We start from the raw sequence: 72,089 nt of genomic DNA, 5'->3' as shown, positions 1-72,089 counted from the left end.
TCTGCATTTCAATATGAATGTATCAAATGTCATGTTTTCAAACTGCTAGACAAAGCAAAATATAATTATCAGTTTTCCTAATTTTGCAATGCAGACTGGCAATAAAAAAATAGGTTGGAGAAAAGACTGCAAAAATGTGCCTGTGCCTGTGCATATATGTGTATAAAAATAATGTACAGAAATGCATTACAGTATGGAAAATTGTTTGCAAAAAAGGCTATGTATGTAAGTGATATTAGCACATTAAAATGTGTGTTATGAGAACATATTTTTATAATAGAAAACTTAGTGTGAAATTTCCAAACTTAACAAACCAAATTTGAGAAATGAGAAAACTGAATTTGACCAGTTCACAAATATGAGAAATTGACAGAAACTGATTTTGTAATATTTTTCTATCACTAACTAACAGTAGAAAAAGTCTTATCCAACTATATTCCCATACAATGCTGATTTACCAAATAAGCTTGGGCAGAAATCAAGAATTAATTTTAATAGGAAAGGAGTTTGATAAGTCTGGTAGTAAAAACAAATTCTTAGACTAAAATGAGTTTTGACATATCCTGTTTTTTAATTCTTTGTGCATTTTCCCCCTTAAGCTAAAATAAAATAGATCCCATGAACCCATGACCACAGAACCCTATTTTAGCTGTCCACAGAAAGAGTTAGGTGAACCTGATGACCACAGAATCATAGCGTTGGAAGAGATCTCAGAAATAATCTAGTCTATTCATCCCAGTCTGATATGGGATCCATTAAGGCATTTTGGAAATGAAAGGGAACATACCACTGACTCTGGAGCTCTCTGGTTCAGCACCCCAAGGGAGGCAAGACTTGCTCAGACAGTCTGGCCCAGGCACCTGATGGACCCTACTGGATTCCAGAGAGATGTTGAGGTTGTGTCAGACCCATTGGGTAGACCAGACCAGAAAATCAATTCCACAGGAAGACTTTTATTGAGACTGACCATAATAACAGAATCTTGCAAATCTGGTTGTGCTGTACTTCCTCCTCCTCCTTATACTCCAGTGATTAAGGGAGGTGTCTGACAGAGTCCCTTTCAAATGTTATCTCATTGTGAATTTAAAAATGCTTCAGTCCCAGGCTTCTGGGGGAGGTATGGTGAACAGAAGATGGTTCTGCAAAAGTGGAGCCAATGACCATGCAAAGACCAAGGAACCAGTGAGTAGACCAGTCCCCTGGAACCTCTCCAGCTAAGGAGAGTATGGGAGATTGCCCACGTGTGCTCTGGACAGCTGCTCCTTATGAGGAAACTGCAGAACAGCAGTTTTCTGCAGGTTGAGCGCTGGGAGATGATGGGGTTAGCCATCTTGCTCGCAACTGCAGCAGAGACTTTTAAAGGGCACTAAGTTTGCAAACCTTACTTTCTAACCACTTTGGAAATGGCTCATTAACTACTTCTAAGCTGTTAGAGACATTTGGAACAACAAGTCTGAAAATGCCGAGTGAGTCTGCCTTTAATCCTGGATGAAAGAAAATTTTAATCATAAACTTAAGAATTTAAACAACCTGAAATAAGCAGCAAAAAGCTAAGTAATATACTGATCTCAGAAAGTTATAAACAGACTAAGGGTCCAGATAAAATTGGAATAGTGAAACTTTTACAATAAGATTTTGGAATTAATTATGAAGTAGAAACAGCTTCTCACAGGAAATAGATCCTGTTTTGGTTTTTACAAGATATAACATAGATAAACAATTTCATGATTTCAAAAACTGGACACTAGAGGGGACTAAAGATTTTAGGTAGAGGAAAGATATACAGGCCTGTAAGATGATGCAAAACGTTCTGACAGTAAAAATACTGAAGGACACTTTTGAAGAATGGAATCAGAAAATAGTAGCCACAATATCAACAATGGCAGTAATAATATTTGCTTCTGTCAGCCTCTTGGGGTAAACCAGATAGGAATCACAACCAGATGAGCTAATTCTACTTTATTGCAAAGCTACATTGACAGAATCTTGCAATTCTCCCCCCCCCCTCATCTCCTTTACAGCCTGAGAAACTAGGGAGGGTCCCTCCTGAGCCTCTTGCCCCGCCCACTCTCCAGCTGCGGGCTATGGTGACTGTTCCTTTGGCAGCATCTCTTTGCCCAATCTGCCAAGGTCTTTCCCACATACCATTACATCTTCTGTGGATAGACTATGTCCAAAAGATGTTATTGAGGAAACGACAATAACTGTTGCCCTGTTCAGGATAACTCAGTTGTTCCTTTCCAAGGCAAAATTTTATCTGACAACATAGGGGAAAAAGTAGTAACCAGTTTCAACCATGTTTTTCTTGGCAATACAGAACTGGCTATTTTGCTCTCTCTTTGAAATGAGTTTTGATGTAGGAATTCCCCTCCCTATGAAATCCTGCTAATTTACAATAGTAAATTGAGTAAACACACACACACTCAGGGATGCCACAGAATTAGCAGCCATATTTTAAGCCAGCACGGTGTAATCGTGAGCAAACTGAATTTATTAATGTCTTGAGCAAATCAGCATTTGCTTCTGCTCTGTGAGTCATCAAGCACTGAATCCTGGAAGAATTCTGTTTGCTCTAAAAAGTATTCAAAGGTCACTTGCTCCTCAGTAATTCACATTAGATTTAAGATGAAGGATTTAACTCAGGGTGGGTAGAATGAGAGTTTTGCCATACACTTGGCAGGTCTAATAGGAATGAGTGCCAAAGGATACCAATAAATTATTCACTAGACAACTTGTTTCAAAAAGGGAGGAACCTTGGGGTATAGCTCTGGGGGGCTGTAGCAGACATTAGGTTTGGTGCTAAATAGAGTCCAGATCCAAATAGCATGCAAATCTGGTTTTCTTGCTGTCTGTATAATCTATCACCAGACTGTGTAATTCCATCATCACCCTGGAAACAGACCCCAGATCCTAACCCTATTGCTGGAGCTGATTTTGCCTGCTCCTACCAGTAGTTGATTCTTCCAAACAAAGGTGCCATCAAGACCTTCTTGGAATGTCATCAGGATCATAAGATTATCTCTCATGCCCTTGGGGATACTTTTCAGAACTTGTAGAAAGTAAGAAAGATGACCTTGTCAGAAATATGCAAGAACCATTACCTAGGCAAAAGGGGCTGGAACGTTTTGCAAGTCCAGAGTGAGATAATATTTGGAAGCAGCTCAGGCAGATGCCTCCCTGATTCAGTGGAGTATAGGAAGGGGGAGGAGAAGCAGCACAATCAGACTTTCAGGGTTCTGTTATTATAGCCATTATAATATAGTTTATAGTATAAACTATAAGCTTTGGCCTTCCTGCGGAGTTGATTTATGGGTCTGGCCTACCTAATGGGGCTGACAGAACTAGTTTGGCAAGGTCAGAAGAGAACAGTCTGAAACCAGATTAGTCTATTACAAAAGGTCATGTGGCAATTGTTCCTTCTGACCAAAAGTGTGAGTCTTCTAGTCTGTTGGAAAAAGAGGTGCAAGGTGAATCTTGATTTTACTATAAACAGGGCTTGTATTTTATACTTGGCAGTCACTGGAATTCTTTCTTAATGGCTTTCCTAGCTCTTCCAATAAACTTCCTTATCAGAGATCCTCGTAACTGAATCATGGTCTGCACAACTTCTGTGGAATCAGCCAAGGGAAGCCTGCAGGTAGAATTAAGCATTAATTTAGGCCCTTGTAGAGGCATGATAAATGATGGTTACTTAGAATTCCCCTGGAGACATTTTTGTCAATGCTAAGAAGAAATTCACCAATTGGGTAGCAGTGAGGGAGAAAATGGAATAGATTCTCAGTGGCATACTTTTAGTTTTTAGTTTTTCCTGACAGTTGAATCCTGGACCAATTTTTGTTTATGGGCACCTGGGTACCTATGAGAGGGGTACAAAACCCCTGCATGAAATTCCTCCAGAAGCTGGAGGAATTTCTACACTGAAAACCTTCTCAACTCAGAGTAGCCATATCCAGTTTCAGAGTTTGGAACAAAATATCCACTTTGATATTTCAAGACTTCCTCTGTTAGGAACTATGGAAACCACAACCAAGTCCTTGCTCCCTCATTTTTCAGTCCAAGACCCCCAAAATAGATGAAACAATTCCATAGAAAACAACATAGGCAACCTTAAAGCAAAAAATAAAGGTATTTTTTGAAGCCAGCCTGAACAATATTTACTTAAAAAAAACACATCTCCTATTTTTGGAATAGTTTGGGTGTCAGATAGCACTCAGAATGCAACACCAACCCATCTACTTCTGAAGAGGCAAGAACATATTTCAAATTTGTTCCAAATGTATTGTTCCATACATATTGGCCATTTTTGCCCAACATGCTTAACTAGGACAAGGGCCATGCTAGTGTGACATAAAAATCCAGTCAGCACTGAAGTAGAAAGTAGAACACCCCTTGGATTGTTTGGTATACTTTTCTGGTAATTAATGGGAAACAAAAGGTTAGCCCTTTCTTCCCACTGCTAGACACAGAGATGAGAGCCTAGAACAGCCCTGTGATAACAAGGCTTCTCTAGGCCCTCCATTTCACTCCTCGCTGCAGGTGTATGAAGGGGTGACTTGGAGCAGAAAGCAAGTGAAGAAGGACAGGCTTTCCTCACTTCTCATTTGGGTAGCTCTGATCACAATTGAGCCACCACAAATTATATTTGTTGCAACAATTTTTTTAAATGATAGCTGGCTGGTCTAGATAATACAGAAGGCTTTCCTGTAAAATATAAGGAAAGATGGCTGCTCCTATACAGCTTTGCCCTGGATATAAATTGTATTCTGTTAGACTCCAACCTGCCTGAAGTGTTCCGATGGGCTTTTTGTTCTGAGCTTGAAACAAAACCTCATGCACAGCCCTACCTGATATGGGAATGAATGAGTTCAGTATGAGCAAAAGGGCCGGGATTCAGAAGCTAAACAACACCGGGTCCAATGAGTACTTGGAGGGGAGAACTGTGGGGAACAACAGGGCTGTAGGTCAGATTGGGAATATGGAAGAAGTTTCACTTTGGAGAATACCGTGGACAGCCAAGAAAACAAACAAATGGATCATCAAACAGATCAACCCAGAGTTCTCACTTGAGGCACAAATAACCAGGTTCAAATTAACCTACTTTGGACATGTTATGTGAAGACCCAGCTCTCTGGAGAAGGCTCTAATGCTGGGAAAGGTGGAAGGAAAGAGAAGAAGAGGATGACCAGCAGCAAGGGGGATGGACTCAGTTACAGTGGTGATGAGTGCGCCTTTGGAATTGCTGAAGGACCAGGTTAGGAGAAAATCATGGAGAAAATTACCTCTATGGTTGCTAAGAGTTGACAACAACCTGATGGCATGGAATCATCATCATCAATCATCATCCCTTTGGAACTGTTGCCAAAAAGACCGTATCTGTCATGAGCACTGATGGTGAGCGGGAGATGGCCCCTATCCAGGGGGGGGAAAACGCATGCATAGTAGTGAGGAGTTGAGCAGCCATTCAAAGAGACACAGAACAGACCCGCCTTGACTTTTGGGGTTTATCTGTATGGGTTTTCTCAAACTTCTTCAGTTTGGTAGGATTTTCTGTCTACTGTAGCAGTAATAAAACACTAGAGACTTATTCCTCATCTTGGCATGGTTCCTGCTTGTCAGGACAGTATTGCTGTGTTCGTGAAATAACTAAGTGAACTGTGCCTGACTTGAAGGAGACATACTTGTTACCTTTGAACACTTGAATATTTTTGTTTTGAATATTTCAAAACTGTCTGGTCTGATTGGAGGGGAACTTCTCTCTCTCTTTCTCTCTTTTAGTTTTCTACATGCGTATGGACTTGCAAAATCCAGTCAAGGATGTATTGTTACTCAACAACTTCCAGGAATGCATACTACTACATATCTATAAAAGAGATACTTGATATTGGTTAGGAGGTAACAGTATACAGCCTACATGGGTCTGAGATTGTAATCCAAGAATGCTCTTCCAGATTCTTCAGCAGATCATGGTTCTCATTTTGTCTGAAGGATACTGTTGGTAATTATTACATAACAAATAGCATTCTTTGTTTCCCCCTGCCGAAAGCTGACATCTGGTGGTTGAGAAAGTCATGGCTTTTCATCAGGAAAACATTTTAGAGTTCTCGGATAAAAGTTGAGAGAATGTTGACCAGATTAGGACAGTCTTCTTCAAAGTACATTGCAGCTCTTGGAGTTCCCAAGTCAGCAGAGCTTCTTCTGGGAGATGCCTTCACAATCTTGGCTGGACAAGAACAAGTCCTCAGATGAAACCTTGTGTGATCTAAGGCTGCCACCAAATTCCACCTACAGAAACATCTAAGGCAACATGAGATATTCCTCCCCGAGATAGAATGGCAAGAAATGTGAATGAAACTGATTGATTTGATAGTGTAAATGGCCCCTTCTAGATATACAGTTAGATAATAACCTTGTGAAATTCATCAGGAAAGGGGAGGGAAGAGCTCGGGGGAGGAATGTGTATTTCTAAAAGGATATGTTCCTAAACATTTCACCTGATTATCAGAAAATATGTGACCACATGCACACACACACGCACACACACACAAATTTGAAATTGTCTAGGCTTTTAGTAATCAATTTAACAAATTAACATACATTAAGAGCATCTATATTTACTGAGAGCAGCATATGCTCTTTCCCCCCCTTCAGCACTGGTTTCATCATCAAAACTACTGTGCTCTATTGTAGAAATCATGGGAAAAATTAACAAAATACTCCAATATTGTATTACGAAACGCATAGCCTATAAAGCAGGACTCTTCGCCTGTTTGATAATCTGCCCCTAATTTACAGGGCCTTGAGATTTATTGCTCTGCAGCTTCACATGTTATTGTGCTCCATAAGTTTTTTTTTTCCAATGTGCACATATATTAAGGGGTGGAGTTTTTATCACAATGCATCTTGTTGATGTTGACTATCTCCCCCAATGGATGGTTAAGTTTCAAGCACTCTAAGAAGAAGAGAAGAAAAGCCAAAGCCTCTTTTTGCAGAGGATGGATACTTTTAAGAAATTGCAAGGGAGATTTCAGCACAGCATTTCTGCTTCCATTAAAAAAAAGAAAAAATCCAACACCCTTCAATAGTGAGTAAAAAACAGGTCCCAAACTTCAGTCCAACTCTTTCCAAACAATGATATCATTACATCATAACTTTGTGTGCACACGTTTTGTCCACCAGTGGATGAAAAAAAAAGAAAACACCTACCTCTTGCTGTGAAAAACAACACAGCCTTGACTTTTAGGGGTCAGGTTATAAGGAAATGTACAGCCCGGATTTCAGAATGCCACCATGATAATCAGCTACTTTCAGAAGTATTTGCTGGCCATGCTTGATTTTGAACTTCAAAGCCAGTATACATTATTTACCTGCTGATGTTGCCCCAAGGGCTGTACTGGAAAAAAAATCGTTCATCTTCTGCTGCAGCAGAAGAGATGGGCCTTGTTAAATGTTGCTCTAGGTATCTGCCTGGAGATATCTAAGTGGCCCAGTCAGACCTCATTTCTCCCTGCCTGACATTGACAGGCTGCGAAGGACATAGAATACAGATAACACGATCTGCATGGACTTCAGTGCCGGTAAAATTGTTTGCAGATGTCTCACAGCTGTACAAGATACCTTTGCTTCATTTGAAGCTGGCTGTAAATTGAGTTGTGTAATGTACCTGCCCCAGCAATTTTAATTTAGGGGATATTAGTACAGTCCATATGCATAGAGCTCATATATTATTATACAAAGAGGAGTTTGCTTTGGGTTTGAAGAGTCTCAAGGGAAGCACTGTTAAATTTATGGTAAGGCTGGGTTATAGCGAGAAGGCTGGGGAATAGGACAAAAATCTTGCATTGATTTGGAGAGCTCTAAAGTATCCAATAAATAATTTTAAAACAGAAATCTCTTTCGGACTATAATAAAATGTTTTATTAGATGCATTTTCTCTCATATGTATGATATTCATGATCAGTGAATGGTTTTTCTAATTTTACATATTTAGGGAAAACGTTTGCATCAGATTATCTTTTCAGGGGAGTTTCTAAACATCCAAGGTCATAAGTGTTCTATGGAACGTTGGCCTCCAATGCTTCCCTGTGACTGCACATTGTAGGAGCAGGTTGGTGGTGGTAGAAAGTTGTCCTTAAGGATCACTGGTTTGCTAGGCTTCATCTTCTTATTTAGGAATCCCTAATGAGTTCCTAACAAGCTTCAGAGCTCTCTGGAACAATTTGTCAGCCCTTAGACAAATCCTGAGATTGGCTATTGGCCAAATCCTGAGACTGGCCATTCTTGAGGTTCTCCTGCTGGTGCCCGGCAGGGCTAGAGACTTGTGAAGTTGGGAAAGCCAAGCCAAAACTCATGTGTCAAAATGGGCAGATGTAGAAGGAAGAGGCCAAAGGTATCAGATGTGGCTGAAGGCATTCAGCTTCCAGATCAGTAAGGCCATGCTCTACATAAAAGGTAGAGATGCCCTTGAACTGCGATTAATGCCTGGTGACTATATAGGCACACCCATATTGTTGGCAATACTATGGAATTATGCTGTAATATTATCCTCTCAAATTTCAGTTGTGTCTTTGCCCAAAATGAACAGCCCAGTTTCCAGGTATTTGAAGTTAAGAACACAGTGAGAAGAGTTTTGTGCAGCCTAGAATAAAACTAGGACACTTTAAGAAAAAAAAGAAACTCAGAATATTCTACCCCCAGATATGTAGGGAGTCCATATCACAATGCCTCTCTTTTCTTGCTATCCCAGCACAATGTGGGATACAATGCATCCCTCTTCTTGCTATCCCAGCACCACAATGAAATGTAGCCACTGTAGCATTGCTCATCCTGGTTTAACCCAAGTGGACAATCAGCTGTCAGCATTGTCCCCTAACTGTAGCTTCTGAATACTTTTAACACCATCACCTATAGTCCCCTCATGATAATCATGCATGGAGGTACTGAGGGTGTACAAGACTGTTGAGGCCCAATTTTGTCAAGAAAATTTACTAATTTTTTTAAAAAAAACAACTAGACATGAAATGCCACTTCCTTACACCATCTAGAAGTAGGTGGACTGAGGAGCATTCCTAAACTATGGGCATGTTCTCAAGTGGGTTTACAGTATTCTTACAGGTAAGTTAGAGGAGTCACCCATTAATTACACTTCCTCCAGGTCTGAAATTTAAGATGCTAGACTTCTCTACAAGCTCTCCATAAAAAGTATGAAGAATGAAGTTTGTATGCTGCTACTTTTAGCATGGTTTAAGAAATTTGGTCATTCACTTCACCAATACTCCACATCAGATCTCCCTGGTTCCATCCAGAGCCATCAGAAATATCTGGCCAGATGCCCTGCCCAATCACTTTCATCTCATCCTAGGAGACACCATGCTTTAGTTATCTGGATATGATTAATTTATTACAGGGTATCCTTCCTCAGTGTGGTTCCCCACCAGATATTTTGGGACTACAACCCAAATTCCTAGCCACCATAATCAGCTTCCTCCAAATGGCATCATCAGAACATGGTGGAACTACACCTCCTACAAATGCCAGTGAGCACCAGACTAGAAATACACTTATAGGGAAAGCAAGGGAACGTTGAGTATGCCAGATTGTGTCCTTTTCTCCTAGTTTTGGAACAAATGCTAGGAATCTTACCCATTTAAGTAACTGCCAATAGTCAATAATAGATCCCTGGGACTATCTGGATATTCAGAATATTGGAAGGGATATGCAAGAACATGAGACCGCATATAACCTACGCAGTTTTGCAGTTTGCAGTTGCACTAATAGTTGTAAACTGTCCTAACAGTCAGAAATCACGCTGAGACGAGGAGTAGGTCTCTGGTGTTTGTTACTGCTACATTAAACAGAATCCTAACAAACTGAAGAAGCACGGGAAAACCCAGACAGATAAACCCCAAAGGTCAAGGTGGGTCTGTTCTGTGTCTCTTTGAATGACAGCTCAAATTCTCTCTACTACGCATGCGTTTTCCCCCCTGGATAGAGGCCCCCTCCTGCTCGCCATCAGTGCTCATGACATAAACAATAACAAGAGAAGCAACTTGATATAAGCTAAATTTAGGATACAGATGTTGAATTTTTAGTAGGCTGGCAGTGGTGGGTGTTTTAGTATATTGTATCAGTATATTACATACCATTTCCTCTTCTCCCAGCTATCCAAACAAACAAACAAGAGAATCAGAAGACTTGGAGCAAATACATTCATATCAAATAGAAAATCCATTTTTCTTAGCATAAATTTCAGGATGCCTTGATATAGACTATGTACAAAGGTCCCAGCATTTCAGTTCTTTACATTATCACCTACTGTGATTGTCTGGGAATAGTTTTGTTTTTTTGTTTTTTAAGACAAGAAAAAGAATGGAAAAAAAATGGTGGGAAAAGGAAGAACGTTCATTGGAAACTTTTTTCTCAAAAATATTATGCAATTGAATTACTCACACCAAAGTCAATTTACATAACCAGAAGGGGCAGAAAAAAAGGGAGGTTAAACATTATGTACTATTGCAGTCCAGATTTCTGAATAATGTTCCAGCTGAAATTTTCAGTGATCAATTGCTTATTCTCATATAGAAAGAGAGATAAGTTTTTCAGAACATTGGACAAAAAAATGCTTGAAATGCATTAGACTCAGATAAGGGTGGAGAAGGTGAGCTTTCCTATAACTCAGCCCTGCTATCTGCCCCCACAATAGATGGTGGGGATCAAAGCTACACATCTGCGTATGCAGATGCTTGGCAGAGGCCACCCTCTGCACAAAATCAGCTCTCTTCCTCCTTATTTCATAAAAAATAATTTTAGGAGAACCAAAGACAACTCTTTGGAACTGCTTCAAGAAATTGGCCACCTGGGGAGCCCACGGCTTGCTTCTATTTTTATGGAATCTGCAGAGGGAGGGAGGGAGGGAGGGAGAGAGAGAGTCTTCTACCAAAACCTGGGATGGGGTCATCAGTGTCAATGTTTTAGCAGAAAAAAAATAGTAGATGTTTCCAATTAGGTAAAAGCCAAACCTCCATAGAGCATGGCTTTAACTCGAATCATGCACCCCCACCTTCTCGTAACATCACGTTTTCTGCATCAGAAAAGTGGTTGTGACAGCTGCACCATGCAGGTGGTATCACAGTCAATAAATTAGACAGCTTTTTAGAGATGCTCGGGATGGGTGTCCTGGGAATAATTAATTTTATCACTGGAACTTTGACCTCAAAGCACTTTCCATTGCCACAGGAATTTCTGCAGGTGCAAGCTGTTAAGACAGGTAGGGCTGAGAGTGAGAGTGGAGCTGAGGCCAGGGCCTAAGGCTTACTGGGGTGCAAAAGAAGGAGGGGGAAACAGCCTCAGGTAACATTGCGAAGATTTGATTGGCTCCCCTCTTGCCCAGATCTTCTAGGAAATCCTCAAGGCTACTGAGATAAAGAATTGCGAGCCCAACTGCAGGCCAGATGCAAGATGCTTCCATCACAGGCCGCTATCTAGGAGGTGGTTAAAAAAGTCAAGAGTGGGGTCATGACGGTGATTTGATTTTTATGTGCAATGCACCATCATGGCTGCCCTCATGAATTCTTTGACCATGCTCTGGGTATACCCTGCAACCATCCTAGGCCCTGTGCCAGGATAAAACTGTGCACATGAAACATATTTCTTTGGAGTCCTTGGTGCTCTCTGAGCTTGGCTGTTTGCTTGCAGACGTTTCATTGCCTGACTAAGTAACATCATCAGTGCTGGTGAGTGTGGGGTTTTGCTCCCTGTTGATATACAGTAGCTTGCCCTGCCTGTGTTGGTGGGGGTGTGGTTTCCTCCTTGGTAGTTCCTTGATCAGGATATTGTTTTCCTCTTGATTGTTTGTCTGCTCGATTGTTTGTTTCCTTGCTAGTTCCTTGATTGGGGTATAGCCTAATCAAGGAACTACCAAGGAGACAAACAAACAAGCAGAAAACAATACCCTAATCAAAGGACTACCAAGGAGGAAACCTCACCTGTAAATAAACAGGGAGCAAACCCCACACTCACCAGAACTGATGTTACCTAGTTAGGTGATAAAACGTCTGCAAGCCAACAACCAGCCTCAGAGAGCACCAAGGACTCCATAGTTCAACCCTGAGCTACAGAGATGCTCTTCTATTGGTACATATTTCTTTCTCATGGATGGTTGTTGCATTTTGCGTGGGTTAAGATATCTCCCATTCTACTCTTGAAACAAAATCCACTGTGAGGGACAAAATTCACCTGTTTCAATTTGCCTGTAAAAAGGGAGTGAAATATTATTTACCACACTTGTTTGTGTGTGTTTGGGGCGGGGTGGGTGGGCATCAGTTGTCATTCTGAGTATTCAGAAACCCTCTCTGTATATCCAAAATGGACCATTTCTGGTTCTGGGTGATTCTGGGTTAATGTGTCAGTGGAGCCCTGTGGGATTTCTTTTTACAGGCTGTTTTTGTCATGTGGTTATGTTTTCACTTGTTTAAATTTATATACTAGATGTTGTAAGCTGCTCAGAGTCTTCTGGAATGGGGCATCTATAACAAATTCAAGCAACAACAACAACAACAATTGTGAGAGGATGAATATCAGTGAGGGGGGATGCACTACAGCAGAGAAGGCACACTTCCTGGGTCCCACAAGATGACATTAATTGACAGGACCCAGAGCTCGCCCACCCTGCCTGAGTGTACCACCTAGGCAGAGTGAAATGGAGATAAGAGGTCCCTCAGATAGTTTTGCATTACGATTGGTCAGAGGGCTTTCAGTGGGCTGCTTCTCTGTGTCCCTTACCCTCCAAGGAATCCCTGCCCAAACGCTACCCCTTTCCTTGAATGCCACAAGAGAAAGGTCTCCTTCATGTCTTCACTTTTGCCTTTACTTGCATTTTCAAAGATCAGATGTGGGTGCCAGTATTTTTCCCCACCGCTGTAGCACAGCAGAGACACCAGTGACCTATGTCATCCTACCATTGACAACGGTGATGGATGATGATGAGATTGCATCTATCACCTTCCCTGCCTGCCATCTTAGAAAAAGGAAGTAGATGGCAAGGCATGTATCACAATGTCCTATCACTAATTATGCAACCTAGATGTCAGCAGTGGGTAGTACAATGCCAATTACATAATCCCATCGTATGTGTGGTGATATCATGATGCATTGTTGACATTCGATGTCCTCATGGCTTATTATGTATGCAACTGATGGCCATGACACCATGTAGGGCATCGCTAACTTCTTTTTTTATATATAATTTTATTGGAAGGTTTAAAAAGGAAGATAAAAACTAATACTAATATAAAATAAGGAAGAAAAAAGAAAAAGAATGAAATCAAAGACAAAGCTAAAAGCAAGAAAGGAAAAAATAAAAGAAAAATAGAAAAATAGAAAAAAAAGAAAAAAATACAAAGAAGTAGCTTCTGAACTTTACAGCAGTTATAAGTACAATTATAAATTTACCCCTTTCTCTAAAGTTACATCATGACCCTCTTCTTTCTATAATCTGTCTTGTCTAATCATCAAAATGATAAATCATAAGTTGATTTTTTCTTGTTTTACGCAAAACGTCTGTAAGGGGTTTTCAGTCAGCAATAAACGTAGATATTGTCTTTTCTCTAATCAAAGAAATCAGTTTAGCCATCTCAGCAAGTTCCATGATCTTCACCAACCGTTCTTCCATTGTGGGCATTGCCAAATCTTTCCATCTTTGTGCATATAATAATCTCACTGTGGTTATCATATACAAAAACAAAGTTCCATGACTTTTTTCCAACTGTTTGCCCATCAATCCCAAAAGAAAGACCTTTGGTCTCAATTTTATTTTAATCTTTAAAATCCTCTGAATCAGTATACGTAGTTGAATCCAAAATTTTCTACCTTTTTACACATCCACCAAGCATGATGAAATGCCCCTTCTTGTTGTTCACATTTCCAACATGTATTTGAAGTGCCTTTATACATTCTAGACAGTTTCTTTCTCTTTAAGATTATAACATAGTGTAAATTTCAATCCTTTCAGCCACATATTTCCATCCATACATTACAACCAAATTTTTTAGCCCACTATCATACGGGCATTACTAACTCCCATGGCTCTTCCCCTGATCTTTGTGTCGGCAAGAAATGGGACACAACTACCAAATGGGCAGAAATTGCAAAGCAGAGGAGGAACTTCATATGTCAAAGGAACTCAGAAATTTGCTTTTATTCCTTTTATTGTACTTTAATCTTTCTCCTGCCAACCTAGCAGTTCGAAAACATGCAAATGTGAGTAGATTAATAGGTACCGCTTTGGCAGGCAGGTAACAGCGTTCCGTTTAGCCATGCCGGCCACATGACCATGGAAGTGTCTACGGACAAACGCTGACTCTTCGGCTTTGAAACGGAGATGAGCACCGCCCCCTAGAGTCGGACACGGCTGGACTTAATGTCAAGGGAAACCTTTACCTTTACCTAATCTTTCTTTATTCTAGTTTTATTGTAAATCACCCAGAGTTGCTCTTTGAGTGAGATGGGTGGTGACTAAATTCTAAACAAACAAACAAACTCAGCCATTGGGGTTTACATAGCATGGTTATTACAGCTCAGTGTGTTGTGTGAATCCCACCGTATTTGGGCTGCAAAGGTCCGGATGGCCATTAGATGGCAGGGTTGGAATTTTCTCTATTCCATGCTATTGGCATTTGGATTTATCTGCAGCCCGAGATATGGTTGTCCTAACCCAGCCTGCTTTGGATTGTATTCAGCAAAACATAAAGAAGGCAAAGTGCAGCTCAGCTCTGTGTGAAGTTTTCTGTAGTTACATAGATACAATAATCTAAAGTTACATTTCTCTGCATAAAGCTTAAAAGCAGCCTGTCAAGATGTTAGGCAAATCTCTGACTTGGTGAAGATGCCCTCTTTTGGTACTGACTGGGTGGTCAAAGAAGCAGCTTAATATGCCAAATCTATGCCTATAAGATCCTTTTTAAAGGATCTTTGTTGTTGTTGTTTATTCATTCAGTCACTTCCGACTCTTTGTGACTTCATGGACCAGCCCACGCCAGAACTTCCTGTCAGTCGTCAACACCCCCAGCTCCCCCAGGGATGAGTCCGTCACCTCTAGAATATCATCCATCCATCTTGCCCTTGGTCGGCCCCTCTTCCTTTTGCCCTCTACTCTCCCCAGCATCAGCATCTTCTCCAGGGTGTCCTGTCTTCTCCTTATGTGGCCAAAGTATTTCAGTTTTGCCTTTAATATCATTCCCTCAAGTGAGCAGTCTGGCTGTACTTCCTTATATCTATCTTATTCTTTTAAGAATAAGAAGACTATTTTACTGTCTTCTGAAAATTCAATTTAATTTCTACCCAGGGTTTTCATTCTCTCTGGTACAGTACTTGCAGGCTGCTATATAAACTGTTTTCCTCTTGGAGCTTAAAGTTTTGTTTTTCCTTTGTGGTATATTCTTCTTTCAAATCTGTAAATGATTACAGTTTTATTTTACGAAGAGCACTATACGCATTCAATTAATAATAGCATTAATAATGTATTTACAATATAGCAATACCACCACATGCTCAAAACAGCATGAAATAAAGCAGCAATAATACAATGCATAACAATAGCGGACCAATGTGGAGTGAGAAAATGGAGCTTAAGACATACAGGTAGTCCTCACTTAACAACCACAATAGGGACCAGAATTTTGGTTGCTAAGTGAAGCAGTCATTAAGCAAATCCAACCCAACTGTACAAGCTTTTTTGCAGTGGTTGTTAAGTGAATCACTGTGGGCGTTAAGCAAACCACATGTTCGTTAAGTAAATCGTGCAGTTTCCCATTGATTTTGCTTGCCAGAAGCCAGCCGGGAAGGTCGAAAATGGCAATCACATGACCATGGGACACTGCGATGGTCATAAATGCGAACTGGTTGCCAAGCACCCAAACCGTGATCATGTGACCATGGGGGTGCTGCAATGGTCATAAGTGTGAGGACCGGTCGTAAGTTGTTTTTTTCAGCAGAGGTGTAAGTCTGATCTGTCACTAAACAAATGGTTGTTAAGAGAGGACTACCTGTACTCATCCAACCTGAAATCTCCAGAAGTGTTGAACTATAATTCCCAGAATTCTTTTGGCCACACTGACTAGGCCAATACCATCAAGAGTCTTCAGATGCAGGTAAGGCTGATCTAAGACTATCCAAATGAAAAGTACTACTAAAATATGCGACTTTTGTCTTGGTGCTAATAATGGAATAAAATTAGCTCCAGAGAAGGTATTTCAGAGTTCAGGTACCAGATACCCCCCCTCCCCTCTTCCCCAGAGCCATTTCCTTGTTGAAAAACACATTTTCTGATAAAAACAGTATTTGCAGAAGAATATTGGCTGACTGCAACAAGGGATACAAACATTGGAACAGTCAGGCATGCGGCGCAAGACCAAACAGCATTTCATTCTGTTAGGGTCACCATGAGTCGTAAACGACTCGACAATGACTAACAACAACAACATTGGCTGACGATTTCAGCATGCTTTATCTTTAGAATTTTTAAAGTCATTTTTAGCACCACCTAGTGCTATCTAGGAGCAAATGAAAAATGCAGAAAATCCTGTTTTTATTTCCTTACATAGACTTTTGTCCACAAGAGGTCACCATTGATCAATCAATGCTAAACATTTCCCAACTTGAGTTTAGAGCAGTGTTCCTCAAGCTCAGCTACTTGAAGATGTGTGGACTCCAACTCCCAGAATTCTGGGAGTTAGAGTCCACACATCTTCCAGTTGCTGAGCTTGAGGAACACTGGTTTAGAGGTTAAAAATGGAGGTGTGGTGGATCAGAGCAAAAATGCCAAAGAATCTAGGTGGTTAATGTTGGAATACAGTTTGGGGATAGATCATCATGGAGCAAATCTATCTACGTGGTTGCTAGGAGTCGAAAATGACTTGATGACATATAACCAATAGTGTTCTGAAAGAACGGGCTGGTCTCTGAGAAGCATCTCCTCTCTCTCCTATTGAAATTGCTGACTCCTATGTATGTTTTTACCCCACTGAAGCACAAACAAGACTTCACACCCAGTGACACAATGTTTTGCTCCAATAACTGAAGGTCAAATTTCATTTTCATTGTGCAGCAAGTTTAATTTGACCTTAATTCAGTTAATTGACTGAATTAAGAAGAGAGGAGCACTTCAATCATCTCTTATCCAAAATTTCCCTGCTCAAAAGTGCTTGACCACAAACTTCTCTTTTTAAAAAACAAGAAAAAGCCACAACATAACAAGAGAAGCATTCTTAGAATGAAGATAATGCCAGAGGCTGCATCTTAATTTGCATCTTTCCAATTTAGTATACTGTTCTTTAAAAGATTCTTTTGAGTATAGTATATTTAGTTTAGTATATTGTTCTTTAGAAGACTCTTTTTAGGTCATGAAAGCAAGAAGTCTGGGAAGAGGAGGCAAGAGGGGGCCTATTCATGCCCACAAGTCCCACATTGCTGATCCTGCTCAAACTCTGCGTAGCCTTCTTCCACTTCGGCACTTCTATTTATTCCGGATTGCAATCTGATTTCAAAAACGGTTTAATGGGTTTTAGATGTTCATTGGATGAAAACTTAGTCTTTGATGTGGTTGCTAGTTTCTAACTGTGTTAACGGTTTTTAGAAAGATTGGTAATGAAATGCTGTAACAAAGGATTCCTACCATCTCTGACCATAGCTTGGGTCAGTGGGAGTTGTAGTTTAAAATAATTGGAGAAATCCAGGATAGAAGAAAGGTGTTCAGATATGTATCTAACAAGTCTCAGTTGGGATGAAACTGATCACATATGCCCCTTTGTGGTCAACGTAACTGAAAACACATAGGACTTTCACAGCTTTCCAAATGCAGCAGTTTAATAGATGATTTCTAAGTCTAGTTCAACCTAAACTGCTTTGTGTTCTTCACAGTTTTAAGTCAGTGTAACTTCTCCATGGATTTAATAATTTTCTTCCCTTTCTTTGAAAATCCATGTTGGGTTATGCTCACATTCAGACATGAAAGACAGACCACATACTTAACATGCATGCGTTTGTCCCAACATTTTGATGTTGATTGAAGCACATGTCGATAGGGAATTTCCAACATCCTACTAGACTATAGTTCCAAAAATTATCTTATTACCTCCATAATATTATGGAAGTAATAAGAGCTGGGTGCAGATGGCCAGCCAAAATTTGCCAAATTTCTGGGCTGAGAAATTGGAGGCACCCTCTCTCTGAATTTCTCCAGGGAAAGCAGTTTTCAAGAGGCAGGAGTGTAGGAGAAGAATTTTCTAAAGTATAGCCTGTACTAAAAACACACGGGAGAAATTCCTTCCTGAAATAGATGGCAGCATGTGTGTCCTGATGTCTTCACATAAATTATATCATTCACATAATTTGTACATAGAGATCATGATACGCATGACATCACTTGACCTTGTCTCCCTTGTCTCCCTCTGCCCTCACCCCCAGACACACATGATACCGATGTCTCCCCTTGGGAATTGGTATGAAAGTCAGAGAGGCTACAGGTCTTGGAGAGAGAATTGTACAATGAAAAACAAGACACTCCCCCATATTCCTTGGCCAACTCATCCCAAAATGTACAAGAACACTGCATCTCACCCCTGAGAATTTCTCCAAAATTCTTTTCTCCTTTGAATTTGAACTGGGAGGAAAGAACGCAGGAGATTGTTCCTGCCCAGCATCTGCTATAGCAGCATTTCTCAACCTTGACAACTTTAAGATGTGTGGACTTCAACTCCCAGAATTCCCCAGCCAGCCATTCAAGAATTAGGACCCATGATTTACTTTTCCTTAACTTCTTTTCAACTATTTAATTGGCATAACTACAGTATATCATTGCTTATGTGTGTTGGTGAATGTACAGGTAGTTTCAAGATTGAAATAAACAAAATATCCATAGAAAGAAACAGATGCCAATTCATCTGAAGACAAGAAAATAACCCATTTATATTAAATTGGCAACCCCTCTTGGACTACTTTCTTGTAAAAGAAAAAAATGATGTTTTGATTTTGGGTTTTAGAGATTAAAGCTTTGCTCTAATAGAAATAATGTTAAGATAGATTAATTAATTGTAAGAGACTAGATTTGTAAACTTATCTATATCTGTATCAGAGAAAGTCAGAAGTCACTTTCCTTTTCTGTTTTCTCTCTGACACTTCTATAGTTTGTTCTTTTTCCTTTCGTTCTGTTTTCTATCTGTTCTATATTTTCTTTTGTTTTTATCTTAACTGTATCTTGAAAAATAATAAAGTTCTAAAAAAAATAAAGACAAGAAAATAAGCCAGTTTGCATAGGAGGGATGGTTGCTAGTTGGGGCCTAAGAGTATGATTCTGTACATCTTGCCATTCATAAAAATGTCATTGATCCCTGACTCATATCCAAACCCGGTGGAGAATGCAGCTTCTAAAGGGCTTGTGATACAGATAATTTGGACAGAAGGTAGAATTGAACATACTTACATGAACATCTGCAGAAGGGGCAAGTGATGTCCCATGGATCATTTTGTCACTGTGCAAATGACACAGATATGTAATCAGTATCATTTGTACAGCCTGATGCACATGAGTAGCTTGACACATTAGTAGATTTCTGGAGGACCTGAAGTGGATCAGCAAACTCCAAACTTGAAGACAAATTAAAAAGTTGATTCCGCAATTTCTCTAAATTATTCCAAGAAAGGCAGGAATGGGTTGGGCAGAACGTGCCATTCAGTTCTAGTATTCCAAAGAAATTTCTGCCCCAGAATCCTATAACCTCATTGGTTGCCGACAAACCTAGTGTAGTTACTTTACTCACAGAACTTTACTTATTTCCTTTGTAACCCTATTTCTTTCCCCACCTTTTCTTCCATTAAAGGTGAATTTCTGCCTCTCATTTTCTTTAGCTTCTTTGGGTAACTTTTTTCAACTTCAGATTGGTAGGGCTTCAACTTCCCAAAATTCTAGCCTTATGACATTGACATGAAACACATATGAAGGCCACCAAACTGCACTAGTTCTTGTTACTGAAGAGGCAACTCCCTCTCTAAAGAAAAAGAGGAAGTTTGGCTCTTGCAGCAATAAGAAATGCAGCACACCAAATCCTGGCCTCTCACATGACTCCATTATTCCAACCGAGCCCTTCATATTCCTTCCTGATGTCCTTTAATGTAGTGCATGATTGCATCTGTTCATCAGAAGGGAAAAAGAGAAGCAACTGCAAATAAAAACATCTCTCTTTTGGGAGCCAGACTCATTTGCATCCAAAGTAAAAGGCCTTGGGCTTGCCTGGAGCAGTAATTCTGGCTTAGCCTTTTAAAAATGGGAGTCACTGCTGGGTGGGGGAGGACAGGGATCCTATTTCAGAGGCTGCAGCAGGTGAGGAGGTGTGCAAAATATGTGTCATTCAGGAATGCTTACTCTGAGATGCTGGATACTCCCTTTTCAAGCAATGTCAGCTTGAACTCCTTTGAGCGGCCAAGTCTTTCCTCCTCTTCTTCCTCCTTCATCTAGTTTATTTCAGATTGTTCAGAACTGTTCTTTTTACAAGTTTTAACTGCAAGGTTTCTATTCCATTTTCCCTTGCCCCACTCTCAAATCCTGCAGGTTTAACTATGGGTTTTCACTCTGCCTGTTAACAGTCTGGTTTGGCAAATGGGAGAGAAGCCTGAAAACCAGCATGAGGGGAAAATAAAGAAGCAGAACAAGTAAGAAATGTATCATTTGTCCGATGGGTTATGGACTACGATCTCAATGAATGGCTCTTAGGGTGCCCAACTTTTATTTGCCCATAATTCAAGGACAGTTAAGCTGCTTTTGAGTGGTTGACCACACAATGCATGAACTATCCCTTGCAGCTAGATCTCATTGTGTGAGCTATCCCTAAAGATCAGGCATCTGGTGGTTTTAGAGGAAGAATACATGTCCCAAACTAACCTATTCTGGACATATTATGTGAAGGCCTAACTGTCTGATGAAGTCCACAATGCTAGGAAGGTAGAAGTACAGAAAAAGAGGTTGATCAACAGCAAGGTGGATGGACTCACTTATAGCAGCAATGGGAGCACTTTTGGAAGATCTGAAGGACCAGGTGGAGGACAGATTGTCCTTCAGAAAGTGTCTTTATGCGGTTGCTAATAGTGGACATCAACTTGTTGGCACATAATCAGACTTCTGGGGAAGAAATGGTGAACTGAAGATGGCTCTGCTAAAAGTGGAACTGACGACTGTGGCAGAATGAAGAGAGGGCAAGTAGACCAGCTCTTTGTAATTCCTCTCCCGACAAGAAGAGGACTTGAGATTGCCCGCAAGTGCTCCAGACAGTTGCTCCTCACAAGGAGATTTCAAGACAACAGTCTCCACCAGGTTTAATGCTTTGGGAGATAAGTGAATAGCCATCTTGCTCAAACCATGGTTGGCGTCTTCAAAAGGACACTAGGTTTGCATACTTCCTTTTCTAATCACTTTTGGAAATTGCTTGTTAATTGCTTTTCAGCTATTAGGAAGATTTTGATCAGCAAGTCTGAAAACACCTTCAATCCTTAGCGAAAGAACTTTTAAATACAAGATTAACGATATATATATGTATATGAATATGAAAACAGCAAAAGGGTGATTAAAACTTTTTGGAAAGTAAGGGTCCAGATAGATTTGAAATAAGATTTTGAAATTATAAGAATCCTTCCCATGGGAAAATGTTTTGAATTCCTTTAAAAAAAAACATGATAGGACTTTGAAGGTTGGACACTAGAGGGAACTAGAAGGAACTAAAGATTACAATTAAAGAAGAACACTTAAATTTGACTTACTAACACAGAATGGAGCAAAATATTTTAACGCTGGACATATTAAAGGATATTTTTGAACAATGGACCTAGAAGTTAATTTTAAGAGTGTCTGCTTCTATAGACAGACTGTAATTAAAAGTTTTTTTGGAAGAGGAACAAGTTTTTCTGGACAAGACTGAGGCTGATCTGAAAGTGGATTTAAAAATGATAGGCTACAAGAATGATATGGAAAAAGATGCTACACTGGACACGCAAAAGACACTGGCTGTTATCTTAATAATTAAAAGGGATATACAAATAACAAACCAAGAGAGCAACCTGGATAATTTTCCTATATTGGATTTACAAAAAAGGCTGGTTAAAGTTTTGAAGAATTTTGTGAGAAGGGAAAAAGAATAAATGAAATCAAGTTCTAGGACATTATTTGAAGGGACTAAAGATCAAGATTGTTAAAAGTAAAAGGAAGGAATATAAAGTTAGTTTATTTGATGAAGGTTAAAATAGGTATGTTATCTCTGGTAACCTTCAATGGACTTTTGCTCATCAGGACTGAAATGACGAGGCTTTAAGGATTTGTTTATAGATAAGAGATGGAATATGGGAAGAAGAGATCATTCGTTGTAATTTAAGAAAAGGTGTTAAGTTACTAAAATTGTTTATACTTGAAGGAAGTCATTTCTGTATATATATTTCTTTTCTTTTTCTTTACTATATTCCTATTTTTTTCTTTCTTTTCTATTTCTTTTCTATTTCCTTTTTTTCCACATCTTCTATTTTTTCTTTTTATTCTTTTCTTTTTTTAGTTTGTATTAGTTTTTTATCACTGTAAGTGTAATTTTTAATAAAATTAGTATCAAAATAAAAAAAAGTTTGGCACATAATCCATCCACCCATCCGAGCTCCTATCACGGGGAGGGTTTAAAAGTATCACATTTGCAAGAAGCAGTCAACCAGTTTTCAAATTTGCATATGATAATAGCAATCCATTTGAAAAAGAGGGAATTTAGTAAGATGAGTGTATTAATATATAGTAGCAGGTGTCACCTGGAAAAAAGGCAACATTCTTGTCCCCAGCTTTCAGCAGCTTTTTAAAACCAGTAACATTAAAATGTAATCAACACAGTTGCCCAGTGAATGACACAGACGAGTGCTGTTTAGTTAATGGAGAGTTTTAATAGCTGAGTTAATTAAAACATGCAGTCTTAAATTTCACATCTACTTTAAAAAAAAAATGCTGGAAAGCTGTATCAGTTTTGGGAGAGTTGTTCATTGGGTTTAAGATAACAGAGCAGGGTTTCTCAACCAGGGCTCTGTGGCACCCTTGGGTTCTGCGAGAGGTCACTGGGGATTCCCTGGGAGATCACAATTTATTTAAAAAAAATATTTCAAATTCGGGCAACTTCACATTAAAGTGGTAAGTCTCATTCTTTATTTTCAGTTTAAGAACACTGTTAATGCATATATGCAGGCCTACCCATGAAACAAATATAATAATTGTGTAACTTCTGGCCTATATTTGAGCCTGAACGTGCAGGGGTTTCCCAAGGCCTGAAAAATATTTCAAGGGCTCCTCCAGGGTCCAAAAGGTTGAGAAAGGCTGGAACAGAAATTAGAGAATAAAAGTTGTACTTGAGTCGGAGTCTTACTCTACCCACTCAGGGCTGTGCCAGCATCCAATTAGGAGTAACATCTGGATCACTTGTGACACTTACTTGTTACCAGTGTTTATGTGCAAATTCATCAACAAAGCCATAGTTACAAGAAACGAAGGGCAATCAAAGTATGTATTTTTATTGATTATTAATTTTGAGGAGTAGTGTATTTCATACAAATCCCTTTGCTTGGATACCACTCGTTAACGGCCTGGGGGTTCTTTCAAATTTCCAGAATTTCTTGGGGGTTGTATGGGGACTAAGCATTCAGAGCTACTACAGACATCACAGGACTTGTTTCATAGTCAAAGCAACTTTCAGACGTTCTTGAAGCAAAAGACAGAAAGTGGCAGCTTATTGCTAGAGATTCAGCTAGGGGAAGCTTTCAGTTGCCTGTAGGATTTCACAGTTCAAGTTAGCATTACTAGATCAGACATTACCTCCACACACTTAAAAAAAAATCTGTAATATTATAATTTATATCTACTTACAATCCAAGCTGGGTTTTTTGTCCCTCAAGGAGAAAAACAAATCAAATAATTCAACAATAATATAAAGAGTGGAGGAAAAGACACAAAAAAATACAGGCATTTTGGGAAGGTCTACATTACAAAATTTAAGCCAGTTTCAAAGCTCTCCGATTATTCCATCTCCAATGAATGAATTTTGGAAATAAACATTCTGTGAGCACCCTTGAGGTCCTATTGATGAATAACCTCAAAAGCTGGAGTCCCACTGATTCCAATGTGTCTCTTTAAGTTAGGATTTCAGTCCAAAACTTCCTGGGCTCTTTGGAGAAAGTCAGGAAATGAAACTGGCTTCATGCCAAATTCAAATTGCTTTGTAGAGCAGTTGAGCCCCAGACCACAAATAGCATAATAATACATTTGAGAGGTGGGATTGGAAGGATGCCTTTTCTACATAGTCTAGCTACATTTGCTACATATCCTTCTAACACTATGCTGAACTTAATTAATTTTTAAATTTCCAAATAATATCCAGTCTGAGTTGGCCAACCAGCAGCTAACTCACAAAAACAAACAAACAAACAAACAAGCAAGCAAATCCAGAGCACCCTTGCCCCTTTCTTAATAAATAGCTGAACATCTTCGGAACCCCCACAACACTCCACTGTGAGCCATTATCCCCTCAAGGGAAGAATGCAAAGTTCCTGGATTCCTTCCACAAGAATCACCAGTGAAGGTCTTCCTCTGCTCATGTGGCATCTGAAACAGTCAAGTTGGCCTTGGATAGATTGAAGGGAAATTCTGCTTGGAATCCAGCTGTGAAGTACCAGCAAATTGCAATCCAGCAGGTCTAATAATAAGAGTTTGCAGGCGGGATGGCATGGGGAAGGGGAATCCCATCCAGGTGTTTCAAAAGGATTCACAGTAGACTAGGATCTTCAAAAGGCTTTCCTCACTGGGTGTCTTTGATCAACCGCATGCCGCACAACTTGCCATTTCATCTGATAATCTGTCGGGTAGGAGAAAGCTGCCTTTCCTGTCTCAAGTCAGCTTGTCTTTCTTCTTAGCATCATGTCCCGACAAGCCTCTCACCAACTACTTAGCTCTCATAACTTAAAATGCCTCTTGGTCTTCAAGAGGGAGGAGAGGAAGGAGGGGGTAAATAAATAAATAAGCGACCTCAACCATGGGCGGGCTTCAATCGTAGGAATCCATGTCAAGATCATAGCAGCAATTGCAGCAGGCAGCCCGTCACGAATTAACCTCTTCCCAGAAGCGTGGACCTACCGAGAAGTCAAACAGAGAAGATCTTCCATTAGGACACCAAGAAGAGAATCTGTCAGTCTGCCAACTGCTTTGAATGTTGTGTCACGCGTCCCTCTGAACTGCCATCAGGGCCACTCTGCATGCCTCAAGAGGAAGATGTACTTAGGGGCTTAAGTACAAGTCCCCAAGGTTGCTCCCCTCTTTTAAAAGGCCCACGCAGAAAACCCTCCTGCATTTTTTCTCATAAGGGGCAGGACTGAATGAGCATAAATACTTAAACATAAAGGCCCACCTTCTGCACTGGAGTAGCAGCCAATGAGTTACGTCTGCCTATCCCCAACTTTTCCAGACTTTTTTTTCCTTCCAAGTACAAATCAATTATTTTTTTCATTTGCACCAGAGTAAGACAGGGCAAGCCCATAGAGAATTTTCAGTAGCCAACAGGGTGGGCAGAAGAGGCTTCAGGTTTTCTGTAATGCAGTGCAGGGAAGTGGTTCGGAAGAAGTGGTTCAGGGCAAGCCACACCATAACTTTAGAAGCACTTCCTCACAGCAGCACAAACTCTGTGCCTTTTTGCTGCCCAACTTGTTATCATTTTCCCAAAGTGCCTGCATCAATGCAATCCTGGATCAGTCTCTTTCTCACAAACACATAATGCAACTTAACTCTTGCCCAGTTTTGGAGGGGAAGGTTAAGGGTGGAAATGAGAGGCTGGTTCAAACAACATGCTAAACACAAAGTAGGGTTTGGCACACTGCATGAAACAAAATAATAGTTCATCTCTCCTACCACATCAGAAAAAAAATTGGTAGTGAGGGGGTCAAATGCAAGAGGAAATTTTCAGTCTGTTTATGGACTGCAGAAACCTTTAGCACTCACCTGAGCGTCTTCCATCTGTCCTTTTCAATGTGATTCTCTGGGCCCTCACTTTCATATGAAGCCAAATAAAGTGCTGCAACCAGAAGAAAGAAAATATGACCATTACAGACATCTTCTAATGACCTGAATTATGTTCCCTGTGGGATAGCGATGAGATTCTGCCATCGTTTCAAATGCATGGTCCTCAGACCTGGAGAGGAAAGGATCTTCTTACATCTAATGGGGTTAAAGGCTCGCAAGAACTGGAGCAGACATAATGGTTCATAAATGAGATTCAAGGTTCTTATAAACATCCTTGCTATGCTGTTGCTGAAGGAGGGGGAAATGTGTTAGCTGCTTCCTCCTTCTCCCTTCAGTTCTCTGAAAAACTGTTCCAAAAGATTGGGAGATCAGTCAGAATAATTTTGGAAGCAATGTTGAGATCTGCAAGGCGACAAGGGGGCATTTTAACAGAAGATGTTTGGGGTTTTTGTAATACAAGGATCTGATAATGTGTGGTCCTAAACCACAAGCACCCTTTGGCCTAATTGCAAATTACCCAATCAGTTCAGACAGGCAAAAGTAATCTGTCCTGTCCCTAACAGCCTGTGGCACTGGAAGTGGGAAAGAGAACAAAAGGAGGCAATTCCATACCAGCCTGTGTTATCAAAATAACTGATACACAACATGCTGAGCTCACACGTGTTCTTCTCTTACCATCCTCACTGAAGACTGGAACGGTGAGCAGGTATTGAAGGATTTTCCGGTCTCTCTCAAAAGGACACTCCACTTGTTTCCATGTCATAAACTCACTCACTTGTTTAGCCAATTCCCAAAATTTCTGTAAGGAATTAGCAAAATGGAAAAAGCATATGAGCTAGGCAGGTGAAAGCATTCCATTGAAACAAGGCGATATGGTTTCAGAAGGACACATCATACAATTGTTGAGTGCCCTGGAATTCTGCTCAAGTCCTGCTCCTTCATGCCTACAAGGATGGACTGTTCCTTAATTTTGTGTTGGGGAAGAAAAAGACCAGTTTTCTTCCCCATGGCCAATGACAGCAAGGCATCCTGGACATACTCAGAAGAGATACGGTTTTTGGAAAAAGGAACAATGATGGGAGGGGAAGGAGACAAGTCAAAGCAGAGAGTCTGGTGTTTCCTCCTTGATTTAACAGTTCCTACACCTGCATTCCCTCCTCAAAGGATCGTTACCTTGTCGTGGTGCTGGAGCTTGAGCACCTCAATGACGCCATGAGCTAAACCGTGAAGGGCCACCCAAGACGGGAAGGTCATGACAGAGAGGTCAGACTAAATGCGATCCCTGGGGAAGGTAATGGCAACCCACCCCAGTATTCTTGCCGTGAAAACTAAATGGATCAGTACAACCAGAGATATGTCGGTATACCATCGGAAGATGAGACCCCCAGGTCGGAAGATGGTCAAAATGCTACTGGGGAGGAACAGAGGATGAGCTCAACTAGCCCCAGACGTGATGACGCAGCTAGCTCAAAGCCGAAAGGATGGCTAGCGGCCGACGGTGCTGGTGGTGAACGGCGAATCCGATGTTCTAAGGATCAACACACCATTGGAACCTGGAATGTAAGATCTATGAGCCAGGGCAAATTGGATGTAGTTATTGGTGAGATGTCAAGATTAAAGATAGACATTCTGGGCGTCAGTGAACTGAAATGGACTGGAATGGGCCACTTCACATCAAATGACCACCAGATCTACTACTGTGGACAAGAGGACCACAGAAGAAATGGAGTAGCCTTCATAATTAATAGTAAAGTGGCTAAAGCAGTGCTTGGATACAACCCCAAAAACGACAGAATGATCTCAGTTCGAATTCAGGGCAAGCCATCTAACATCACAGTGATCCAAATATACGCCTCAACCACAAATGCTGAAGAAGCTGAAGTAGAGCAGTTCTATGAGGATCTGCAGCACCTACTGGACAACACGCCTAAAAGAGATGTTATTTTCATCACAGGAGACTGGAATGCTAAGGTGGGCAGTGAAATGACACCTCAAATTACAGGTAAGTATGGCCTGGGAGAACAAAACGAAGCAGGACATAGGCTGATAGAATTTTGCCAAGACAATTCACTCTGCATAACAAACACTCTCTTCCAACAACCTAAGAGACGGCTTTATACATGGACTTCACCAGATGGACAACACCGAAATCAGATTGATTACATCCTTTGCAGCCAAAGGTGGCGGACATCTGTACAGTCAGTAAAAACTAGGCCTGGAGCTGACTGTAGTTCAGATCACGAACTTCTTCTTGCACAATTTAGGATCAGACTAAAGAGATTAGGGAAGACCCACAGATCAGCTAGATATGAGCTCACTAATATTCCTAAGGAATATGCAGTGGAGGTGAAGAATAGATTTAAGGGACTGGACTTAGTAGATAGGGTCCCGGAAGAACTCTGGACAGAAGTTGGCAGCATTGTTCAGGAGGCGGCAACAAAATACATCCCAAAGAAAGAGAAAACCAAGAAGGCAAAATGGCTGTCTGCTGAGACACTAGAAGTAGCCCAAGAAAGAAGGAAAGCAAAAGGCAACAGCGATAGGGGGAGATATGCCCAATTAAATGCAAAATTCCAGAGGTTAGCCAGAAGAGATAAGGAATTATTTTTAAACAAGCAATGCGCGGAAGTGGAAGAAGACAATAGAATAGGAAGGACGAGAGACGTCTTCCAGAAAATTAGAAACATTGGAGGTAAATTCCAGGCAAAAATGGGTATGATCAAAAACAAAGATGGCAAGGACCTAACAGAAGAAGAAGAGATCAAGAAAAGGTGGCAAGAATATACAGAAGACCTCTATAGGAAGGATAACAATATTGGGGATAACTTTGACGGTGTGGTCAGTGAGCTAGAGCCAGACATCCTGAAGAGTGAGGTTGAATGGGCCTTAAGAAGCATTGCTAATAACAAGGCAGCAGGAGACGACGGCATCCCAGCTGAACTGTTCAAAATCTTGCAAGATGATGCTGTCAAGGTAATGCATGCTATATGTCAGCAAATTTGGAAAACACAAGAATGGCCATCAGATTGGAAAAAATCAACTTATATCCCCATACCAAAAAAGGGAAACACTAAAGAATGTTCAAACTATCGAACAGTGGCACTCATTTCACATGCCAGTAAGGTAATGCTCAAGATCCTGCAAGGTAGACTTCAGCAGTTCATGGAGCGAGAATTGCCAGATGTACAAGCTGGCTTTAGAAAAGGCAGAGGAACTAGAGACCAAATTGCCAATATCCGCTGGATAATGGAAAAAGCCAGGGAGTTTCAGAAGAACATCTATTTCTGTTTTATTGACTATTCTAAAGCCTTTGACTGTGTGGACCATAACAAATTGTGGCAAGTTCTTAGTGGTATGGGGATACCAAGTCATCTTGTATGCCTCCTGAAGAATCTGTATAACAACCAAGTAGCAACAGTAAGAACAGACCACGGAACAACGGACTGGTTTAAGATTGGGAAAGGAGTACGGCAGGGCTGTATACTCTCACCCTACCTATTCAACGTGTATGCAGAACACATCATGCGACAAGCTGGTCTTGAGGAATCCAAGGCTGGAGTTAAAATCTCTGGAAGAAACATTAACAATCTCAGATATGCAGATGATACCACTTTGATGGCTGAAAGTGAAGAGGAACTGAGGAGCCTTATGATGAAGGTGAAAGAAGAAAGTGCAAAAGCTGGCTTGCAGCTAAACCTCAAAAAAACCAAGATTATGGCAACCAGCTTGATCGATAACTGGCAAATAGAGGGAGAAAATGTAGAAGCAGTGAAAGACTTTGTATTCCTAGGTGCAAAGATTACTGCAGATGCTGACTGCAGTCAGGAAATCAGAAGACGCTTAATCCTTGGGAGAAGAGCAATGACAAATCTCGATAAAATAGTTAAGAGCAGAGATATCACACTGACAACAAAGGCCCGCATAGTTAAAGCAATGGTGTTCCCTGTAGTAACATATGGCTGCGAGAGCTGGACCATAAGGAAGGCTGAGCGAAGGAAGATCGATGCTTTTGAACTGTGGTGTTGGAGGAAAATTCTGAGAGTGCCTTGGACTGCAAGAAGATCAAACCAGTCCATCCTCCAGGAAATCAAGCCAGACTGCTCACTTGAGGGAATGATATTAAAGGCAAAACTGAAATACTTTGGCCACATAATAAGACAGGACACCCTGGAGAAGATGCTGATGCTAGGGAGAGTGGAAGGCAAAAGGAAGAGGGGCCGACCAAGGGCAAGATGGATGGATGATATTCTAGAGGTGACAGACACGTCCCTGGGGGAGCTGGGGGTGTTGACGACCGACAGGAAGCTCTGGCGTGGGCTGGTCCATGAAGTCACGAAGAGTCGGAAGCGACTAAACGAATAAACAACAACAACACCTGCATTCCAAGATCTTGAGCTAGGCTTTCTGCTCCTACGTTTAATTAAATGAGGTTAGAGTTTAAGAGAAATTTGGAAGTGCTGAGCGTGCTCTACTTACTTCAAAATTGACATGGCCATTGGGCAAGCGGTTGGCACAGCCTTCATTGAGGAAGTAAATGTCCTTGATAAGCAGGCTGAAAAATGGAATCACAATCTAAAGGAAGGGGGAAAAAGAGAACCAGATTAGCAAAGATCTGTCAATGGAACAAGAGAAAAAAAATTCTTTGGCACATTCAGGACAAGTAACGTATTGTATCACTCTTGGGGCAAAGGTAGCTCCATAAAGTTGTACAAGGGATGTTGTTGTTCAGCTAAACATACTCAAATCTTTTGCCTGACTCTCCCCTTTGGTCAAAAACTTCTGCAGAATTTAACAGTTCAAACATCCCAGTAAGCCAGCATTCAGTGATTAAATTAGCCATAACTCTCTCACACACACACATTCCACTTCTAATGATCAGCCACTTGCAACTTGATGCCTCCTGGATGCCTCTGGCCATGCTGGCATTTAAGCTGGTAACTTGCTGAAATGTGAAGGAAGATACCCTCTGCCCAAGATTTGAATGGCCTTCACCCTGATGGCTTTCCAGAAGTCATTCCCATGCACTGAGCCAGGATGTTTAAGAAGCCTGTTTTTCAGATGAAATCCATATGTGGATATGGATAGGTGTGTTGCCCATGGCATGATATATTTTGGGTTTCTGTTGTTGTAATTAACATTTTATTGTTAATTATAATTCTTGTTGGTCATATGATGAGTGGAGGCCAAATTAAATGAATAGATGAAATAAATACTTATCTCTTTCTTAGAACCATACCTTTTCTCTGCTGCTATGAGCTGTCAAAGACCTTTGTGTTGCCCCACGCAGAGCTGTGCGGTAATTGTAGAAATTGCTGGAAGGGTCCATTTGATGCTGGAGAAAGGAAAGAGTGGAAATGTAGAGAACTAGTTTTGTGCCTGATGCAGAAAATGCCCTAAAATCCCATCATAGGCTACTTTAGAAGTCCCGCTCTTAATCTGGGGAGACCATTTCCAATATGAAGCAGAGACTAAATAGTTTTAAGGTTAGAGTCAAAACAGGTTAGAGATCAAAGGGCTAATTGATTCTGAAAAAAGCAGATGAAGCAAGTAATTGTAAAATTTCACTTTTAGCTAAAAGTGCTGATAAGCAAAGTTATTTGAAAGTAGCAACAGATCAATTGGTCAATACAAGGATCCATTTTCACAATTCAGCTTCCCCACTATGATAGCATCCTGAAGTGTTGGGACTAGGTTGGGAATAATGCAGGTTGGGAATTCTGGGTGTTGCAGTCCCAACATATCTAGCAACAGCATCTCTCATAGTGTTCCACTTAACACTGTATCAGCCTAAGAAAATGCAATCAGGACATTTATTCTATTTTCCCCTTTAACAGAACTAACATCAGAAATAATGAGTTCACTGTTGAATCCTAAAGAAGTTCTAGAAATCAACTCATCATTCTATACAATTGGATAACAAAGATTCAGATTAAGAGGTCAGACTTACTTCCAGAATGTCAAACTTGGCAGTCTTGACTTTTGACCAAGTTTTCTTTAGTCTGGAGACAGGAGTCATATTCATTCCAGCTTTTATTTTGAAGTAGAGTGGAAAAGAGAAGAACACAGAGATAAGAGATAAAACACACAGCCATATTGTGAGACCAATTTTGCCTAAAATGAGAAGTAATTAACCATTAAGATATCCACTTGGAGGCAAAACCACAGATATTGGGTTTTTCTGTTTTGTTTTTTATCACAACTACCTCAAATTACCATATGCTTAACATTTCCATAGACAGCATTTAGAAAGTTATACTCCTTTCTAGACACGTCTTTCCTAAGCATTTTGGGCAGAGATGCCTGGCTACCAACTCCTTCAATATAAATCTGTTTCCAAAGAAATGGTGGATTTCCTTTGGATTCCTACCAGAGGATATGTTTAAAATAAGCTTTGAAGAGCATTCTACAAGTGTTAAGGATTACAGGCAGTCTCCAATTTATATGAGACTTAAGTAAACTCAACTTTAAGCCAGGGACTTAAAACACGGCAGCCATTTTTTTCTGCATGTATAGTATGGCCATCTGACTGATGCAAAAACTCAGCTTCTGCAAGGGATCCTGGTTGGGCTTTCCAACTTTGCAAAGATTCACCAATGAAGTAAAGCTGGGTTGGGCAAAGGACATACACTGGGCAAGAAATGTCACTGTGGGGCAGATGAGAAAGAAGAGACAAAGGGGTATATCAAGAGTTGCCTTCCCTAGTCATATGTTTAAGGCTCACTCTTCCTAGAAATCTGAGGAACCCTAACTAATGTGGAGGCTGCCAAGTTGGAGAATACTGATCTAGAACCTTTGGAGCAGAATTAGATGAAGGAGAACTATCTAAGCATTTTTTCCCAAAGAATGGATGCAGAGCCTTCTTATTTGTACTCACAAATAATAGCCATTAAAGAGTTAAAGTTGCCAATGTTGAAGCACTCTCGGGCGACATCAATGAAGTATTCTATCATTCTTGCTCTGTGTTTTTTCTTTATAGGCTGTGAGAGCAAAGCACAACAAGGGAACAGAGTTGGCATTTAGCTGATAACTTGCTCAAATGGGAAGAAGGATCTCTGTGCTTTTTAGAGCACTATATTTCACTTTTAAAGAAACAGTTACATTTTGGGCTGGAGTACATGGGCCTGCATATATTATATTTTCAAAGTCTCTCTCTCCATGTTGAAAAATAAAACCACCCACACACATTCCCTGCATGGAGTAAGCAAGGGCCTTAGAGGAACATCCAGCAAAACAAACAGGAGGCATTCTTGTAGCGAGGAAGAATTATGAGTGTGAATTCCATTCAACGTAAGCCGTAGTCTCAAGGGGTCTGGTGCAGAGTTTCACTTCCGTACCACACCATCTTGTGCATAGAATAGCTCCAAGCAGGTCTCTGTGGCCCAACCAGATGGACAGACAGACGGAAGGAAGACCAATGGACAGTTCTGCTTACCATGCATATTTCTGTAGCAACCAAATAACTAAGTCTGTTGAACCATTCAACGTAAGCTTCCAGGTTCCGGGACTTCTTCCGATCCCCATAGGAGTTCTGAGAATGAAACAAAAAGCAGGTGTTCACTTCTCACTCCACACGTTTCAAGAAGCGGCAGCACCTGACCAAGCGAGTCTAGGCTCAGAAACGAAACAGGGCTGGTCATGATTAGTACTGTGAGGGGAAACCACTAGAAGAGCCCGGGACTACTCATTACCCTGGGAAGTTGAAGAAACAAGTCAGAAAAGGGCAATGGTAAACCATCCTATGGTACTGCAAATAATAATAATAAAATGCTACAACCAAGTAGTAGCATCAGTCAAGAGATCCAGTAACCCAACAGACATGCTGTCATGAGTAAGGATGGCGAGCAGGGGGCTCCCATCCAGACTGTCAAGCGCATGCGTAGCACTGAGGAACTGTTCAGCCATTCAAAGAGACACAGATCGGGACCGCCTTAACCTTTGGGGGTTATATGTCTGGGTTTTTCCCATGCTTCTTCAGTTTGTTAGGATTCCTGTTAAGTACTAGCAATAAATATTAGAGACCAGTTCATTGTCTCAGTGTGTTTCCTGGTTGTTAGGACACATGCCTCTTCCCTGTACAGTGTGTCTCCTCTGTATTCTGCAACCCTCTGCAGCAAATCCTACCCAACTTGTTCCTCTTTAGACATGCTGGCACTACAACACCCAGCACCAATGGGTACTGGCATGCTGGCTGGGAAGACTGAGAGACTACAACAGATCTGGAGAGCACCAGAACGACGAAGCCCATTGTAAAAGCTGAACTGGAAAAACCATGTTAACATTGGAGATCAGGGACACATTTATTGGGTAAATATTTTAATGCAAATTTACCCATGTGCACTTTCTGAATTTGTAATATGCAAACTGGCACCATTTGGCACCAAAATCCATAGTTAACTTGCACAAAAGTGCATTGTTTGGGGGAGAAATTCTTGCAGAAATGTCTACATTGAGATACATGTATGAAAATACATACAGAGTTTTGAGAGGGTTTAAGAAAAGTGCAAATAATGAGGAAAGGGGTCAGCACAAATGAAAAAACGAGTAAAAGCAAACTGCTCCGGCTCATCTAGTCCCAGCCAGCAATTTTCACAATAGTTTATAATTGTTCCTGATACTCACCTTGTCATTGTCCAGTGGATCCTTTTGTACAAATGCCTGGACAAATTCTTGAGGTCCAATGTAACTCAGTCTCTCCTGAAAGAAAGGAAAATTTCATTGCATGGTCAAAGTTCATCCTCTGATAAGACCACTGAGAAAAGTGATCAAACAAAAGTAAGATACAATTGGGGGAGGTGGGGGAATAAACTCACAAGCTCTATGTGAGTCAGCTGCTGGGCTAACATGTAAGGATCACTGCAGACTGTGATGATATCTCGCTGGATGGCCTGGGGTTTGGTCTTTAAAACCGTCAGCCTATCTGTTGAAGTTGCACTGATTTTTGCAAGAACTTCCTCGTACTGGCTGAGAGAGGCCAGCTTACGAATGAGGCTCTGGATGATCTGCTGCACGTTTTTCCGATACGTCTGTCAATGGAAAGAGAAATAAGGAAAGTGATCATCACTTTTGCATATTTGACATTATTTCTGTTTGGCAGAGCTTACACATAACACTGTGCCACAAAATGTCCTCCACTCGTGAAATCATAGTTTATTGGTTTGCAACCAAGGAAAAATTGGAAACCACAATCTGTTGATGATTTCTGCATCAGTAATCATGACTTGCAGCTGTATCTAAACCCAGAATTCTGTTTTACTCCCAGTGTTTTATGCATTGGGGTTTTCTTCTCCTCCTCCTTGGAACTGGCAGAAGAAATACAGAAAACTAACCACAAATGTTGAGCTAACTATGCTTTGACTAGCTTGGTCAGCAAACAACAGTTAAATCAAATCCTGTTTTAACATGTGGCACAGTCTTCTCATTATCTCCAGACAGGACTATAGGCATTACTTTCTTCACATAGAAGGGGGTAGAAAATGAAGACTGAGAAGTCATAATGGAGGTAAAAGTCAACCTAGGACTTTCCAATTTGTGGGCAAGGGTGCTGTGTTTCCTGCTCTGCAGACACAACCAGTACCTCAGATTTCTCAGTGCTCTCGGTAAGAATCCCAACCCTACGGCTTTTGTGGGCACAGCAGTTGACTGCGTAACTGCAAGAGAAAATTCTCAGCAGAACACACTATTAATAAGTACCAGTACTCTGAACTGTGAAATGAGGAACAATATTCCTCCAATCAGTTGAGTCTCTGAGGTCTCTATTTTTTTAAAAAAGAGAACGAATTTGCAAGTTCCTTGTACCCTGCTGAGTTCCTCCAACTGAACCTACTAAATCCCATAAAGATGAGGAGGAGGAAGAGAGTCAGCAGGAAGAGCAGATACAATGGCCAGGTTTCACCAAATAGAAAAGCTGAGAGTTCTGGGAATCACCATCCCAGGTAGGGGACAACAGTGGACCCAGTCTATTTATTTTGCATCTGCAGGGGATGCTGTGGTACACGTTAGTGTAAACAAAGAACAGCATAACCATGATACTCCTGCAGCCATTCCCTCTTAGCCTTTCTGAACTAGGGGCACGTGATGACCCCGCCCCCACCACCAAGCCATTCTGAGTCAACAGGCACAGCTGGATGGTATTATGGGCACTCACAAAATGGCTACTGTAGTGGATGTGACCGACAATAAAACATTTGTTCCACAGAAAACAATATTATGCTTTGAAGCTGGCCTCTTGCTATGCAGAACACAAGCTCCCCCATGTAAATGTTTTTAATGAACACAATTTTTAAAAAAATGGAAGCAGAGAAGCAGGCAGATACAAAGGGAACTAAAACAGACATCCAGAATTAAATTTACTTTTGCTTCATCTGCACTGTGTCTCTGTACTATAAAAACTATGGTTCGCAAGCCTATCCCTTAAAAAAAAAAAGTGGGGGTAGACTCTAAAGCCACAGAAAGAAAAGGAAATGCGTCCAATCAAGTTGTCCGCTGTAGGAAGCCCACACAGGCTCTTCCAGTAAAAACCACAACTTTAATGTTCTTTCTTTTTCTGGTTTAATCTCTTCCTTCTACAGACTTAGCTTGTGGCACGTGACTAAATTGTTTGGACAAGGTGAATTTCCAACACAACCGACTTTCCAGCATTTCGGAGGCCATGATGTAACTTTAACAAGAAACCATAAAACTGACTTTCAATCTGGAAGATAATTTCTGATTGACAACCATGCAAGTGTATGTCTGTGTGTGAGAGAATGGATATAAACATCAAGTACTCTTCAGAGTTCTATTCCTAAACCAAAACTCACATTTTTAAAAAAATTAAATTTAAAATTCTGATTAAAGATTGGGATCAAGCTGTGAAAAGACAACAAAAGGCTTGTATTTATCTCCTCGAAGGGCATCCAAAGACTATGATAGATGGGGGAACCATATAAGAGATGTCTTTCACACTGCGCATACTGGGAATTCTGGGAGTTGAAGACCACACATCTTAGCATTGCCATGGTTGAGAAACACTGCCCTAGAGGGACAGATCCAACTGAAGAAGACATTAGAAATTGGCACTAAAGTAGTGTTTACCATTATGGCAAGAACAGCAGCAACATAAATATCTGAATAATGAGAGTAACAGGCCTTGCTTTTATTTTCTCTCAAGCCCAACCCCCCAAAAATATCCAAATATGTCCAGTCGCAATTCCCTGTTAATGCCAGGTGTGTGTGACAACTGGTTATGGTGGGTATTCAAGAGTTAATGAGGGAAAGAAAATCTAAATATACTTGCGCATGTGCCTTTCTATTTCATACTGATATGAAAAAGAAGTTCAAGGTTCAGCTCTGGCTTTACTCCGTTCTCGGCCTAAATAAACCAGGGACAACTTGAAAGATTATCATACAGAGAGCTGAAACCTGCGTATCTCTTTGTTCCAGTCTAAGATCCTGTATTATACAGCAGGCTTCTTCTTCCACCATTCCACAGTGTGGCTCTTGACAGACTGAATTTTGCCTGTTTGAGTAGAGAGAAATTTTACCTTTTCTAGGGGACCAGGCTCAGACCAAGGTCACACACACTGGCAGCAGCTTTGCTATTTGGGCTGTCTTCCTAAACTTCAGAATTATATTGTCCATGAGGGGAACCATTAGGTTTCAGTCCAGCAGGAAAGAAAGCAATTGATTGGAATGTTTATTCTGGCACTGCTTTCAATGCCTAATAAAGAGTCCAGGATGCTGAAATACATGTTCTACCATTCTCCCAGGATTTGATGTTTTCTTTTCTCCCGCAACCTGTATGTTCTTTGAGGTCCTGGGAAAACTGACTTGGTTTCTTTCTAGCTATCTTTCTTGGGAGACACTTGGTCCCCCCGACTCAGCTGCGGAAGAGGGAGAGACAATAATTTGCAGAGTGCAATACCAAATCACCATTTACACACAGATAGCGATGGAGGTGGAGAACCATCGGAACTGAAAGGGAGGTAGCCACAAAGGAACAAGACAGGCATGGCCGCTGGTGTCATATAGGACAACGAAGACAGTTGTATCAGGAGAAGGATGGAGGTGGTAAGGTTCATTTTTCGCTCACTGATTTTGTGCTCCAATTTTCCTTTCCATTTATTTTGTATCTTCCAACTTGTTTTGACAAGTGGTCTCAGGACAGAACAATAGTGAGCACCATCCTTGCCTCCCTCTCTTGTCTGTAAGTGGGACAGCTGAGAAGAATGCTAAGGGCTCCTTGTCAAACCCACTGTATTCTTGGGGTAGCTCCACAATGCAGATGTTACCACAGATGGGGTAGCTGGAAGATCAGAGAGCTATATGTCAATGTAGGGGAAAGTGTTCACCCCCATTTCTTCTACAGGTTGTTCTGCTGATGATAGGGGCAGAACTATCAGAGGACATTGCCCAGTTACCTCAACAATAGCCATGCATGGCAGAATCTCAGACAACCGCAGACTACTAAAAAATCCAGATAGACAGACTGAGGGAGCAAAAAAATATGATGTTTCTGGAGATATGATAACCCTAGTCAAAAAGCATTAAAGTGGAATGTTCAGCTCCTGGATTAAAAAAAAGAGAAAAGCATAAACTTATGAAGGAGGACTTGATGGGAATAGGAACACAACACTCCTGTCCTGATCTGCAATGCAGTGCGATGGACACAAGGTCACAATTTACTTTTCCAAGAGAATTGCTAGCCAATATCACAAATAATTTATGGCAATTAGAATTGTATTGCAATATTGGCTTTTCCATTTCTTTTTTCAATCTCTTTTTCAGTATGCAAACACCGAAGCACTTATTTAAAATCACATATAGATTGGCCAGGGACAAAATAACCCTCTCAAGGTGGCTTGAAAGTTTAGAAATTATTGAACATAAACAATAAAAATCCTTCTAACAGCTTAATAAGTGTAACCGAAAGCCAATTCGTAGGATCAAAGGCAACCACGTACAAACCTTAAGGTCAAGTATTTATTAAAACAACTGCCACTACGCAGTCCCATAAGAAGTTCACTGAGAATAAATTTGTCTCCAGGTCACTCATGGATGAAAGATCTAATATGACAATTTCTCCTCTTCCATCCTCCTGAAATCTTTTGAGCAGGACTTTCTGGCTGGTTTTCCACCTAACAAGGTAATATGGGAACTGGAGAGACAGAAAGTAAACCCCATTGTTCTTCCTTTGTACTGCACTTGGTTGACCAACTACACATTTAACTTCAATTCTTGTCCTTACATCTTTCTGCCATCATTGTTACAGTCCCATTCAATGCAATGACTACAGGCCCCCCGAAGCCCCCTGCCATAAATTAAACTACACTTTCCCAAAATCATACATGAGGCCTTAGAGATCTCATACAAGACTTTGTGTAAATGTTGAAGAACTCAACAGATGTCATTTGGTGGACTTTTAAGATGTTGGGTGGGGAAAGCTGATGTGGTGGGAAAAGGTACCCCCCCCCATACGCATGTGAGCTGCATTCACTACCAATGCAACCAAGATGCCCTGCCCCCCCCATATTTGAACTGCTAAAAGTACCCTTGTAATAAAACATTTACAGAAAGCTGAATTGACCCTGAGTGTCTTAACTCAGGGGAAAATAGTCTTCTTTGCACATGGCAGCCCTTGGGATTTTCACATCATTCATCAATATTATTATAAAATGCATCTCTACAAAGCCCTCAGTTACTTCCAATTCAAAATTCAATGTAGCAAAGGATCCCTAGCTAAATTGATCTGGAAATGACCTCTGCTTGGAACTTTAAGACATACTTAATATTGGACTGGACATATCGACAGTTTGAACATTTATAAAATAGTTTAACATACACTCAGCTGGGGAATAACTGCTTTTCTATAGGTGTATATAGTTTTTAAAGATCTCTATCTGATTGCCCACCTACCTGTAAGTAAATCTCATAGGAAGGTGATGGGAAATGATTAGTCTAAGGGTTGGATTCCAGATATACTAACTCTGTTTTAAAAGCAGACATTCACTCCGTTCAAGGACATGCAGGAGCGAACTTACTAGAGATTCTTTAGATGCCGGCTGAAAGGTTCCTTATAATTTCTACTGAGGTGATGCTTGGAACATGATGAATATTAATAAGACATGTTTGAAATGTTCAAGTTTTCAATGTCATTCTGTAAGATCCTTCCTTCCTTGAGAGATGGAACCAATCCAAGACTTCTAGTGACATTTATTATAGGCAGAATAGAGAAGGTAGGATATCAAAATCCAAGAAAATAATACACACAGACATAGAGACTGCCCCTTCTACTCACTGGGGGTCGCCCAAGGTCACTTCACAACCACCAATTGCTGAGCAAATGGCTTGTGGAAGAGGAAATAAACATTTAGGTTGGAAGAAGGCAGGGAAAGGCGCAAAGGAATTCCAAAAATGAATCACCCATTTAGAAAGATTAGAAGGGAGGAGGAAGACTGGAAAAACCAAGATAGAAAGACCAGAAGTATGGAAAACAGCTTTAAAAGTTGATGGAGAACAAAGGAGTCACAACTGTCCATGGTGCATTGCTACTATGAACTGCAGTGAGGAGAGAAACCATCCTTTAACACACATCCATACTGTGAAGTTCTAGAAACTGAGTTGCCACAAACTTTTGATTCCCCAGAACTAGGTTCTTTCACCCAGGATTAAAGTTGATGAGACTTTCAAGTAGCCTTCTCCAGCCTGATGCCCTCTGGATATGCCGTGCTTCATTTTTCAGAATCCTGTGCTACATTGGATTCTCAGAATTGAGGCTCAATATATCTGGAAGATCCTCGGATTGGGAATAGCTGTCTTTAACTGTCACCCTTAAAAAAGTACTTAGGTATTTTCCTAGCTCAGAATAATGTGTGGGCATTTTCCTCGTGATTACGGAGTATTCCAGCTGCTATTGCCTCCAATTTCCTCTCCCCACATTTCTCAGGATAGTTCTGCATTCCTTGACAACAGTTTTCTACAGTATTAATCCACCATGTTTGTATAACACCACAAGCAGACAATGACTCATGGTGGATTGCAACATTTAAAACAAGGTAAAGCATCAAATGCACAACAATAAAGGAGTTACACAATGATTGAACAAGCTCAGTATTCTTGCATACAATGAAAAATAGAAAAATAGTGATCAGCTGTTCAGTCACTATAATCCTAGTCACCAATGGCCAGCCTTATGGCATGATGCCAAGGACAGTAACAACTAAACATCTGGGGGAAGGCTATTCAACAAGGTGGGGGCTGCTGCGGAAAAGCATGTGCCTCCATGGGGGCCTTGAAGCATCCCCAGCTGGGATGAATTCATAGTTCCATATGGGAATATCCTGGGATTCCATTCCATCCATGTGCAACTGATCTATTCAAATCAGGTGATGTTACTGCATCTATATTCAAATGGAGGTGCACGCTTATCACACTATTATCTTTTTAGGGTAAGCAGCTTTATGCAAGAGTAAGAAGTTAAAGAAACTTTAACTTTAGTGAAAGCTAAACCCAGTTTACCACCCGTAGAATGGATGCAAGATGGAAAGACCTCTCTGATTTGACTGCCTATATCACATGCCCTCTGACAAAGCTCAGAAAGGTCTTTACAAAATCAGACCACCAAAAATTAACCAGAATCGTTTTGAAGAAATGAGAGTGACAGATGGATCCAAAGCAAGCTTCCATTTTTCTTTGTTGGGACTCACGCAGATTTGCAATGACTTGGCTAGAGAGCTATCACTGATCAGAAAACTGTTGAACTGGATTTGGCATTCCCTGAATATAGCAATGTACCTTTTATTGCAACCTATCATGGTTGAAAATGTAGAAGCAGTGAAAGACTTTGTATTTCTAGGTGTGAAGAGTACTGCAGATGCTGACTGCAGTCAGGAAATCAGAAGATGCTTAATCCTTGGGAGAAGAGCAATGACAAATCTCGATAAAATAGTTAAAAGCAGAGACATCACACTGATAACAAAGGTCCGCATAGTTAAAGCAATGGTGTTCCCAGTAGTAACATATGGCTGCGAGAGCTGGACCATAAGGAAGGCTGAGCGAAGGAAGATAGATGCCTTTGAACTGTGGTGTTGGAGGAAAATTCTGAGAGTGCCTTGGACTGCAAGAAGATCAAACCAGTCCATCCTCCAGGAAATGAAGCCAGACTGCTCACTTGAGGGAATGATATTAGAGGCAAAACTGAACTACTTTGGCCACATAATGAGAAGACAGGACACCCTGGAGAAGATGCTGATGCTAGGGAGAGTGGAGGGCAAAAGGAAGAGGGGCCGACCAAGGGCAAGGTGGATGGAGGATATTCTAGAGGTGACGGACTCATCCCTGGGGGAGCTGGGGGTGTTGGCGACTGACAGGAAGCTCTGGCGTGGGCTGGTTCATGAAGTCACGAAGAGTCGGAAGCGACTGAACAAATAAACAACAACAAAAAAATCATGGTTGAAATGCACCACTTTTGCTGCCCTTCCATATGAGCATTCCCATTGCTACAGAAATAGCATCGAAGACTCCTGAAGTTCTAACTCCAGATGTATTCTGCAAATACCACAGAATTAACCATTCCTCGCCCTGAGACTCACCTCATCTGCGTTGGCTATTCGATGGGCCAGTTCTTTTAGATTTCTCATCATGCGCTCATCCCGAAAGTCATATGGAAACGTCTCCGTCCACTCCGCCAACAGCTGCAGGACTTTGGGGGCAATTTTCCGTAACCGGCTCTAGAGAGAAAGATAAGTGAAAGAGATAGGTAAGTGATTACAGGGCTGGCTTGGGGAATCTCCATGAAACCTGGGCAGAGTGTGAGTGTTTATTACTGCATAATATGTGACACAACAGTGTCAAACAAGGGTGCTAAAGCAAAGAACTGAAAGAGGCTACTGATTGCACCCTGCTGTTTAGTAGAGAAATCCAAATTAAACCACCCTGGCAAATATTTTTCCAGCCCCTGCATGAACATTTCCAAGGAAAGGGACATTCCCAGGGCCGCAACTAGAGGGGGGCAAGCTGGGCATGTGCCCCGGGCACCGCGCTGCGGGGGGGCAAAATGAGCACTGGGGGGTGCCAAAATGGGCATGGAATCCATGTTTGCCCCGGGTGACACAGACCCTAGTTGCGGCCCTGGACATTCCCATACCTCTGATACCTGGTCTCACTATTGAATTGTTTTTGCCATTAAGATTTTTTTCCCCCTAACATTCCATTGGAATGAGACTTCCTTTTAAAATAAGTAAATATATTCCTTGTCCTGCATTTTGGGACTATATAGAAACAGTGCTTAGCCTTCTTCTATGTGACATCGCTTTGGGTATTTGAAGGGAACTATCGTATCTCCAATCTATCATCTTTTCCTGTGGTAAATGCTAATTTCCCCAATCTATCTTCCAAGAATCTAAGTTTCCAGTCTTCTGATCATCAGCTTTGTCCTTCTCACACCCTTTCCAGTTTGTCTGTGTCCTTCTTAAAGTGGACCACACACAACACTCGAGGTGATAACTATGCTCAACCAGACCAGGGAACAGCCAGCTTCAACTTAGGGACAGAACATTCTACTTTTCCTTGGAATATTCCATCTTCCTCCCCAAATGCACTGATTTGGCCTTTTCTGGAACATTTTCTCCCTGGAATGTAGAATTTTGTGCATCGGCACTGCAAATTCCCACAGCCATAATCCTTGTTGGCTCTTAGTGAGTCTATCTTGCAAGGCTGTTCTGAGAATAAAAAAGAGCTATATCCATAAGAGTGAACTCCTTGGAACAAAGGGGGCTTATAAACTTACCTAGCTACACAGCTAGCCTCAATCTATTTGGAGTTCAGGGTCAACGTACTGCAGGAACTCAGGTTTCTATTCCGTCATTCTCCTCTGTACTCAAACATGGCACAGGGCTAAATTCCAGCGGCTTGGTGGGCCACTTACTTGATCAGCCACAGGCTCCGCTCGCCTCTGCTGCTCGGTACAGAGATGGCAGACTTTTGCCATTAATTCATAAGGGTGCACAAAAAGCCGAGAGCTGAGCAGAAAAGTAAAGATGTACGTTCTCTGGGAGTGAGAGAAAGAGAGAGAGAGAGAGACAGAAGTAAGGTTCACTGCTTATTTTTTCAGTTGTGTGTTGATGCTTTATCGGGAGGAGGAGAATGTGAAATATAGTGCAGGTGATTGCGCAAGGAAGATCAGCCAGCGCTGCATTGGGGTTAAAGTTCAATTGCACCAAATGCCACTCTCTGCAGAACCTGCTTGGAATGTATCACATTTTGATTGGGCAAGGCAAGAGGCAAGGCGGGGCATGTTACTCAGCTTTATCAACAATCCTTGTGCACAGTTGGGTGTACAGCTTTGACACTTTGATTTCTGGCTAAGCATATGCCTCAGTTGTGATCTTACTTAGTGGCCTCAGGTAAGCTTCTTGTGATGAAAGAGGCTTCCCTTAAGGAACTACTGCAGCATAAAATACATATAGTGAAAAGTGGGCCCCTGAGAACGCTTATATTTCTGCTTTCTACTGCTGCGTTGCCATTTCCAAAAGAAAAAGTCTCAGATGACTTGCTTTAGCACACCATTGGCTTGGAAACTGGCTCCCTTCAATTCACTTCTTTCCAAGTAAATAACATTATGGTCCCTGCTTTCAATCTTAGTTCTTCTGCAGAAGAAGCACATTTTTTCCTCATCCTGATATCTGGCTCCCCTGTAGCCCTAAAAATTAAGCATAATAAAGAACACCGACTCAAGAAGAGCAGAAGATGAATGCAACACAGGGCGAAATTTACCACCTCAGATTTTTGATAGAATTGGTAGACATCACTCTGATTTGGAGTTATTTCTGAGGGTACAAAACAGATTGCATGTTTTATACAATTCATTCTCTGTGAAACCAATTCAGCCCTCAAGAATTTATCTCAATCCAGCCAGGTCCGAAACGGTCTTCACAGACTAGGACCAGGAAGCCTCATCTAACAAGCTGCTCTTTGTACCAACCCAGCAGTGAGCGACTCAAGAAGCCACCTACCAGCTCTTGCAAACCTACAAAAACAATCCCAGCAATTTACTTGGTAAACAACCTGACAAATTCTACATTCAATGAATTTGTATTAGGCATCATTTTATCAATAAAGTGAGACAGTGGACTGCAACCCTCCCCGCAACTTTCCAACATGGAATGTTCTGTGCTTTAAGGTCATCAACCAGCCAATCACAGGATGGAAAATTCCATCAGACTTCCAGAGTTTAACCAACCCAGTATGAGTTATCAAGAAGGGTGTTATTCGTTTTATTGTATCGCTTCCATGTGTGAGCATGAATCAGCTTTGAAAGGCAACAGGAGGGTTTTGAAGATATTGCACAACTTGTTTGAGTAATCTGTATCAGAGGAGACAAACACATCATTTCCACCTTAAGGAAACCTAAGGTGGAAATAACCCATCACTCAGCACATTCCTGAGGATCTGCTGTTTAGATCAAAGACAAATTAAAGATGAATATCTATTTGTGATTGGCACCTAGCTGAGAGTAAGTACTGCAGCTGGCATAATCAAAGCTAGTACACAGAGCATGAGTCAGCAATAGGTATTCACATCTGTTGGGACCTCCACTTCACTGAAGAATGGCATCTGCAACCTCCAGAAAAAATAATTAATGGAATGGCCAAAATTCCCAGAGATTGTTAGATCTCACATATTCAGATAGTTTTGCATCATATCTGAGTGAGGTTACTAGAACCGCACGAGAGTTGGTGAGCCCATGTGATTGGGCCATTTTTAAGTTGCGGTAAGGATCCACCCAGGCCATCATTTGATGAAAATGATGATATAGTAGGCTTAAAATGTTGCCAGTGTTGACATAGAACCATATCCATTAGGCCCACATAAATTGTAACTGATCCATTTTGCAGAACTGAGGTGTTACACCTCTGTGAAGCATCAATGCACAGCTAATCAAATTTCATAGAGACCTTGCTTCCCCAGGGTCCTTCTACACGTGTTCCTTTACCACTTGAAAGCAAGTAGAGCAGCCTCTTTTTGATGAAACTTCATAATATCATTTCAATCAAAGCAAAGGTACGCCTGCCTTCAGACATATCCATTATTGAGATCCACATATCAAGGGACAACAGCACTTGTCCTATGAGAAGAAAGTCCCAATAGTAGAGAATACTTATAGCTCAGGATAGAATGGTTGGGTTCTTCCTGTTCTCTGACCTTGGTTGTTTCCCTGCAGACATTTCTTTACCAAACTAGGTAACATCATCAGTGCATGGGAGAATGGAGGTTGTTGGCTGTTTATATCATGGATTACTATATATAAAAGCAACCAGCAAACTCCACTCCCCCACGCACTGATGATGTTACCTGGCCTGGTAACAAAACCTCTGCAGGAAAACAACTAACTCAGAGGACATCAAGAACCCAACACAGAAGAAAATTGCCCCATAGTACATATTCTTTCCTTTTAAAAGTTTAGAGAAGATATACAGCAGAAGACTCTCACATGGCATCTTATCCTCATTAGAGACTGGCATGGAGAAAAAAATCTCTGCCTCTTTCAAGCCTTTTTGGTATGCCAGATGATTTGCAGGAAGGGGAACAGGCTTGTGCTGAACTGCAAGAGAGGCCCATAATCTGCATGTGGTCAGCTCATATATAATTGATATCATTAGAATTAATCCACAATTTAGACTATTGACAACTTGGAAAGCTATTCCTCTTGAGGAATTTAAGCTACAGATTTTTTAACTATCTTAGAAACAGTTCTCAGGGAATTTCCTAGCATCACCCAATTTCAGGATAAGAAAATGGTCATGTCTGAAGAAGTGTAGTCACCATATTGTCACCAGAATTACTATGCAGTAACTCTGTGTGTGTGTGTGTAAGAAAGGCATGACAGATGGAGTGCCCGAGTTTCATGCAAAGTAGACCAAATAGGCAAAAGAATTTGCTCTGGGAGATTTCAGTTTCTACAGCATGTGGAATGAAGATTTCTAAGAAGACACAACAAAAATTGTTTCTCAAAACATGAAGTGATTCTCATAACAAGAGATGGTTTCTATATGAAGTGGATGAAAGGAAGGTGCTCAAATGGAATAATACCAAGCTGGGACTGGTCAGACCTTGTTTGAAATTACACAAATAGATAGGAACTGTAGTACTTTATAGCTATCACAAAGAATGAGAACACGTATCCCATCTCAATTCTTCTCAAACTCAAACCTGGCCTGGCCAGGTAGACTTTGCATTGGAAAAATGCAATGCAAATTAAAACCGGCATTTGTTTTTATCTGTCCTGAGTATTTCAATAAATAAGTACAAGAAGCACTAGAGGTATTATAAAGACCCTGTATAATTATCACCCTTCTTGTTATCCTCCATGTGATGGTGTTTAAAAAGCCATCTTGTCTTTTTACCCACAGTTCTTGAAATAATAGTTCCTAATACCAAGGGTACAACACAAGTGTTCTATGAACATGCTAGCAATCAAAAAGTAACAGCATGAAAGGCCTGTAGGCTATAGTATGCCCCTGGCACAATCATAGCACTACAATTATTAGTGCAGTGTTAGATAAGATGATCCCACTCAGCTAAGTGGCTTTACATAGATGACTTTGGCTGCCATGAAAGCTAAGTGGGGCCACCTCTGATTAGTACTTAGATGGGGAACCCCATAATCAGGGCTGCAGGTTAGACTGGGAAGTAAAAAAGAAAGACAGCAATGGCCAACCAACTGTGCATCTTGCCAAGAAAACTGCATGAATGTGTCTATGTGCATCACTAGGAAGTGAGCTCCACTTGAGAGCAATTCTACTTTAATAAGGAAGTGCGGTGGGGGGGAGGATCAATCATTTTCTCCACCTCTAGTTGAAATCATGCCCCTCTTCCCCCAAGATACAGGAGAGTGAGAGATCCTGATTCTGCATCCCACTATGGATCAGGAAAAGTTCTCTTGAGACACAGAAGTGCAGCCTGCTTGTCCTTGTCACCTTCCCAGCCCCAAAGACCATTTCCTCCTTGGGGGCCAAGGGCAAAATACATCTTTGCAAATACACGCAGCTGCTTCTGAGCTATCCCAGAAAAAGGTCAAAGAGACCACTTGCATCTGCAGCTGGCTTGATCTGGGGAGACTTCAATGCCAAACATCAATGTCCACAGTGCACATAGCACCCCTGATGAAAACAGCATTCAACGAAGTCACCTGGAGAAGACGAGAGAGACGCAATCCAGACACAACAGCTCTTTTGTGATCTTTTCTCAAGGGATAGGTTGCAGCCCAGCTGGAAACCTCAGGCAGTAAGCAAACGGGGAAAAAGATGAAGCCACCCACTCATGATAGCCCAGCTCATTTTCAGAGACACGCATCGCAGCTAAGTCAAGAAAAAGAGCATGAAACTGGGGCTGGCAGGACTTACTCTCCACAGAGGGCCAATCACTCTCCGTAACGCACACACCTTGCTATGCCTTCCACTTTTGACACAGCAGGGTGAACTGATTTAATTTGCAAATGGAGCAGACTTACGTCTGGGTAGTAATCAAGTGTGGGGACCAAGTGCTGGATGAGAGCTTCCAAAGATCCTGAGAGCAAGTTGTTGTCATGGTAATACAGCCCTTCACAGCTGTCCTCTTTGGACTGGAATAGGTATCGGCTGTAGCCACTGCTGTCAAACATCGCCGCAAAGGGAGGAGTCTGGGGCATACTTTCCTGAAGAAAAACAGTGACAAGAAAACGTTGAGAAGTCGGATGGTTTAAGCCTGTAGCCGTATTTTAGCCCTTCCTCCCCTTTTATGGCTGAAAAGCCACAAGATTTGGCAAACATTTGCCCCCAAACTAATAAGGTCAAAGAACTATATTATGAATTCAGCTCTACATCTGTAGGGTTTTGTTATTATTATTATTCAGCTTGATTATCTGCCATCAAGTTGTCAACACAATAAAAATAGTCAGTCAGTTTTTAAAGATCCAACAAAACATCAAGCAAATAGTTCTTTGAGACCATGACCTCTTAATTAACTAATTTTATATCATCAGGTTTCTCCAAGGATGATATTTTGGACTAACTATTGTTTACACTGAATTAACTATTTTTATCAACTCTCAAAGGAATCTTAAATTAGAGCCATTGCTCCTTGCTTAAATCATATTGCAAAAGTTACGATGCCTGAGTTGTACCTAAGTTTTCAAGTCAGAGATATGCTGTTTGAGAGATAATATTAAGTTCTCAAAGAACTCAGCCAGTTTCTTTCAACTGTGTGGATTTGCAAAGTTCAAATCACAGTTATAAAAAGGGTGTGCAAAACACTCCAAGTTTGAAATGACCTCTTCAAAATACACTCAAAGTGGTCAAAACAAATTGTTTTGCCTTCAGAACAGCTGTTTTGCAATCAAAAGAGGGTTTTTCAAATTCAAAACAGTTTGCGTATCACTGCAGTACATTAAATTCAGTTACAAATCAAGTCAAATCACAGCTACATTGATTTGACTTCCTTTAGAAATAAGTTGTGCAAATTACATTTACGTAGTGTCATGCTGCAGGTATCCCATTGTAAGAACATGTTCCAATGCCAATATTTGGAAAATCAAGTTTTTCTGGAAGCACCAGCTCATGTAACGAAAGCTACAGGCTTCAATTAGCTGAGGAAATATTCCAAAACTGTGCAATATTAACAAGGAACACGGCAGTGCTGACTCTTCATTGTAAGCAGTAAATAAAATATGAGTGTTTGGCACATTTTTGTTCAAGAACAGCATAATGGAGCTCTTGTACCACATTAGGATCTTAGAACAAACAAATATTGTTTCTTTTTCCATCAATACTTGGACTTTCTTCCCAACTCTCACTAAAATAAAAACGACATTATTGTTCCTAACAAAATGCTGTAGTTCAAAGCAACCAGTGACATGGCCTGGCTAGAACTTGGGTAGTAAAGGTAGAGACTCTCTCAAGTCAAAGTCAACGCCTAGGGACAACATGGGCACAACTACTGTACAGAGTTCTTTTGGCAACAATAGAAATTTGTCACTGCCTTTGGGATGTTTTTCAATTTCTGGGTCTTCCCTGGAGACTTGGAATCTCTAGATCAGCCTTTCTCAACCTTTTGACCCTGGAGGAACCCTTGAAATATTTTTCAGGCCTCGGGGAACCCCTGCACATTCAGGCTCAAATATAGGCCAGAAGGTACAAATTATATTCGTTTCATGGGTAGGCCTGTCTATACGCATTAACAGTGTTCTTAAACTGAAAATAAAGAATGAAATGTATCTCTTTAATGTGAAGTTGCCCAAATTTGAAATAATTTCTTAAATAAATTGTGATCTCCCAGGGAAGCCCTAGTGACCTCTTGTGGAACCCCAGGGTTCACGGAACCCTGGTTGAGAAAGGTTGCTCCAGATGGTTGTCTCCCATCCAAATCCTAACCAAGGCTACTTAGCATCCAGGCTCAGAGAAAATCAGCAAAGTGATGTACCCTGGTGAAATTCTTGGGCAGTACATAACTGTATTTAGGAAGTCATTTGGAGAGCTTGCTTATTCAGTGATTGTGCAGTTTAGGAACCCTCATCTGGCTTTCTAACTTTATATTCTACAGTTTAGGAGTGGTGAACTTTCCATTTGGTAATATGTTTCTCTCTTCCTGGTGAGATCCTTGTCTCTCCCCTGCCCCCAAAAAGATTATTGGGAAAAGACTAGATGCCTCTCACCAGAAGACCCAAGTGGTCATTTGCAGGGGTCCTGCACCGTGCCTACTTGGCTTGTTTGCCGTAGGGCAGAAGATCCCATCTTCTAAAACAAGGGTAGCAGCTTGTTAATGGAGCTTACTTTTTTTTTAGGGGTCCACATACAGCTGGCAAAATCAGGGGCACAAATAATTTTAGGGGGAAAGGGGGTGTGATAGTAACAGGTAAGACAAAGCCTCATCTTGACTGCCATTCCCAGAAGTTCTGCCTTTCCAATTCTCTTAAGGCGTTCCTTCTACAGCAGGGCTGCATCGTTGCCCATCTGGGTTTTTTTCTCCAGACTGGTAACAAGTCCTATTTAATCCAGATTTCCCCAATCTGGTGCCTCCCAGGTGTGTTGGATTTCAACTACCATTTTGCTTAGCCAACCACCAATCACTGATATTCTCCCCAAAATTGCATGCAAGCTTGCATACTCTCGAAGATTGTGCACAACCCATGACTTTCCACTCATCCTACATGGCTGTGTCACAGCCATGTGGCAGAAAGAATGAATCAGCAATTAATTGGGAGCTTCCTAAAGTATCTCACCATGCTCACAGGCTGCTCCCTCACTTCTAGGCTGATTGGTTAAAATGCCATATATAGGCATTTAGTCTAAGTTCAAACCAGTAAACCAGACAGAACCCTATGTAAAGACTTCCAAAATTCAAAATGGCACAAAGATCATGCAAAATCATCATCATCATCATCATCATCCAGACAGAATTCCAAAGTTTGAAGCTAGGATCTTGGGCTAACAGGCAGGCACGCACCCAAGAATTTTCACCTGGAGTTCATAGCATTCAGATGACAAGCACTGTAGCTCAGCGGCACAGCATTATGCAGCCCCTGGCTAAATCCTTGCCATAAGGAGACCAAAATAAGACCAACTATTTTGGACCACTATGGTCCAAAATAAGACCATCCTAAGCTGCATGCACCAATTACTTGACCCTTCCCAAGTTTTTCTAGATATACACACATGGGTTGTGACCTCTTTCTAGGCACATATGGGGATGCATATGTACACCCACCCACAGTTACCACTCCACAATTAACCAGAGACAATCTCCAAATGGCAGCCCTCATTTATGCAGGCCAACTGCTGGGAACGCAGCCTTGGCACACGGCACCCCCTTGTGCCCATAAAGAGCCTGAATTCTCCTCTCCTCCCCCAAGCCATTATGCCATCCTTCTTCTCAGGGTGACCAGCCAGAGGTGAAAGATGAAAGAAAGCACAAATGAAACCAAGGAAAGATACTCTGGGAAAACACCTGATTTTGAAAAGCCAGAGCTAATGGGACAGCCTGCAGATAAGTTTGCTTTTTTCTCCATCTGTCCACTCTGTGGCATACAAAGCATTTGCAGTAGGAGTAGAGAAGCTATTAAGTTATTAGCCGGATTCCTAGGGACATCCCTGCCCCCCCCAAAGGAAAACACTCCCAAGCACAAAGAATTCAAAAGCTGGCTTGCTTCTGGCAGCAGGTCAGGACAATGAAGGCTTTCAAAAGCCCCACCCCCCACCCCAAGACTAAAGGATTCAGCGGGTAAACAATAAGAGAAAGCAAAACTTGCTGCTTAGGGAATAGAGGGCACACTGGGTTGAGCCTTCCCGCCATGTGGGGACCCCCCCCTCCACTAATCCCTCTTTTCAAAATGCCAAAGGAGATTTGCATCAAAATAAGGGAGGGCAGCCTGCAAAGATCTTGAAAAGTCACATTCATCCCTGGGAGCAGCTGTTCAACCAGGAATTGGATTCCTCCCAGCACAAATAGGCCAGGAAGGGGGCCCGAAGGGAAGGGGTCCATGTGCCATAACAGGAGAAGAAGAGCTGTGGGGGCTGGTGCAGCAAAAATAGGATCCCTTAAGACAGAAGCCAGCAGGCAGGAGCCAGTTCAAGAATGCCACAGGATGCTTTGGAAGGAGAAGGCACTTCACACAAAGGAAAGGAAGTTGAGAGAAAGAAGAGAAAGGAAGAGGTAATTAGAAACTGACCAACTCATGGATATGGATGGATTCTCTTTCTCCATCTTGATACATGCTAAAAATCATCCTTGAAATGGTAAGGGGTGCTGCTTAAGAGGTTCCCACCCATCTATCCCCATGGCAAAACAGAAAAACCTGGCCCTGCCCCATATAAGACCTGTGCTTGCCCACCAGAGCCCACACCTTCTGAACAATAGTAAATGAAGCCATCAAAAGATGGTGGCCCAAATGGGCTGCGTGAACTAAATCCATGGGTGAATTCACATATCACCCAAACCAAATATTCTACATTGTGACTTAGCATACCATCCCAAAACAGCTGTTAATAGAATGTGTGAGGTTTCTTCAACAATTATGGTACATCTCATTTATTCACCATGGTTGGTCACTGCAGTGTGTTGGCACAGCCTGGCTCAGCTCACAATTCAGCTCAATAACGCACAGCTTCTTTGCTTGGCGGTGCCTTGGAAGGACAAGCAAAAGAGGATTGCACCATCCTTCATTTGGAACAAGCCATAAACTCAGGACTTGTTGGAAGAGGAACAGCATTCGTTCTCCAATCGACAGGAGAGATATGAATGTGTGAAGAGGGTATCTCCATGCTGTCTGTCTGTAGCCTCATTCAGCAGAGACTAAGGAAACAAGCTGGTCAGGGAGCCTTAAACAGTTCTCCTGTAATCCTTCCCAACAGGCAAATGAAGAATCATCTAGGTTTTATTGGTTGTAACACCTAACACACAGATCAATTCCACTGCTATTTACAAAGTAGCTGCTCCCCTTCAAGCTACCAGGACAGATTTGAAAAAGTGCAAGGAATGGTGAAGATGACACTGAAGCCAACACTTTGGAGACTGACCCTCCGCTCAGTATCATGCACGGCTTTTTCCCTCCCTCCACCTGTAACAAAAAGTTCTAGAACAAAACCTTTAAGGAGGATTTCTGTGTTGATCTTCCTTTAAAACCACTGGCTGTCACTTTTGAAATGAGTGTCTCAGACTCCTAGGATCCTGGCCATTCTTTGCTGCATAGGTTAGTGGGCAATAATGCTAGAGGGGCTGACATACAGTATTATTATCCTCCAAAGACCCTGGAAAAATTCAGCCAGCTACTTATTTTGTTGCAAGGGAAAGCTCAGGTGATTTATGGACTGAATTAATTGGAAAGGCATACACAATAGACTTGAGAAGAGCCAAAGCCACGCCAAGCATGCCCTAACTCCATGTGGTGGGCAGCATCTGAGGGCTGTGTCTTTTACCAAGTCATTATTTACAATCAAGCAGCTGGCTAGGAAGCTCTTTCAAACAAAGGCCCATCCTGAAGGGAAGGCACAAGCTTCACATCTGCATTTTCTGCCTATTATCTCTATTCGGACCCCCGATGTTGACTTCGCTTGGTTTCTTCTTTGAGCTCAAAGACGAAAGAATTCTGGCAGTGGTTTGGAACTCAAACAGCCCTAAGCAGTAGCTTGTTTTAACTAGCCTGTTGACCAAAGTTGTCTGCATTTACACAAGATGCTAAACCAAACAAATCAAGCCGTATTCTACCACGTGTGAGCTCAGCCAGTGCATTTAAGCAGAAGTAAGCCCACCAAAATTAATGACAACACTTCCAAAGAACTGATTACAGGGCACACTAGCTGAATGAGAAACCACACGTTCTGTTTTTATAAAATTCCAGCTATCTGCACCTACTGCTAACTCAAGGCTATTTAAACCCTGGTTTGCTTTTCAGACACAGAGGCCTGATTCACATGAAATCCTACACTATAGCCAGGGGATGAGCAACTCAGCTAACTCAGAGAAAAACAAATCTGTCATCCTTAGCTTAGCATTATGTGTGAACAATGTCATTGCTCCCATCATGAATTAAAATGATCTCAGGTGGTCAGGTTTTAAAGATTCTCACTAAGGATGGGAGAGGTAGATTAGATGCCTCCATCTCTGATAAGAACTTACTTCTTAAAAATATTTTAGAAGTGTTTATTTTTTAAGTTGGAGTAACTGCTCTGTAGATTTCTTGCTGGACATCTTACAGGCTGCTGAGCTGTCCTTTGCTTTTAATTCTGCCTTAAAAAGAGATGCAAGGAAATATTTTAAAAATGCATTGTGGCAAACCTTTTGAAACAATCCAGCTGAAATTTTGCAGGATTAGTGGCCTCTAAAGGCTCTACCATCCCTGTACTTTTCACCCCATTCTGCCCAAAAATGAAACACTTGCAAGCCTTTTGACATATTCCCTTTTGAGGTTATTGTTGAATCTTCTGTTAAACCGGATGAATTTGACTCTAATCCTATCACCTTTGAATTGCAGAATTGAACCAAATCCTAGCTGATTTGCACATCCGTAGTGATCCCTCTTGCATTCTATCAGGACCAGGCAATCCCGGAGGACTGTGGTTCTTGTGCAGGTGGGGAACACCCCAGGGCAGAGGAGAGAAGCAAAGATGAGAAAAAGTCCCAAAGGAAGAGACATTGCAGCAGGAAGCAAGCGGTATCTATTTGGCCCTCTGTATCCTCCTGTGAAAAAGAAGAGGGAAAGCAGCAATCTCCATTTTTAGCTGTGTCTGCTCCTTGTGGAAATAAAATGTGTTGTTTACAAAATAGGGAAGCAAGGACGAAAATGCGCAGAGGGCATCATGTAAATAATCAAAAACTCTCAAGTACACTTGCCACGGGGAACCCACAGCCGCAATTCTATGTGTCGGATGAATCTGTAACCTTAAGATATTTTTGTAGGTTAGTGTGAAGAAGCAATGCAGGGTTGATCCCCAGCTGCTCTGCACTAAGATAGCATGAAGATTCACAGAGTTCAGGGATTAAAGAAACAAAATGAGTCAAGTGCTCCATGTTCAGTGAAATCTCATATGATTACACCAATGCTAATTTCCCCCACTGGAACTTGGCCAGAGAAAGGGTTGGAGGGGAAGAAGAATTAACTACACCAGAGGCTCTTCTTCAGCTGGATTATTTCAGCTATCCACCAGCAATTCTCATCTTGTACAGAAGGTGGAACTCTAGACACTAAACCCTCCAAGCGGTCATACCTATAAAGTCAACAGATTTAAGGAGGGCGTTTCATAGGCACCAAAGAAACAGAGTGGTTGGAAAGAAAACAAGTGATTGCTGCTCTCTGTTTAAGAGAAAGATGCCCACACTGTTGGGGGAGGAATGGGAAAATCTTTCAGGATGAGTAACAGCCTTAACTTTTAACCTCCTTATTCAGACCTGTTTCCAACATGCACACCCACACGTTTCAAGGGGACACTGGAAAACAAAATTCCTCAGACCAAGCAGAGACTTGAGTCACTCCACGATCTTTTAAAAGGTTGCCTCTGACTATTTTTATATTAAGTGACAACTATAGCCCTCTGTGGATTTCTGTATTTAAGTTCACAAGCAAAAAGTCTCCTTGATTGCAATCTGCTTTCTAACATGGAGCGCAATGCAGATATTTTACTTATTTCATTTTCTGCCAGGAACAGATCCTTTCTTCCCAGGATAAATCTCTACGTAAACTGGCAGCGGCCTTATAAAGCACAAATCAAATCCAAACCAGCTATGGTACCATTCTGTTATAAACGCTCTGACTTGAGGATGCTTTGTCTTATCCAACGAGCAAAGCAGCAGACGGCAAGACAGGAGAAATAGATAGAAAAGCAGGTCTGTCAACTCTCAGTGAAAAAATGTCTATTCCAAGCCTTTCTTTTCCGCCTCACAATGTTAGTCCAACTGTGCCTGAAGTATACAGTAACCTGATCTAAATCAAACGATTATCAACTGGACTGTGGAGTTTTGTTCTCTCTGAAACCATTTGCCACTTCTAATTTCCATACATATATCTCCATTCTTCACCCTATGACAACATGAATTTTTGCAACATTTATCTATCCCCTGGGGTAGGATTGCCATCTCTCTTTGACAGCCACCCAAAGATGGTTCTGTAGGTACTACTGGAAAAAAACCCAAACATTTTGTCTGTTCTGCAGTAGTTACCAGAGTCAAGGGTAATACCAGAGTCTAGGTACAGTAAAACAATTTGAAATCAACAGCACAAAAGAGCATGCAAAAGGAATAACTATCTTCATCACAGCCTACCTGAGATAAGTATTCATATTCCTTACCAAGCATAGTGTTATTTAAATAACAATAGTCTGCATTTCCCCCATCACAGATGTATATTCACTAAACCTGAATGGCTGCTGCTGCAATCTGGAAAACACTGGTAAAGGAAATAGGAAGGGGAATGCTCACAATGCAGGAGTTCCAGGTATCTTACTGAGAAGAGATGAATCAATGCCTGACATTTTTAGGGCCTTCATCACAACGCACTGCAGTACAACCTGGAAACCTGCTTTGTGCAGATTCCATTAAATGAGTTAGCATTCAGATGTCACTTCAACCACCACACATTTATTCATTCACTGATTTCTGAAGAGGGAGAGTGTTTGCCATAAGCATCACTGGGGGATAAGTGTCTACATCTTTCAGCCTGTTTACTTTAATATGTACATGCTTCTTAACTACTTCACTAAGGCATCACTTTATTTTGTAGCTTCAGGATGTCCCTACTGTCTCACAGAGCAAGTTCCCAGAAACTTTCCTGCATATTCTTGTTCCCAAGAACGTGTTATCCAACTCCTGTTTTAAAAAGCATGATATCTGTAATTGGGTTATTCATACAGGGACACACATAATGCTAAATCATTATCTAGTTTGTTTGGGGCTTACTGTGAATCAGACCACTACACCTAGTTCAAAAAACCAGACCTAAAACATTGTTTGTGATCCCTGATGGAATTAATAGAATGGAGAGCACAGGTTAAACTAAAATGAACTGATGAATGATTTGGACATTTTCCCCCTTATCACATCCATTTCAATGCTTCTCCTTCCTGTCATCCTTTTTGAAACCAGTTTCTATGGAGGCAAATCTTATTCTTATATGAACATAAGAACATAACCAGAATCCTGCAGATTGATGGGCTAAATGGGCCAGGGGTTCAGTCTATTCTCATAGTGGTCAACTGCACAAGGCAGCCCACCAGTCTACCAGCAGATGGCCTTCAGAGCACTCATGCTGCCTTCAAGGCCAATAGCTGTTGATCCCCATGACTTCCACGAATCAGTCTCAGTGTTTGTCAACCTTGGCAATTTTAAGATGTGTGGACTTCAACTCCCAGAATTCCCCAGCCAGCAAGAAGTCCATGCATGCTGGCTGGGGAACTCTGGGAGTTGAAGTCCACACATCTTAAAGCTGCCAAGGTTGACAAACATGGGTCCAACCCTTTTTTGAAGCCAGCCAAGCTAGTAGCCAGCTCCACATCTCATTCAAACATGTATTTGGAAAGATTACCTCTATCTTACTTTCCCACAGAATAATAAATGCAATGAAAATCTCTGCACTGTTAAATCAAAGCAAGCCCTGCTAGATCAGAAAGCCTTATTCACAAATGAGGGTTCTTGCTACAGGGAGCTTAAAAATGCTCCAAATAAATAGATAAAAAAGCATGTGCAGGACTGCGGCTCATAGAGGCCTCTTCTGTACAAGCAGCAAACCCCACTACCCCCCACCCCACCCCTGCCCAAAGCACAAGTAAAGCTATATATTGCCAATCACTAACCTTCAAGCAAGCAATAATGAACCCTTTACCAACCTGATGCCCTGCAGATGAAATGGGATTTCACTTTACTGAATTCTCCTACTCCAGAATGGTGATGGCTGGAGGAGTTTGTAGATGCAGAGAAAGAAATCCACTAAAGACATCTAATTTTCCAAACCGTATTTTGGTTGCCCTACTGATTGCAGTAGCCAATAAGGGATTGGCTGACACCGTACCTACTCCTAGCATACCCAGAAGTTTTCTATGACTGGATCCACACATTCTGTTAAACTGTAATTGCAAACCATGATTTATTGACTGAATCACAATAGGCTGGGCTTGTAGACCTCAAGAAGATATAAACCATGACTTATGAACAACAGCATCTGAGCTCACACATAGCAGTAAGATGTAATATGGTTTGTGTTAGAGCATCATATTGTGCAAAGCCAGCCACCATCCTTCCAAAAACGTTGTTCAAGGTTTACCATGTTATGAAAACCCAATCAATCATGGCTTAATCAATAATGATTTAAGACAATGTAGACCCAAGAGTAATCTTTGTGGCAGTCAATGTAATCAATACACAACCAGCAAGCCCCCTGAATGCAGTGGGACTTACTTCTGAGTAGTCACAGAGGACTGCATTCTCCCTTTGAAATTAAACTTCCTAATTCTTTCCCCTAATAATCCTTTTATCCCCTGGTGTCCATCAATAGCTACAACCCATAGTTGTATATAAATAATTATACACTCATTTTCAATGGAAGGGCAGGAATGCATCGCTGTGTATCTGAGTGTTATTTGTCTCACCATCCTATGATCAAAACAAGGCATCGGTCCAACCCTCCCTCTCTATGAACTCCAAAGATTCTCTCTGCATTAGCTTCCTTAGTTTTGCATCCCCGACGCTAAATTTAGAGGACTTTGCAATACACAGAAGCAGATACGTTGTGGGAGATCAGAGTTGGCAGAGAGCCAAAACCAGCCTACTAGCCCATCTTCAAGAGGAAGGGAAGATTAAAGACTCACCCCACAGTGGGAGGAAATACACCCGTCAGCCAAGACAACATTACACTTGCTGTCTCTGTAGTTTCATTTCTGATCTTGTTGATCAGATCTTGTTTTGATTTGCCACAATTTCTCCCAGCTCTTCGCCTGGGCTACATACAAACAGAGGGTTATCAGCTAAGGTTAAAAGGGAACAACCTAATGAGAACCCATTAATATGGATTATCCTAAAGGTGTTACAGGATCAGATTTTTCAGGCAAAAGCAGTGTGGAGGTCTGGCTTTCCACAGCTTGAAGCTCCTGAAACAATTACATTGCTATCTAAAAGACAAGGCATAAGGACATTACATTCAGCTTCAAATGTTATCTGATCACACCTCTGGAAGATCCTAGTTTGACAAAGCTAATCTCTGTTATGTTAGTAGAAGCTAATAAACAAGACTGGAACAACCAAGCTGACTCTATGTAAAGACCAGACCCAACTTTTATTACTATTATTAAGCGCCATCTAGTTGATATTGACTCTGAGCAACCCCATAAACAGACTTTTTTCCAGGATGACCTGTCCTCAACCTGGCACCTTCAAAATGGCTTGCAATTCTGGGAACTGAACTTCAAGATACCTGGGCAACACCTGGCTGGAAAAGGCCATTACATCAGAACATACCATTTGGCCTGGGAGAAAGTGACCATTCTCAAGTTACGTACCAGCTGTTTCCACACAACATACTTGAGCAGGTCAGCTAAAGACCAAGCAGCTCTGTCTTAGACATTCTAAGTTTGATTAGGGTTGAGCCAGATTGCTTTTTCAGCACCTTGAATTATGGCATGAACACAAGAAGGGCAGGGTTCAGTACATTGTGCAAGCTCAGAAAATAGATTAATTTGGTAACTAGAATCAGTCAATTGTGTTAATGCAACCAGTAGATCCATCTGTTCCTAGTTTCAATAGGGACTTGAATCTGAGCATCCTTGGTCCCACCCAAAACCTTAACCACTTCATCACATGGTTTCATTCTGCTCAAGCCTATCTGCCTTTGATACCCCTTCCCTGAACTGATCTAACAATCACTGTAGCCAACATCATCAATGTACTTATCTAGGCACTGTGTTCAACAAGCCCGAAAAACAGAGCTATGGTCAGCTGACTGTAAAGTTTCAGAATGTACACTGACTTAGTAGTCACTTGGCCCCAAGTCAATGAGTGACAGAGATCAGGTTCCAATGCTGTTTTAGCTTCATCTTTCACCGCTGACCAAATAAGCAGCTAAAACACCCAGCAAGCTTATTTTGGATACTTTTACTGCTGCTGACCTGAGTCAAACCACTCAGGGACCCACAGCACAAATACACACAAACCTTTAGTCTGATTACTGAATTAACCCATCTCCTGGGTTCACAAAATACACTGAACCAGGCTAGCCTAACCAAACAGGCAGGGTTACTAAGTCACAAAACAGCCGACCACAGTTAAAGCTAAAACTAAAACCGCCACCCTATCTTTGACTGACCTAGACAAGCAGTTGTGAGCACCCCGCCAGCGAGAAACAAGTGGTCAGATTCCTTTTAAACCCTATCTATACACACACAGCAAGCTTTCACCAAACCCGATCTGGATTCCTGGAGTTTTAAAGCAGCCCCTTCTGGAATTCTTTGCTTGCTTTCAGACAGCTAATCCTAGACAGGAAGAGGCAGACGGTTCTCTTTTTTGCACCGCAGTAAATACGGAGGGGTGATTCCGAATTGGAGCGGTACAGAGAATACCGGCAGCTTTGCCTTGAAAAGAAATCTCCCCCAACAACGTAGCCCGGGGATCCACTGGTCGCTTACCGCGCTACCCAATTCGTAGCCCCTACTAGGAGCGCAGCGTTAAGGCGCAGCCCAGCCGGTGAAGTCCCGCGCACGAAGAGCGCCTTCCTATCCTGCTTTAAACAACCCGGGACTGAGACTGACAGTACACCGCCCCCGTCCCGACCTTTCGCCGCCTTCCTGCGTGAGGGAGCCCCAGCCTCGAAGGAACAGGGGTTGGCTACCTTCTACAGTAGCGCCACTAAGGTCCCGCGAAGATCATCGGGGCTTCCCTCCGGAGCTAGCGATTTGCAGCAGCGGCTCTGAGTTGGTCCCTCCGCGCAACATTTAAAAAGAACGCGCAGCTGAACCCGACGGCGGCTTTGCTCGTAAAATCTTCCGAGACAGGTAAGCGAGCCAGAGCAGGAGACGCGCGCCGGGAGCCAAGGGAAGAAGACAGCCTCACGCCCGAAGCCCCCGGGGCGTTCACCTGAGGAAGAGAATCCGGATCACCGGAGAGCAGGCACGGCGCCAGGCCCTGTTTCTTCGCGGCGTCGCCTACCACCAACACCCACTTGCTCGGGCGCATAAATCGGAAGGCGACGCCGATGCCCACCAAGTGCTGCCCGGGGGAAATCCGACCCTCCCTCTCCCCCTCAGGTTCTGCAGCTGAAGTCCAAGCCGCCACGCACCTGGCTCCGGCGGCGCTGGGAGAGCGCGGACGTGCGAGCAGCAGCGCCCTCCGACGCTGCGGGACGGCTGGATTCTGCGCGCGCCCGACTCTGCCGGCCCCTCGACCCGGGCGCGCTGGGAACGCCCCCTCCGACCCGACCGCCTCTCGAGAGTGCCGGCGCCGCGTCTCTAGGAGCGACTCTAGTAGCGTCGGCGCCCCCTCCCCTTGGCCCCGCCTCTCCAGGGTTCTCCCACCAATCCCGGGCCGGGGGTTCGCCGCCTTTAGTGGGCGGGGCCGGAGCAGGAGAAGGAAAGCGGGGGTCGCGCTGCGCTTTTTTCGCCGGGATCCTCTTCGTTTCCTTTCTTGCCCCTCTTAGTAAGGAAGGTCGTTGAACCGGGATGGTGATCAAGTCCGAGACCCGGACGGGGCTGTTCGTTTCTTTTCTTTAAGATGGGGCTGGACCGCGTCTCTCATCGTCCCTACCGTACTTCGCTTGTGCCGCCAAATGTTGGGTTCTGCTCCGGTTTTCCTTCCTGGCTTGACGTGCTGAGCAAATGCGGCTCCTCCGTTTACGGTTCGGGAGCGATGCCTGGCTGCGTCCGTACGTCATGCAGCTATTAAGCAAGAACTCCTGTAGGCAGGTGCTTGAGACCTCCAGTCTGTTGATCATCCTGAAGTTTGTGCCCAGAAGTTGAGCTGTAAACCTGGCAACTGTGTTTTTAGTGGGAATAACCGTCACCAGCTTTTTAAGGGAAAAGGTCACTGAATCATTCTCTCCGGTGGGAAATGCCTGCAGCTCTGGCATGATGTGGATTTGCCGAGAACTGTCAACAGGCTAAGAGGAAAAGACCTTTCTGAAGAATTGTAGCTGTGGAGGAGAGAAAAGTTAGGTCCGCAGTGGCATTTTTGATGTTGTGAGTCATATTGTAGGTGACAAACGTAAGAGATGACTGCATTAGCTGTAGTTGCTTCACCAGCTGAAACAATAACCCATACTGGCTTCTGAGTGTTATAACAGCAAGCATATTAGCTAGAGATAACTACTGTCACAGACTATGATTGGGTCACAACATTTTCAGTTAAAATATTTACTGAATTGGATTAATTCAGTGAACCAGAGGTAATGAACATGGTTCAGGGAGCATGTTGTACTAATTCAGCCATTATAATATGGAAAGCATAGTTTATACTTCATCATGTGAAGCGAGCCAGAGATGGTATATTTAGGAAACCGTGGTTAAGAAAAGCAAGACATAGTGTGTTGGGGGAATACGGCCATCATACCTTATGCGCTTACTCTGTTGACAAGGCTGAGTTCCCACATTGCTTTAAATCTTACAATGGTATGTTCAGTTTCTGGTTTAATTCTGTTTGCATTACCTGCTAGCCCATAGTTAACTGAATCCTGGTTAAGTGAACTAGTCCAATTACTTCAGTAGCTGGATTTATGAAAAATACAGGTGCACCACCTAACCAACCACATTTTAGTTTAATGTGTGGTGGGAACACAACTACTGTGGTTTGTTCTGGTGTAAACCCAGCCGGTTGTGCCTTACGCAGCAAATAACAGTTAAGCAAACCATGGGTTAGAGGAATAACCCAGCCATAATAAAATGTCTTATACAGGAATGGAAGAACTGATATTGAAAATAAGTACCGTCATTATTAGCTCTTTCCCCCATCTTCCAGCCCACCAGAATGGGATCTTCTGTTATAAATGGTATCTGGAATATCCGTTGACACTGTTTAAGTAGCTCCAGAAAAATGAAAGAGTGAATACAGAGACTGAGGATGCTCCTGAAAGTTTCAGTTTCCCTTGGAGACTTGTGGTGTCTCTGTGGTTGTCTTTAGTTTATCCAAACACAAGATGGGCAAATGTACTTTGGGAAATGTCAGTCCTGGATCAGATCCCAAAGAGAGCAACGGCTTTTGTTTCAGCACCTCCCAGCTTTCTTGAGTTTTAAACATGGCCCTTCTTCCAGATGCAGCAAGCACTGTTTCTCCACCTTGGCAACTTTAAGCTGTGTGGACTTCAACTCCCAGAATTCCCTAGCCAAGTTGCCAAGGTGGAAAAACACCAAGCAAAAGTAATGGATCACAAGCTCTGAGTGCTCTACAGGTGGCTCAGAAGTGAAGAGAACCAAAAGAAGCTCTGGTAGGGATGTGCAGGCCTGAAGGATGAGTTTGGAAACAACCCTTCTCTCTATTTTTTTTTTAAATTTGTACAGTCACTAGCAAATATTGGCCATGACTCATTTTAAGTCATTGAGAAGTTCATTTGGAACCTGCTGCCGCACAGTTTCTTCTTACTGCAGCTAAAATCAATGCTCCTGTTTTCTCTGTGTTGCTTTTTGGCCTTGAAATCAGTGACCCAGTGAATAGGGTTGCCTAGGAGAAACTCTAATAAAACGACTCTCTGATTCATTTTATTAGAATCCATCTATGATTTAATGAGGGACGCGGTGGCGCTGCGGGTTAAACCGCTGAGCTGTCGATCGGAAGGTCGGCGGTTCGAAACCGCGCGGCGGGGTGAGCTCCTGTTGTTAATCCCAGCTCCTGCTCACCTAGCAGTTCGAAAACATGCAAATGTGAGTAGATCGATAGGTACCGCTTCGGCGGGAAGGTAACGGCGTTCCGTGTCGTCATGCTGGCCACATGACCCGGAAGTGTCCTATGGACAACGCCGGCTCCAAGGCTTTGAAACGGAGATGAGCACCGCCCCCTAGAGTCGGACACGACTGGACTTTACGTCAAGGGAAACCTTTACCTTTACTATGATTTAATGGATTTGTTTAAATGAAGCATCAGTCCATCAGGTGTTTCAAAAATTGAACTGTCCTTGCGGAACAGGGGATGCAAGAGTCAAGATGGTGGCCACAACAATGCAGTGGAACCACCACCACCCCTTCGATGTACACCCAGCATGTGGCACACATAAAAAGAGAGTGGGCTTCAATAACACTCATTCTGATATTTCAAGAGCCCTCCATGTGTTGGGTTGCTGGGAGCCAGGTGGCATATAAATTTAATAAATTATTATTATTAAATTGCTTTGCTCTAAAAAAAGGCACCCACTGTCATTTTAATTGGAATGGAGATAGTCTCAAGTAGAGCTGCCCAAAATTACATTTAGATGGTCATGGTTCAAAGGATTTGGGGAAGTTTGTTCCATCTTATAGGCCTGATGAGGGGGTAGATCATAGTCTAGATTTTTTATTTTAATCTGTTCAATTGTGTCCAATTCTTGGAGACTGCCTGGACAAGACCCTGCAGTTTTCTTGGCATGGTTTTTCAGAAGTGGTTTGCCCTTGCCTGCTTCCTAGGGCTGAGAGGGAGGGACTGGCCCAGGGTTGCCCAACTGGCTTTGTGCCCACGGTGGGACTAGAACGCCCGGTCTCTAGTCTCTCTAGCCTGATGCCTTCACCACTGCTCCAAACTGGCTCTCAGCCTAGATTAATTTCAGGCTAAGCAGGGTTTGGCCATCCATATATTCTAGGCTGTAGACTAGCTTAGGCATTCCCAAGCACTTCTCTCATGTTGGCAGGAAACTACATGGACATGTTCCTGCAGTTATCAACTTGATTCAGAGGTTTTATCTTAAACCTGTAGATTTCCCCATACCCCTAAATCTGCTGCTGCTCAGAATGTGAGCAGTGATGTCAGTCCTCTGCATTCCCTATCTCTTCCCAGCTATTGGGCAATGAAGGCTTTTCTTCCAGCCTTCTGCAACACGTTCCTCCATATTTTCCAATCCCATCAGTGCCGTTCAAGTCTTTGGCCTTGTAATAGACATCTCTGGTAGATGACTCAGAGCGTCGTCTGGAGCGCTTACTCATTTGTCCTATGGCTCTTGTAGGTGAGGTTATTTGATGGCATTCTTTTATGTTTGTTGTGCAGTCAGAAATGTGCAAGTGAGGCTAACTGCAGTGGAGGTGAGGGTAGTGGATGCAACTGCTGCAACGTCATATCCAGAGGCCAACGAGATAGCTCTGTCACTTCCAGTGTGCTGTCCTGGGAAAGCAATTAGCTGATGAACGCAATGCAGGCATGGAGCTGGGAGGCTGAGAATTGAGGAGGAGGTAAAGAGGACAAGCTCCATCTTGCCTATACAAGCTTTTGAGGAAGAGCACTTTGGAAGTTCAGCTGCACTGTGCCTTCAAATGCTTCCAGTATTGTAAAGAGCATTTCCAGACTCTGGAGTATAGAGATTCCCAGAGTGTCCTCCAAATGTCTTGTGCTACAGTGTCCATTACCTCCAGGCCATGTGGGCCAAGGGTGATGGGGCTTATTGCCTTCATTCTAAGAGACTTTAATAGCCAGTAGTATAACTAGCTGAATCAGTAAATAATGAATATATCTGGAAGGTGCCATGCTGAGGAAGGAAGAGTAGCCCAGTGCACTGTAACATATTTAACTTCAATGTCTCCTCATTCCCAGACAGCAACCTCTTTATTACGCATTAAACAAATGAGAATAATAATCATGGCCTTTGCCCTTACTTTTTGGGAACGATGAGTCTTGACGTCCAAACCATCTAGGGGGCATTTGATAGAGGAGGACTGCTGTAAAATGTTAGAGCATAAAATGGGTTTACCAAACTGCTCCTCCCACTCCAAAACCATGAATGATCCAAAGATGACTGAAGAGGAGATGGAATACAATCTTTCCCTGACAAAAAATGGATACTAAACGGGATTGAACATCTCAGGTTTGATCAAGCCTAGAATTGTGGGGCACAATATGTCCCATTTTTCTCAGAAAGTGAGGTCTAACTATGGTATAAATGTGAAAGACCGAATGGACTTGCCAGCCTTTTCTTCTGCTTTCAGTGTTGATTTGGGGGGTTTTTATAATCCAGTTGCAACGGGAACAATAAGCATGAAAAATGGTAAATGTAGGTTAATTTTCTTGAATCCCATGAATGGAGCCCATGCTCTCCAAATGCTGCATGTGACCTTATCATGTGAGAAGTTTCTTCTTTTCAAAAACTCTCAGTTTCCTTTTCATCATTCAATGCTCTTGTTGCCAAAATGCTTGTGAACAGGATATCTGAGAAGAACTCAACGATCCCACCTTCTCTTCCACCCCCACTCACCTCTAACTGCAGAAGTAAATCCCAAGCTGCTCTTTGCAAAATTTCCCTGTCCAAAAGGGGAAGACATCAAGGTTCCTTGAAGGCTTTTTTGTTTCTCCCCTTTCTACTTCCACTTCCACTTTAAGTGGAACTGTGTCATTTGTACCGAAAATAGACTAAAGGTTATTTAGGAATCAGTGACGAAATACTTTCTGTCATTACTAACCATTGGCCTAAGACGGGATGGTAGGAGTGAACAGTCTTTGGGACGGCATCTTTAAAGAAAACTTTTTCCAAGAAAGAAAAACAGGATTTGCTAGATAGGAAATTAAATTTGGTTAGAAAGAAGAAGCTAAAACAAAGCTTTCCAAGTTTGATTGATTCCATAGGGAACAGCAGAATCCTGCCTTGCTTGGTACAACTACTAGACTTTTGCTGTCAACCCAGAGTTACACAGGTCATAATTAATTGCTGCTGATAATTACTGGCAATAGTAAATACTTGCTCTTGTATGTCACTGGGAGATTTTACATTCACTTAGCTGATATAACTATATCCACTTAAGTCATATTCATATGTGGTGCTAAACCATGGTTGATTAAGTAGCATTGCTTAAATCTCCAGTGATATTAATGAGATCTAATTGCAGTTAAAAGTTAGAGAAGGTAGGACTCTTACTGGGTTTTTTATTTATTTTTTTTGAAGTAATTTAAATATAAAGCTTCCTCTGTCCAAAATGTCAGGTGAGCACCAATGGATTAAAAATCATAAAACCTCATCATCTTTTTAATTAAAATGCAGTTTCGTGGGGATCTGAAAGTTCTGTGTTGACTCTAGCTTGACTCACAGGACCAGCTCAGATACAAAAATATTAACAGCAAGTCTTGGGAACTGCTCTTAAAATCCCTCTGAAAGTTACCACCAAGTTGTGATTGGAAATGGGATCCAGGAGAAAATGATGACATATGAAGAGGCTTATCATCACTGTATTTAATTTACATTGATTTACATATTGCTTTTGTTCTGCCCTGTCTACTTTTTTGAGTGAGGTCCCTGCCACATGCCTCCATGGCCAAGCCTACCCATTGTTCACTCCTCAGGGACATGGTCCTTCCCAGCCCTGATGTCCTCGTAGCATCCCTAATTTAGACTGAGAAGTTATAATTGGTCCAAAGTTTCTCAGGATGTTTCATGCTATCCTCACTGTCACTGCCATCATTTCATTAGGCTGCAGGAGAAGAAAGAAGAAGAAGAACCCCTTGATCAGTTCTGCAGAAAATACAGATCTTTTGGCTTGCTCTTGTCCTTGAGCTGTTCCTTCAGAAAGTTGAAGCTTACTACCAAAGGAAGAGGGATCTTTAGCCTTGAGGGCGTGCATTTAATATTTAGGAAGGCGAGGATTTTTGGAGGGGTTGAGATTTTTACTGGAACAAGTTAGATGGTTCTTCCCCCCCCCCCTTTTTTTTTTTCCCCTTCCCAGATTTCTGTTAAGTCTATTTTAGGACTTACCCAGAAATTCTCACTGATTTCCTGCCTCAAAAGGGCAGGAAATTGTGCCATTGACTTTTGATTTGAGGGGGGCTGTAAAAAAGGGGATTCATCTGTCCCTGGAGCTGCACATTGTTCATCCTGATCTGGAAGAAAAGTAACTTCCTGCAACGTAATATTCCTCTATGAGAGGGCAGAATAAAATTGAATAGAAGTAGCAGTGAAATTCGGGACTGCGCAATCCTTTACTGCAATTTGCAGACAGCCCCAAACATGTTAACTCTCTATGTAATTGCACTTAACAAAAAAGGGGGGAAAAAACAGAATGGAAGTTAGAAAAGATTTGTGGGTTTTTTTTATCTCCTGATTTATGGTGAACCTTGTGGGAGCCCTGGTTTTCCTTTCATCAGTCCTCTCCCCCTTTTAAAACCCTGACATTCCTTTCTCCCCATTTTTCCGCCTTTCAGCCTGCTGACAAGGGAGCTCCACTGCTATCTGACAAACTGCAGCGATCACTTTATGAATGGTAAATAATTTCCTCCTTGACGGCTTCCCATTTATTCTGACATCTGCCAGCACTCCCTGACACTTGAATAAGCATTAAGACATTAACAGCCTGGCACAGGTTTAAGAGCCTGAATAATAATGCCAGAGGGTCTTGGAAAGGAGGCAGAATGCCCCCCTTATGTTCAAATGGCCCTGGGCTTTCCCATCCATCTGTTTAGAAAGTTTAAATGGGGAACTAGTAGCTTCCCCCTTAATATACTTTTGGTAGGTGCCAGGATGCCCTCTTTAATGGAAGGACACTTGTCTAATTGTGTTCCTGTTGGTGGTTTAAATAAGAGTACAAGGTTTATCCTCTTTCCCTTTTTTACCCAATGTTTGAGATTCATCTTAAAATCATGTCAACTTAACACCAAGCTCAGCTTACAGTAATGCAAACAGAGGACAGAGGAAGATAAAATACTGCCAGGAACCACAATAAATTACAGCAGTTGTTAGTGTTTCCTCAAGCCCTCTGTTAAAGATAAACTATGGGATGCATTGCATGCAGAGAAGACAGCTGTTCTTTTGCTTTTTTTCATGCTAATACTGTATAAGGGGGTGGGGTCCCAATCCTAATGAAGCCCTCCATGTAGAAATGGAAGAAAGCCTCATCCTCGTTTCCCTGGCACAGAGTTTCTCAACCAGGGTTCCGTGGCACCCTAGGGTTCTGCAAGAGGTCACTAGGGGTTCCCTGGGAGATCACAATTTATTTAAAAAATTATTTCAAATTCAGGCAACTTCACATTAAAGAGGTATGTTTCATTCTTTAGTTTAAGAAGCCTGTTAATGCATATATACAGGCCTGCACGTGAAACAAATACAAAAATTTTGTAACTTCTGGCCTATATTTGAGCCAGAAGGTACAGGGGTTCCCCGAGGCCTGAAAAATATTTCAAGGGTTCCTCCAGGGTCAAAGAGTTGAGAAAGGCTGCCCTGGCTGTTCGATTTGCAAAATTCTGAATGTGGTGCAGCCTTGGACCCACCCTGTTAGTACGTTGGGAGATACCAGGAACCCCCAGGGCTGTAGTGAAAGTTGAAAAAATATCTTGGAAGGAGGCACTTCTATATCACTGCCAAGAAAATGACATGGATGTATCTGTGTATTCAGCAGGAGTTCAATTGACTCAAGGGTATCTTTAACTTTTGCCATGTCTTCGCTCTGGAAGGCAGAGTGAAAAAGAAAAGGTCCCATATCGTGCGTGGAATATTTAATCCACCAGCAGGAACTGATTTTCCCCCTTTTTTTTAATGCTCCCTAAGAAAGAGAGAGGCTGGAGAATATTGCAAAAGGGGAGAGAAGGTTTGGACCTACCACCTGCACACATGGAGGTCTCAGTCAGAACTGTGCGTTCTTATAGCCATATAAAGCAACAGCAGCAGCTATATGTTACCTATTCAGCCTATCATGTACTTTAGTCCTACTTGGAAAAACATTAAGTCTTTCCCCAAAACAACAGTCCTGATGGAATCGCTCTGGAGGAAGAGATTACAGCTTCCCATCCGGCCTTAAATGATCCATAATTATTTTGCCACTGCTATTAGTTTCAGGAGTGGCAGAAAGAAAGTTACAGGTTGCCCACATCTCCTTCACAGCTTTCACGCTACTGATGAAAAATCATTTTTTATTTTTCTGTCCTTTTTTTTCTTTTTACATGTTTATCTTACATTCTCACAGGAGAGCAGAGAAAGCAGTTATTAGCTGCAGAAAGCAGAGAAAGCAATTCTTAACTACAGCTTCCCTGGCTGCTGGCCTGCATGTAACATCTGTGTTTTTGATATGTATGGCTCTTGACATTCTCTTTGAGTGGGAGCCTCTTTTTGGAAAGCCTAGAAATTATTATTAAACATCTGGATGGAATGTTTTGGATTTCCTGGAAAGAATATAAAACAGAATTGTCTTGGTTAATGCCACCATTGGAAATTCCCTGGGGATGTTCCTGCAGCTCTTTCCAACTTCCAGATTAGGACCATGAACTTCTCTCAAAATCCTGATCTCCTTCTCAGAGGAGTTCTTGGAATTCATAGATTTTTGCTCTAGGAAAGCTATTCCTGTGTTCCCAACCAAAACAGGCTCTAAAAGAGTCATATAGTTCCATTACGGTAACAAACGGAACAGAAACTGTTTAGGAAGACAGTTTGCAAATTGATTTTTTGTTATTATTTCCACTTTCTATTTTCTTTTTCTGACTTGGCTTGTTTTCTGAAGGAATATAAGTATATATAGTTAAAACAATGTTTTTTTAGGGATAATGAATAGCAGTGAAAGCTGGAAACTAAGAAAGGCTGAAAGAGAAAACGGATACCTTTGAATTACCAGTTTGGGGAGAGCTACTAAAATTACTGTGGACTGCAAGAAGAACTGATAGATCAGTTGTGGACCAATTAAAAGGTGAATGCTCTCTTCAGCAAGGATTAGCTTGCCGAACTTTGGCATGTGATACTGATAAGAAGAAAGTATTATGCTCAATAAGCTAAGGGAAATATAAGTTGTGTCTAAACTAGAACAAGCCAGCATCATTTGTCTATCAACATTTTCTTTTCCTGTATTCTATTGGAGATGCTAAAATATGCTTTCTGTGATTTTAGCAGCTCTGAATTTGTTTCTATCCTGTACCACTAAATGTCTTGCCGGTGCCCACTTAAAGTTAAAAATGAATGGTTACCTTTCTCTTTTTAAACAAAGTTTTATTGTATTCACTTCTTGTGTGATTGATCGGTCTCCCAACGGAGGGCCTAGGGGTGGTACTATTAAATTTGATTTCATTTTTATCATCGTTTTCCCCACCTTTCTCCTTGCTAATAATGCACATAGGTTGTGTGTGTGTGTGTGTGTGTGTGTTCTAGCTCTCTCACCTGTCAGAGTTCAGGGGGAGGATGCCAAGGAAAGGAAGATGGGCAGAGGGAATTTGCAAGCCAATACACCAAGGGAGGAGGTGGAGCTGGACTGAAAGGGAGAAATGGGGAGGCAGAACAGCAGGACTTAAAAGTGGGGGAGCAGATCTGAGACTTCAGCTCAGCCCTGCCATTACAAGCACCCTTTCTTCCTTCAGTGTCTCCTTTGAGTCAAAGAAGTTGTTTTTCTCTTCTGTCAACCTCTGGGGGAGGGGGGGCCAAGACAGAAATCCACATTGACATTTGAATTCTGGAAATCAAGTGAGGGAATGAAGGCATGTTGGAGTC

The 72,089-nt window shown here is 41.9% G+C and overlaps 1 protein-coding gene across 4 annotated transcripts; it reads right to left on the bottom strand.

Annotated features, from left to right (window-relative positions):
* Nucleotides 1-23,552: 23,552 nt before the first annotated feature.
* On the bottom strand, nt 23,553-61,926 carry RASGEF1B (RasGEF domain family member 1B). 4 transcript variants are annotated; one of them, XM_063310032.1, is made up of 14 exons: nt 61,821-61,926; nt 48,549-48,731; nt 43,965-44,087; nt 42,631-42,768; nt 34,873-35,085; nt 34,682-34,756; nt 33,495-33,590; nt 32,937-33,039; nt 32,010-32,089; nt 31,299-31,394; nt 30,539-30,634; nt 26,738-26,861; nt 26,042-26,114; nt 23,553-25,179 (listed from the first exon to the last, which is right to left on the bottom strand). In XM_063310032.1, exons 2-14 carry the CDS (start codon nt 48,723-48,725, stop codon nt 25,155-25,157), a joined length of 1,419 nt encoding a protein of 472 aa, XP_063166102.1. In that variant the 5' UTR covers nt 48,726-48,731; nt 61,821-61,926; the 3' UTR covers nt 23,553-25,154. The 4 variants fall into 4 exon arrangements, with proteins under 4 accessions (XP_063166102.1, XP_063166101.1, XP_063166103.1 ...); XM_063310031.1 differs by lacking the exon at nt 61,821-61,926 and adding an exon at nt 61,619-61,727; XM_063310033.1 differs by lacking the exon at nt 61,821-61,926 and adding an exon at nt 61,374-61,437.
* Between the last annotated feature and the right edge of the window lie 10,163 nt (nt 61,927-72,089).

This window comes from Candoia aspera, chromosome 8 (genome assembly GCF_035149785.1).
Source record: "Candoia aspera isolate rCanAsp1 chromosome 8, rCanAsp1.hap2, whole genome shotgun sequence".
In the NCBI taxonomy this organism is placed as follows: domain Eukaryota; kingdom Metazoa; phylum Chordata; class Lepidosauria; order Squamata; family Boidae; genus Candoia; species Candoia aspera.
This window is presented reverse-complemented; position numbering and strand designations above follow the sequence as displayed.

Coding starts and splice junctions, on each gene's coding strand:
- RASGEF1B (XM_063310031.1), bottom strand. CDS start 61,717: ATGCGCCCGAGCAAGTGGGTGTTGGTGGTAGGCGACGCCGCGAAGAAA. Junction 44,088..48,548: donor CACTTGATTACTACCCAGAC/GTAAGTCTGCTC, acceptor TCTCACTCCCAG/AGAACGTACATCTTTACTTT. Junction 32,090..32,936: donor CTCTTTAATGGCTATTATTT/GTGAGTACAAAT, acceptor TCAAAATAAAAG/CTGGAATGAATATGACTCCT.